At 47.9% G+C, this 70682-nt stretch overlaps 1 protein-coding gene and 1 non-coding gene across 7 annotated transcripts; one reads left to right on the top strand and one right to left on the bottom strand.

Annotated features, from left to right (window-relative positions):
* Window positions 1-14768: 14768 nt before the first annotated feature.
* On the top strand, window positions 14769-43504 carry CDC25A (cell division cycle 25A). 6 transcript variants are annotated; one of them, XM_034658240.1, is made up of 16 exons: window positions 14769-14870; window positions 15012-15447; window positions 16457-16530; window positions 17647-17689; window positions 18186-18222; window positions 18659-18760; window positions 20708-20827; window positions 23768-23902; window positions 24477-24551; window positions 29219-29392; window positions 35952-36050; window positions 37517-37579; window positions 37675-37773; window positions 39159-39289; window positions 41234-41345; window positions 41548-43504. In XM_034658240.1, exons 2-16 carry the CDS (start codon window positions 15278-15280, stop codon window positions 41686-41688), a joined length of 1575 nt encoding a protein of 524 aa, XP_034514131.1. In that variant the 5' UTR covers window positions 14769-14870; window positions 15012-15277; the 3' UTR covers window positions 41689-43504. The 6 variants fall into 6 exon arrangements, with proteins under 6 accessions (XP_034514131.1, XP_034514134.1, XP_034514132.1 ...); XM_034658239.1 differs by having other exon boundaries at window positions 14806-14910; XM_034658241.1 differs by having other exon boundaries at window positions 14804-15447; window positions 18662-18760.
* On the bottom strand, window positions 30450-30556 carry LOC117802163. Its single transcript, XR_004625204.1, has one exon. It is a non-coding gene; the product is annotated as a U6 spliceosomal RNA (small nuclear RNA).
* Window positions 43505-70682: the final 27178 nt, after the last annotated feature.

Below are 70682 nucleotides of genomic sequence, written 5' to 3'. Positions count from 1 at the left end.
CCTCTAACTAAACGGACCTATTCTCAGGACGAATAGACTGGTTCGAGGAGATATGGACCAATCTACCAACTCAGGACAGCTTCAAACCTAACTACACAGGATGGCCCAAGCTATGAACACTTTCCACAATATTGCCCAAATCCTTAGGCAGACTCCCAGGGCCCTCAAGATCATTAACTTGTTTTCATGGCAGTACCCTTCAAGTTTGGGACATGGCTACAGACTGGATTTCACTCTACTGCCTGTAGAATTATTATAAAATTTGCTATGGGGCGCCTGGGGGGTTCAGTCGGTTAAGTGTCTGCCTTCAGCTCAGGGGATGATCTCAGGGTCCTGGGACCGAGCCCCACATCAGGCTCCCTTCTCAGCAGGGAGTCTGCTTCTCTCTCTCCCTCTGTCCCTACCCTGCACATGCACGTGCGCGCGCGCGCGCTCTCTCTCTCTCAAATAAATAAATAAAATCTTTTAAAAATTACAGTAAAATTTGCTACTATAATCCTACTTAGATGCGTACTTTCTGGGTTACAAGCCCTGACTTTATCAGCTACCCAGGCAGTTAATGTCCTCACCATTGACTCTGATGCCTTGACATCACGAGGATGGGTTGTGGTGTTAACCGAGATAGTTGGTTGTGGGTTTTTTTTTTTTTTGTAATGCAAATACCTGACTTAAGCTTCAATTACTGAGATTATCGATTACCGACAAATCCACTTCAAAGACACATCTGCTCCAGAGAGCTACCTTGAATAAACACCGGTCCAGCCACACCGCAAGATAAAAAAACAGGTTCCCCCACCCCCATCCCCCAGGCTTCTTTGTTTTAGAGATCAGGGTGGATTTTGATAACTGACCATTTGGGCCACATGTTTTTTTCTCTTTCCATCCTTTAAATTCCTGCTCTTATATTTTAAATTCAGCAATAAAGAATGAGCCTCAGAAACCCTAGGGCCCTACCCTCAACCCCAATAAAAGCAGAACCCCAGGCCCTTGCTAGCTCGCTCTCTCTCACTCTCTCTACCTGCAACCTCGCTGTGTGGCCCCAAGTGTGCTGTGTAATTTCCACGTCTTGTAAGTCATAAACCTTTTCTTCCCCCCGAAGTTTCCTGATGATCACTGCTGATGGGCATCTTGCTGTTATGATAAGAACCACAAGGGCTGGTTCAGTCACAGCCTTGTTTATTGATAAGCTGAGACCTGCACACAACGCTGACCCTTGAGTCCTGCTGAGATGCCCAAACAGAGTGCTACCATCTGAAGGCAGCTGGGCTCAGAGCAGGAAGTGGCCACAGTTTCCCCTTGCGGGGCTTTGGCCAAGGAGATGCTCTCGCGGGGCCTGGCTCATTTCTCCTGAAACGTCTGACACTCGCAGCCCCCTTGCATTCTGCAGAAGGCCCACTGCCTACTCCTTAAACGGAGCTACCACACCCTCCACTAACAAACCTTCTCCGCCAACAATCCCTCCACCCAGCCACCTCCTTTTCCACCCTGCCCCGACTCTGCCCCAACCTTGCGTCTGCAAGGTCTTTGCCGTGCCCACCTGTCCCTCCAGCCACAGCGTCCCTGTGAAGTCAGCTCTCTCACGATGAGCTCCGCCCACTGGAACTACTGGGATCCTTTTCTATAAGCCCACTGACCTCTATGGAGCCTGCCTCAGTCCACCAGATATGTTCTAATATAGTGGCCCTCCCGAAGGAAAGGGTTTGGGGTCTCAATCAGGCTGCCCAATAGAACTTTCTGTGATGAAGGAAATAGTCTATGTCTGTGCTATCTAATATGATAGCATTAACCACACATAGCTATTAAGCGCTTGAAATGTGGCTAGTGTAGCATAAACTGATTTCTTTCCTTTTTTTCTTTTTTTCTTTTTTTTTAATTGGGCTCCACACTGGTCGTGGAGCTTGAACCTGGGGCTTGAATTCACTATCCTGAAATCGAGACCTGAGCTGAAAGGCACCTGGGTGGCTCAGTCGGTTAAGCTTCCGACTCTTGGTTTTGGCTCAGGTCGTGATCTCAGGGTCATGGGATTGAGCCCCACACTGAGCTCCCCATAGGGCTCTGCCTGGAGCCTCCTTAAGATTCTCTCCCTCCTCGAGGCACCTGAGTCGGTTAGCGTCTGCCTTCGGCTCAGGTCATGACCCCCGAGTCCTGGGATCGAGCACCCAGTTGGGCTCCCTGTTCAGCAGGGAGTCTGCTTCTCCCTCTCCCTCTGCCTCTCCCCTTCCCACACTTGTGTGTGTGTGTGCGCGCGCGCGCATGCTCTCTCTCTCTCTCAGATAAATAAAATCTTTTTTAAAAAAAGATTCTCTTTCCCCTCTTCCTCTGCCCCTCCCACTGTGTATGCACTCTCTCTCTTTCTCTCAAATAAATAGATAAATCTTTAAAAAAAAAAAAAAGACCCAAGCTGAGATCAAGATTTGGATTCTTTTTTTTTTTAAAAGATTTTATTTATTTATTCAACAGAGATAGAGACAGCCAGCGAGAGAGGGAACACAAGCAGGGGGAGTGGGAGAGGAAGAAGCAGGCTCATAGCAGAGGAGCCTGATGTGGGGCTCGATCCCATAACGCCGGGATCACGCCCTGAGCCGAAGGCAGACGCCCAACCGCTGTGCCACCCAGGCGCCCCNCACCCCAAGATTTGGATTCTTAACCAACAGAGGCACCTTACGTGCCCTGCATAAACTGATTCCTTAATTTAATTTTCATTAATTTAAATTTAAGTAACCACATGTGTATAGGACAATGGTGGAGATACTTTTTTTCCTTGGTCTCCTTGCAAAACGTTCTTCCTCCTTTATAGCTCCATATTCCAAGGTGTTTTTGGCAAATGGGTGGCCTTTGGTAACCCAAAAATACTAGCCCTAGCCAACTCAGTTCAGGGCCAAAGGCACCTCTCAAGATTCACAGAAACTGGTTATAGTCGTGTCCACATGGACTCGAGAGAGAAAAGAGGTCTCAAAGGGAGGCCCTCTCCCAGGACCGTGCTCTGTCTCACAAGCACACCGACCTCATTCCAGCCCTCAGAGTGAGGGCCCCTCACAGCCTCCAGAGATGACCCCTGCCCGTCTCCTTTCATCCCCAGAACAGCCTCCGAGACAGACAGGGAGGGTTGTAGTGCTATTATCATTTCACAGCTGAGGAAAGTAAGGCCAGCCCAGGGCAGGACGCAGCAACTCGCGAAGACACCAAGCTACTCAGAGACCGACGGAAGTAAGGCTGAGGCCCAGGTTACTCCTTAGCCTGTCTGGGCTCAGCCCACACTCTCACACCCCCACTACACCCCTCTGCAGGTGAGGGGAGAAGGACGACCAGAAATCATTTTGAAAATGGTAAGCTTATCATACAACCCAGAAATTCCATCCCTGGGTGATTCCCATCAGGAAATGTGGGCGCCTGGCTGGCTTAGTCAGTAGAGCACACAACTCTTGATCTCAGGATTGTGAGTTCAAGCCCCGCATTGGGTATAGGGCTTATCTAAAGAAAAAAAAAAAAAAAGGAAACATACCTCCACATAAAAACTTGTATGAGAAGGTGCCCAGCAACTTTATTCAGAGTAGTCAAACCCAGGAACACCCCAAACGTCCATCAGCAGACCCATCAAACCGGAGAACATTCCTGCAGTGGAACGCTACTGACAAGTAAAAAGAAATGCCAGCATACACGTGACGCATAAACCTCGTAGACATTATGCTCAGGGAAGGAAGCCAGATACAGAAGATCACCTGGCGCATGCTAGTCACATGAAATTTCCAGAAGAGGTGAAACAATAGTGGTAGAAAGTCGATCAGTGGCTGCCAGAGGCTGGGGTTGGGAAGAAGAGTGACTACAAAGGGGCTTGAGGGAATGTGTCAGGGTGATGAAAATGTTCCACATCTTGATTGTGCTGGTGGTTACACAATTGCATATATTTGTCAAAACTCATATAATTACTGTTAAAACTGTGAATTTTACGGTAGATAATGTATACCTCAATTTCAAAAGTTGCAGACTGGGGGGGTGGGGGCGCCGCCTGGCTGGCTCAGTCAGTAGAGCACATGGCTCTTGATCTCTGGGCTGTGAGTTCAAACTCCATGTTGGGTATAAAGATTACTTTAAAAAAATGCTAAAATAAAATAAAATAAAAGCTGTAGAGTGGGGAGAGAAGCGCTGGCAATGTGTGGGCATATCCTTCCAGGAAGGAGTGTTGTTCTCTCTCCTCAGCTCTGCACTTTGAAGCCCAAGCTTATATGAGCTGGCCCTTGAGCCCAGATGGAAGAAAGGGCTGGCGGTGAGGAAGAGGAGTAGGCCCCCTCCCTGCCCACTTGGGAAGGCTCTGAATGTGCTCAGGGAAGGGAGATCCAGGTCGTATTCAGGAAGGGAGTCCGCCAACCTGGGGCCGAGGGCGACCCCTCCCTCCTCTGCACTTCTATTTCCTCATGTGTGAAATGAATGTGGGGGCCACACTGGATTTAGAAGGTTCTTCTCAGAGTGTGTTCCATGGAATAGTGGTCACACAAGACTCTCTGTGAAAAGTATCCCATATTCAGGTAAGTATGGAAAACCTCCCTTGCCAGTTCTTGGAGTCTGGCAATACACATTAGCCTACTAAAGCCTCTGAAGAGTCCTGCAGAAAAGGAACCTATTTCACTCCGATTAACCCCAATTTCCTCCAATTTGCCCCTTTTTTCACAGAACTCACAAACATCTCAGAAGGCCTGGAGCAGACCTTAGAGTCTGGATTTTAGGTGTGAAAGATCAGAATAGCTCCGGCCTCAATTCCCTCTGGGGCGGGCATTGCTCAGGGCTAGAAAGGGATAGGTCCTGGAAACCAAGCCCCATCCTCTCACCTGCAACCCCCTCCCACAACACCTTGCTTAATGTGGCCATTTGTCAACCAGCTAACAGCAGGATGGCGCAAGATGCCTTAACTCAACCAGGATGGGAGGGAGCCTCAGGAACAATTTCACTTCCCAGAGGCCCCGGGATTGAGAAAGACCAGGACAGGGCAATGACACCACAGGTCCAGCTTGTTGGCCTCTGGCCCCTGCCAGCCGCCCACACAGAGTGTTTCCTCCCCTCCCCGTATATTCTGGTGGGGGGAGAAGGGACAGCACCCAGTGCAAGCTGTAGGAAGAGTTCAGCGGCTCCCCAGGACCTCTGACTTCCAGAGGGATGACCCCAGGAAAGGTCACAAGAAAACTTGGCCCTTTAGAATGAAGCTCTCCCGCTGCTCTGGAACCTACTATGACTGCCTATTGCTCCAGTGTCCTCCATTCCCTGCCTGCTGCCTCTGACCTAACTCTGGCCTCACCACCTCTACCCGCTGTGGAGTCACCTGTCTGAAAATGTGCAGCCCTCCATACTGACTCACAGTAGTGTACACGAGCGTGTTGCTAAGAACCGTGCTCTGGGCTCTGGAGCCGAAAGATGTAACATGAACACAGAGTCTGGGTATAAAGAGGAACGATAGCTTTATTGCTTTGCCCGGCAAAGGGGGCTGCAGCAGGCTAAGGCCTTCAAAATAACATGCCTGCAGAGAGGAAGAGGCTGGGGGTGGGGGTTATGGGGAAATACGGGATCTAGCTGGTTTTGACAGGAATTGTGTACAAGCTGTCACCCTCGTTTGTCACATCTTCAGGATGGTACTGGGTTCCCGAAACAAAAAGGCCAAGAAGGGGGATGCCCGGCTGGCTCAGTCAGAAGAGACCTGTGCCCCTTGATCTCAGGGTCGTGAGTTCAAACCCCACATTGGGGTATAGAGATTACTAAAAAATAAAAAAAAAGAAAACTTAAAAAAGAAAAAAGCCGAAGAAGGGAGGAGGGGAGGTCTGCAGAAGGGAGGAAGAAGATTACTTTAAAATCAAGCTTTGCTGAAGCATTAGCACGGCCACTTTGATTCTTGTTCAACTCTATGCTTTTAAGCCATTTCAAGTGTGGTGTCACGTACTCGTTAGGTTACATTAGCACAGGGGCAGCATGGGGGACAGCGAGGATCAGCAATCCCCTGCTTTTCTCAGTACACTTCATGTCAAATTTCTGAAGAGTATTTAAACAATTTCCTTTGTTCCCTCTTGCTAATGCCTCTGTGTGGTAGACTGATCAGGGGTCATTCCTCCCATTTCCTTGAAGGTAAAACTGAGGCCAAGAGTGCTCTAGAGGCTAACACAGAAGATAAAGGACCGGTTGAGACAAAAGCACAGGTCTGGGGCTCCCGGCCCTGAGCCATGTCCCACCTTGCGAAAGGCTCTGAAAACAACCCCCAGCAATTAGGGTGCATTCGGTTTTTCCACACCGGCTTCACTTCCATCCCAAGCTGCTCTAACCACAGCTGCCTCTTCTGCCCGAACACTCCTCCATTCTTTCCCAGAGAATATGGTACTGGGAAGCAAGTGCCCTCTGGCGGCCTCCTTGGGTGCTACACCCGTGTCCACCGGGGAGAAGAGCAGCAGAAAAAGTCTTCCAACTTTTCTGGAGAGAAAGGGGACCCTATGGGGCGCCTGGGTGGCACAGCGGTTAAGCGTCTGCCTTCGGCTCAGGGCGTGATCCTGGCGTTATGGGATCGAGCCCCACATCAGGCTCCTCTGCTATGAGCCTGCTTCTTCCTCTCCCACTCCCCTGCTTGTGTTCCCTCTGTCACTGGCTGTCTCTATTTCTGTCGAATAGGAGAGGAATGACGGCTTCTCAGAGCCCTTTCTAAACCCACCACCTTCAGGATAACACTCAAATTCTTCGTCTTCATCCACTCCACACATTTCTCCTCATCGCTGTGAGCCAGGCCATCACTTGAGCCCCAGAAGAGCTTCTGGCTTACCCAGGAGGCCCGAGGCTCTCCCCTATGTCTGGTTCCCACCCTCGAGGGGCCAAATGGCTCCCTCCATCATGCTATGCTCTCTATAGCATCTTTTTATAGGAGCAATTTGAGGTGGGAGGAAAATCTGGAGAATGGTGTCCTGAAAGTCAAGTGAAGCGAATGTTTGTAGAAAGGAGTAGTCAACTGCATCCAGGGCTGTAGTGGACGGCTTCTGAAGAGTGAGACAAGGTGTACGAATTGGTCACCAGATTCAGCAAAATGAAGGTTCCCTGGAGAACTTGCCAAACGCCATTTCCACAGAGTAGGGAGGGTGAATGTCAGATTGGAGTGGGTTTAAGACAAAATGGGAGGAGGGAAATTAGAGACAACTTTTTTTGAGTTTAGCTGTGAAGGAAATGACTATAGCTGGAGGGGAAAGGGGCATCAAGGGCAGGTTTTATTTCATATTTATATATATTTTTTTAAATAATAATTTTATTAGGAACAATAAGCATTTCAGGGGCACCCAGCTGGCTCAGTCCATGGAGCATGTAACTCTTGATCTCAGGGTTGTAGGTCTGAGCCTCATGTTGGGTGTAGAGATTACTCAAAAATAAAATATTTTAGGGGCGCCTGGGTGGCTCAGTCGTTAAGCATCTGCCTTCGGCTCAGATCATGATCCCACCTTCCTGGGATCGAGCCCCACATCAGGATCCCTGCTCAGCGGGAATCCTGCTTCTCCCTCTCCCACTCCCCCTGCATGTGTCCCTCTCTCTGTCAAATAAATAAAATCTTTAAAAATAATAAAAAATAAATAAATAAATAAAATCTTTTAAAAAACAAAACAGAGATGCCCGGGTGGCTCAGTCAGTTGAGCATCTGCCTTTGGCTCTGGTCATGATCCCAGGGCGCGTCGGGGTCCTTGCTCAGTGGGGAGCCTGCTTCTCCCTCTGCCTGCTGCTCCCCTGCTTGTGCACGTGCTCTCTCTCTGACAAATAAATAAAATAAAATCTTTAAAAATAAATAAAATAAAATAAAATAACGAAACGAGGGGCACCTGTGTGGCTCAGTCAGTTAAGCATCTGCCTTAGGCTCAGGTCATGATCCCGGGGTCCTCGGATGGAGCCCCTTCAGGCCCCCGGCTCAGCGGAGAGCCTGCTTCTCCTTCTCCCTCTGCCCCTCCCCCCTGCTCATGCTCTCTTAAATGAATAAAATCTTTAAAAAAATAAAGAATTACACCATTCACGCAGAAAAGTGAACAAACCACAAGTGTGCGGCTCAATGAGTTTCCACAGGGTGAACACATTCATGCCACCAGCACCCAGATCAAGAAACCATGTGACCCGTTCCCAGAAGTTCTCCTTACAGCCCCTTCCAGTCACCGCCCACCCCCCATAGATGACCAGCACCCTCACTTCAATCACCAAAGATTAAAAAGCAGGACTTCCATTTTGTACAACTTCATGTCAGTAGAATCAAGCAGCATGTCCTCATCTGCATCTGGCTTACGGTCAACACGGGTCGTGACATTCATCCACAGTATGGGTAGCTCTCTTCTTTTTGTTGCTTATGAAGGAAACTCCATTTACCCATTCTATTGTTGACAGGCATTTGGGGTGTTCTCTGCTTGGGGCTAAAATGAATAATGAAACTATGAACATGTGTTTAAGTGCTTTTTGGTGCACTTATGAACCATACTGTACCTTCCATGCCATCTCTTACTTTTCCAGAGCCTTCCTGTGGCTACTTCCTTACCTCCTGCCTCTCTCACCCACTCAACATGACCAAGACCTCCATCTGGCCACCTTCCCTGACTCCCTTCAGGGATGTCTCCACCATGGACTGGCCAGTCCCTCCCTTGTGGTTCCTTCCCCAGCCCCACCTCCACAGGCCTCTCCTGCTACAGTCTTCAACACTGATGTTCCCAAGACCCGGTTTCCAAAAATACTTTTTGCACATCCTCAATGGACTTACCATTCATGCTGATGAACCCCAAATCTCTCTCCTGAGTGCCAAGCCCATATAGTACACAAGCACAAAATGTAACTTACCAAATCCCTCCAAGAACTATGCTGCCTATTATTGAAATAATGTTACCATCTATCCAGTTGCTTAAGTCATTAGCTAGGATTCATTCTAGACTGCTTCCTCCCCCTGACCCCCTCAACTCTGTTATCAAAATCCAATGATCTCTACCTCCTACCTCACTCCCTTCCTCCTATTGCTAAGGCCCCGGCCTTGGTTCAGGGTATCATCTTTCCTCACCAGGGACTGTTTGGACAGCCCCCACCTTGCAGGCCTTCCCAAGCTCCCCTCACTGACACACCCTGCAGCAATTCTGATCCCATTATCACCTACCCTCCACAACCTCCACTGTCCACAGGCCCAACCCTTCAGCAAGCTCTAAGTCAGTCCTTCAAGAGCTGACTCCTTCCCCCATGTGCTCGTTCTAAGACTTGGCTGGGGCAACTCAGAAGTAGTTCCCAAAAAGTGCTATTCTCACTTCCTAGCTTCAGGGGCTCTTCTCCCTAGAAAGCACCCCACCTCAGCCAACCCTAAATTCCCCTTTTCCAGGGACCTACGCCAAGAAGTGTGCCAGCCTTCAAGTTCCAGCAGCTTTAATCTCCTTTGAGAAGTACCCCACCTCCTCCAGCCTTCGGCATCTCCATCTCCTCCCCTCCTCCAGGTCCCACCAACCACAAAGGCAACCATTATCATGGTGATGACTCCATTATTAGAAGGTTCATTCTGTGAGATTGCATTTGGCAGTTGTAAGCCCCCTGAGGGTAGGGTAGGGATTGTAGCATTTTATTTCCAACCCTCTGTTTGTCCCAGTAACCAATAAATATTGTTGAATGAATGAATGCAAGAATAGGGATGTTGAAACAAGTATGAAACTCCCCAGACACGAGCAGAGGGAAGAAATTTTTCAGATTTAAGGGAGGAAAATATTTTAAATCGTGGACTGGGCAGGAGAGGGCACCTCGGACCCATGGGGACTGTGACAGCAGAGAGGCCTAAATCGTGTTGGGTTTCTTGAGGGCCAGGAGGGTCATGACTGGGGCTGGGGTGCTTGTGAGGGAAAAAGGAGAGGGAGCAGGAGAGGAGGGTGCCTCACCGTAAAGGATCTGGCATCCTGAGCCAAAGGTTTTGGGCTTCAGCCTGTTACCCACTGCTTTTCTAACTATAGCTAGAAAGCCATCATAACATTAATTTTGTTTGTTTTTGTATCTTGTTTTTCAGAGAAAGAGAGAGGGGTGGGGTGGGGCAAAGGGGGAGAGAGAATCTTAAGCAGCCTCCACGCCCAGCAACGAAGCTAGATCTCCCAACCCTGAGATCCTCACTTGAGCCCAAGTCAAGAGTCAGGTACATGCTTAATCCGACTGAGCCACCCAGGCACCCCTCATGACCAGGATTTTTTAAGTGACATAAAATAAAATAGAAAATAGTGTGTTGCATGAAGTATGAATAAATGATGTGTTGGAAACTTTTTGAAATGTGTGTTCTGAGTCACGGGTCTGGGTATGAGAGCCCCTGCTTTAAGCAGTGTTGGGGGGTACAGGCAGGGCTTTGAGCAGAAAAAGGGAGAAGAAGAGATCAGATTTGCATTTAGAAAGATCACTTGGGGCCAGAGTTTGGGAGTCCAACTAGACCAGAGCAGCAGTGAGGAGAAAGAACAAACAGATGATGGTGCCGTTTTCTGCCAAGGGCCCTGGGGAGGGTCACAAGCTTAGAAGGAAAGAGATGCAGACTTGAGGCAAGTAGAGTTGAATTGCCAGTGGGCCATTCTAGGTGGATTCAGATGAGGGGCTGGAATTCAGGAGGGAGATTCTGACTGGAGACAAGAACTTGGGAGTTCTGTGGGGTTAGGTCGAAGAAGTAGAGGGGTGGGGGAAACTGTTCAGGACCACCCATGAAAAAATGGAGGCGCTCCTGCAAGAAAAGACTGTCATTCTAGAGCAAATATTTAGCCATAAGATGAGACATAGCCTGTGCTCTGAATACCATCCTACAAAACTTGTTACCCAGCACAATATAGTAGAAATAAAAATTGTGGGGGTGGCTGCGTGGCTCAGTCAGTTAAGCGTCTGCCTTCGGCTCAGGTCATGATCTCCAGGTCCTGGGATTGAGTCCTACATCAGGCTTCCCGCTCAGCAGGGAGTCTGCTTCTCTCACTCTCTCCCTCTGCCCCTCCTCATTGCTCATTCTCTCTCTCTCTCAAATAAATAAATAAAATCTTAAAAAAAAAAAAAAAGAAATACAAATTATGTATCAAAATAATGTATGTGATCTCTGGTCCTTGGTGTCCTTAAAATCCATACAGTTCAGTGGTTCCCCAAACTGTTTGTGTATCAGAACAATTTGGAGAGCTCTCTGATCGCAAAGATTCCAGGCAGGGCCCCACGCTAAAATTGTGACATCAAAAACCCAAGGGAGACCGGGGCATCTGTATTTTCAAAAAAGGAATTGGTAGTTATCAAAAAAGGAATTGAAGAAGGCGCCTGGGTGGCTCAGTCAGTTAAGCACCTGCCTTCTGCTCAGGTCCTGATCTCCAGGTCCTGGGATTGGGCCCCAGGTCAGGCTCCCTGCTCAGCGGGGAGTCTGCTATTTCCTCTCCCTCTGCCCCCCCCCCCCGCCCCCACAGCTCTGTACTCTCTCTTTCTCTCAAATGAATAAAGAAAACCTTTAAAAACAAACAAACAAACTGGGGAACTCTATGATATTCAACCAACTCCAAGATACATCAAGTGAAAAAAAGAAGGTTCAGGACAGTGTTTATATGTTGCTGTCTGTGAAAAATCAAAAGTATGTGTGGGAGAATATGTGCTGTTAGCATAGACACAGACTCTAGGAGACACAAAAAAGCTGGCCACGGCAGTGACCAACAGGGAAGAAAACAGGGCAGCTGGCACAGGGATGGGGAGGAGATTTACTCTTGGCCTTTTTGGTTTCATTTGAATTTGTACCATACAAATGGATTATCTACTCAGTAAATAAATCCCGAGACGATTGTGATGTGTAGAACCAGAATTTGGGAACCTCTGACTGTTAGGGACTCCTCCTCACCTTGACAGCATCCAAGACACTGGTTAGAGAGCCTCCTGGACAGGTCACTCATCTTGGAAAGCTCTGTTCGTTCTGACCCTCCTTCTTAGTGTAAACCAAAACCTGAGAGCCTGGGGTGGGGGTGGGGGGTCATGCTGCCTCCCATAACCAGGGAGATTCAAACCAAACCTGCTACCAGCACAGGTGGGCCAAAGGAGAATGAGCACACGTAAAACATGAAATCAGAAAAGGAATGTTTCTTTTGCCCCAGAAATGAAGTCTGATACAGTGATAGGAAATTATTCTGATTTTTTGTTTGTTTTTAACAAGGGGACTCCCTTCTCCAAACAAAATGGACAAGGCACTGCAATTCCTGATTTAAAAGCCAAGTTTCTGTGGTTGCCAAGGAGTGGCAGGGAGGAGGCAGGAACCTTGCTGGGGCACATCACTATTTGAGAGACACAGTTGCTGTCCACCTCCGTCACCACTCACAGGTACAACAGAGGCCTACTTCCCCCTCTGCATCACCTCCTGCCTAGTTCAAGTCACCCTCTTCTCACAGCAGGACCTTGTGATCCCCTCCCGACTGGTCTCCCCAGCTCTCCCACTGCTGCTTTGAAATCAATTCCCCCACTCTGCAGCCAGAGTTATCTGTTTAAAATGTAAATGTAAACCTTGCTTTGTTTCCCACAACCTTTGAGATAAAGTCCAAGTTCCAGAACATGGTCTCCAAGCCCCTGCAGAGTCTGGGCCCTCCCCAACCTCCTCTTCTCCCATTGTTCTCTGCTCTGCACCAGAGACTCCCTCCAGCCTCAGAGCCTTTGCTTAGGGCCTGTCCCTCTGCCCAGAACACTCTCTTCCACCTCCTAAGGATTTATCCTTCTGGACATTTCCTCAGGGACATACCAGATCAGATCAGGTTCCCTTCTTAAATACTCTATGCACTCATACTTTTCCTTTTTTTTTTCTTCTTCACCCCCTCTCCTCCCCAGGAGTCACACTTTTTCTTTGTAGCATGTATTCAATCTATATGTTCTGAGGAGTCCCCTGAGCCAGGCACTGGCTGGTACTATACGAGGGGGAAAAAGGCAGGGTCCCTACCCTTTAAAGTTTATAGTCTGATCCAATAATCACAGAATGAAATGTAAACATACAATGCCTGACAGGTGGATGATAACAAGGGAATAGATCAGTTAGGATGTCTGAGGGTAGAGCTTTCCGGGAAAGGGTGGATATTTGCTGAGTGAAGTGACTAAGGAGGTGAGAAGGGCATTTCAGGCTAGTGTCCAGGAAGACACTGACTCTGTTTGGACCTAGCAAATTGGTAGGCTCTTGGTAGAGACTGAATGAATGAGCAAAAATTGACTTGCCGCAAACTGGAATCATCTAAGAATTCAGACCTCCCAGTTCAATGCAGGGTTCTTCCCGTACCTTAGTGCTCCTCCTGGATTTCAGAGCATGCCTAAGTAAATGGGGCAAAAGGTCAGGTGAAATTATGCTTTTCCTTCTGCTTCTATTTCACATTTCAGACATCAAGTTTTTATTCCAGTACTTGGGTTTGCTGGTGGAAGTGCTTCTGTATGTTAGCCCTCTTGGGCCGATCCCATTCAGGGAATGTCTACTCAGGCAAGGAGGGAGAGCTTTCAATTCCCTTGACTCTGAAACGATTACTGATCGTATGTTTACAATGCACACACATGCAAAAAGTTGAAAATGTTAAAAGAAAAAAAGTTTAAAATGTTGACAGTTGTGTCCTTGATGATGGTAAAATTACAGATAATGTTTTAAATTGTGCTTATGTGTATTTTCCAAGGCTATAATTATTTTGTATTGTTGGTGTAATACAAATCTTTGAAAGCAAAAGCTTTTCAAAGAAACACTTAATGAATTTAATGGTTGGCCCTAAGCAGGGGTAATGGCCATAATCTCCACCAGACACCTAAAATAAATATACAATCTAAATAAGCAGAGTGTTTGCTCTAAGCATGCTGTCTACAGACAAGTCCTCTTGCAGCCTGATCACTGTACCTATGCTTTTCATAAAATCATTCAATCTAGGACCTGCCACTGATGCAGGAGATACAAACATGGTCACCTATAAAATGGGAACAATTCCTCCCTCACAGAGTTGTAAGGATTAAATGAATTAGTACAGATAAAGCACTTGGAACAGTGTCTTGCACATAAACACTATAAAAAGGTTAGCTATTATTGTATTTATGGCACTGCTATCTAGGAGCACCCAAAGGGTAAGAAAGGCTAGAAACGAAGGAAATGATTCTGAAAAAATACAGTACGAGATTAAAATGGAGGTGAGCAATGAATGCGGAGTCTGGCAGCCTGTATCGTAGGGTTCAAGTCTGTGTGGTCAGTTCGCGGCCAGCACTACAGGAGTGTTGAGTGCTTCGTTGTTGGGGCCTGGGGTTCGAGAGGCAGAGTCCAGACCTTGGGTCATTCAGTTCCTACTCTCCTTACAAAACTGGCGCCTGGAGGCCCGGGCGGAAGAGGGGGGCCTACGGTACCGCACGGTTATAGGTCGAGCCAAGGCTGGGTCCAGCCCGGCCCCAGTGGGGGACAGACAGCTGTCTCCAGCGTGCGCGTCCCCTCCGTGTGTGGACCTCCGGGAAGGGGTTATGCAGCGGTGGCCCACAGCGGGTAGGAGGTGCCTGGACCGCAGTGCGAGGTGGGAACTACGCTTCCCAGCAAGCAACCGGGCAAGAGAGGTCCCTCCGTCTCTACCCGCGCCTCGCAGGTTCCGCTGGGAGTTTTCATTGACCTCTGAGCCGCAACTCATTCGGATCTGCTCCGGCCTCCTCTAGGCCCCGCCCCTTTCGGAGAGCGGGAGGACCTCGCAGAGCCCCGCGAGCTCCTTCCTTCTTCCCCTCTCATTGGCCCAGCATAGCTGCCATTCGGGAGCGAGGAGGAGAAGTTGCTTACTGATTGGTGGATTCCGTTTGGCGCCAACTAGGAAAGGGGGGCGGGGCAGCGGCGGTCCCTAGTGAGCAGCTATTACCGCGAAAGTCCACCTCGGCTGCGACAGCCCGGAAGGGAGGTGAAGGTCCGCTTGGTGCTCTGCGGCCCCGGGTTCGGGCAAGGGGGTGAGAGAAAAACGAAGAGAGTGTGAGCCCTGGCCGTTGCCTCGCGGCCCTGGCCGCTTTCTCTTCTCGACCCGACGCGTTTGTTTGGATTTAATCTTCAGGTTGCCGGCGCCCGCCCGCCCGCTGGCCTCGCGGGGTGCGGGGGAATCACCCGTGCATGTGGCTGGCGCCTGCCGGGTGTAGACACCCGCCCGTCCGCGCCGCTTGCCCGCGGCAGCCGCGTCTCTGAACCGCGGGGTCGTGTTTGTGTTTGACCCGCGGGCTCCCGCGGCCGGGCGCGCGGCCGAGGCCGGTGCCGGCGGGGCGGGGCGGGCGCCGCAGAGGCGGAGGAAGAGAGAGCGGGAGCCCTGGGAGGCCGGGCGCCGCCATGGAACTGGGCCCAGAGCCCCCGCACCGCCGCCGCCTGCTCTTCGCCTGCAGCCCCCCTCCCCCGCCGCAGCCCGTCGTGAAAGCGCTGTTCGGCGCGCCAGCCTCCGGGGGCCTGTCGCCTGTCACCAACCTGACGGTCACCATGGACCAGCTGCAGGGGCTGGGCAGGTGAGGAGGGACTGGCGAGCGGTGCCGCAGGCCGCTGGGCTCCCAGATGGCTCTCGGGGGGGATCCGGCTGGGAAACGGGCCCGGAGTGGGGCGAGACCTGTCCGCCGCTCGTGGGCCGCCCCTCTGAGCTGGGGCCCGCCATGTGCACCCTCCCCCCAGGCGGAATGTTGGGCGGGAGAGGCCGTTCGGACCCTCCAGGGCCGCCCTCAGCCCCGAGCCGGGCCCGGTAGGGGGTGGGGTCGGCCCGGGTTCCCCAGCTTGGCCACCCCTTTCAGATTGCTTTGTACTCTTCTGCCCCAATCCCAGGAAGCTCTTTGTAATCTACTCACACGGGGGCAAAGCGGACCCTTTCAGGCGCTCACTTCCACCCTTTGCTGAACCACCTCGAAGGATCTTAGCTTCCTGCGAGCTTTGTTCCTTCTCGACAGAGAGATGGCATTTTATTTCCTGGCGTATGTGCAAAATCATCTCAGTTCCTCAGCCCGTGCACGTTCCTGATGTCCACCCCTGCTTTCCTAAAAGGCCAGGCCTTTTTATTCAACTTTCCATCCTCCCAAGCTCCCTGGACTTTTCCTCATGGCAAAACATGCATCCCACGGTGTTTCTGGTGGAGCTGCTTTTCCCTCAGTTTTGGACGTCCTATTTTCTCTGTAAGCACATGTCTTGTACGTTTTCCAACCTCTGAAAAAAGCAGGAAGTTGTCTGATTCATCTTTCATCCTAGCAGGTACCTAGAACACATGCTCTCGCTTCAGGAAATACTCCAACATCATAGTCCCCTTGTCTACAGTGTGGCCCAGGCCATGCCTACCCACTCCAGTCTCAACTTTTATATATTCAAGTGCTAACTGGGTGTTTTGGGTGGCTAAATGGGATCTGTGGTGTTGCCTTAGAAGTAGATGGTTGAGAGCAGTCTGGATACTTGCTAACCTCATGGCCTGTCTCCTGTAAGTAACCTTGTGAGTATGTTTTAGAAATTTATAGAAAGAATTCTTTCTCTTGCTTCCAGTGAATATGAACAGCCGCTGGAGGTGAGAAACAGCAGTCTGCAGAGAATGGGCTCCTCTGAGTCAACCGATTCAGGTATTCCTTTAGTCTTCAACATTTATTCTGTTTACTACATGAGGGTCAAAACTTGGAATTTGTTTTAACGTGCACTTCGCCTAGGAACTTAGTCTGATGACTAGTTGAGACAGTAAACAAGAGTCATGGCATTCCGTGACAAACACCCTTAAAACAGGGTAAAGAAGGCCCTGTGGTAGCTTATGGAGGAAATAAGTGTCCAGTGTCTGCATGGAGATGGTGTGTGCTTGCTTTTGAGGATGAGTATTTGGGTAAAATGAACCATAACACCAAGACCAGAAAAGCGTATTGGTTGAAACGCGGGGTCAAATTATTGTTTCAGTGAGCCTGCTATGGAGGAAATGGGCCAGTGCATTTTATTCTAATTCATAAATTCATGGTTATATTTGCACAGATGTTTTAGGTTAGGGAACTGCAAGAGCAAAGGTCTTAAAATGTAGACTTCTTCAGAACTAGGGATAGAATGCTTACTTGTGGCAGCGTGGCAAATGAGAATATCAGAGCTAACACTTGACTTCCTGCAAAGTTACATGGATATCATGAGGAGAGGTGTGCACTAGGCAGATGCTGGCGGGTCTGGATGATATTGAGAGCAGAGTCTCCTATGCCTTGCTCCCTTTGGTGAGATGAGCACCTTACTTGGTGTTATTTTGTTAAAGGCAATGAATACTTGGCTTGTCATAGGATTGATAAATGTATTTTTCCATACCCCCAAATTAACATATGATCTGACAAGATAAATTACTTGAAGTCAAAACTATTCCAGAAAACTGGTACCTATTCTTTTCGTGGTCAGAACTCACAGAACGTTACTGGGTAATCTCTGTCTGAATAACCAACCAATCATCAAGATTATGTTTAATTCTCACATTCTATTCCCTTGATGATATTTGTAAGTAGGGAAATCGGATTGGTAGATACACTATGAAAATGTTAAGACTTGTGCAGATATGAACTTTTCAACAATCAAATAGTGACACCACTTTAATTCTGGCAAAAGTCTAAGCCATGATTCTTGATTGATGGCTTAAAGAAACAGTACTAGTATTTTTGTTTTATTTAATGACAAAATGGTGTTTCATGTATTATTTCCTGAGGTTTTATTATTTCCCACAGGCTTCTGTCTGGATTCTCCTGGGCCCTTGGATAGTAAAGAAAAGTATGTATTCACTGGTTTTAAAAGTTTGTACTTAGGAAAGACTTTTCTTAATGTTTTATTGAAATTCTTAGTACTCTGCATGGGAGCCCTGGATTTAGCTGACCCTAGTAAGACTTGTGGATCCTATAAATAAGTCTGGTGCCTTTAGAGAATGAGTTGTTTGTGTCAGCATTCTGTAGGACTTCCCATCCTTTATTTCAGCTATAATTTGTGCTTTTCTCTTCGAGTCTTGCCCAACCCTTTACTTCACTCTCTGGCATCATAGACTTAAATGTGTATTTTAAGAGAAGACCTGGGCTTGCCTTTTTTACCTAGAAGCCCAGTAATGTTAGGGATGCTTGTGAGAACAGGACAGCCTCAGAAATCTGTTCTTCCATCTTGCTTAAAATGGGGATGTTTACTCCCTCCCCAAACTATAGACTACACACGGGATCTGCTAATATGAATACCTCTCTCTTGTTTTATTCTCATTGTTTACCTTCTGATCTCTTTGCAGCCTTGAAAATCCCATGAGGAGAATAAGTTTCCTGCCTGTAAGTTAGTTCCCTTGCTTAATTTGTCTCCTTAGCTATCAGTGTGACCTTAATGGTAGGCCTTAATTTAGACAGCAAAGACTGGTTTTCCTTAGTGTTGTAAGCGCTCAAAACACCTAAACAGCCTCACCTTCAGTTCTAACTGCCAGTTAGATACAGGAAGTATTCTTCTTTTGCAAATGATATTTTAGGGTTGATCTGGCCCCATAAATCTCTGCTGAGAGGGCTGTAGACCTACCTTGTAAGGTTAGGTGGGAAGCCATGTAGCAGGATCTTCTATCCCATGTTGTGGTAAGGTGGAACCCTGGCCACATTTCTTGGTTACCACCTGCAGTGTGAGGAGCTAAACCCTCACTGCCATTTTTGTTTTTCTTTTGAACCTGAGTTTCATTGAATTGTCATTTATGTACCTAATGTCTTTCTTTCTTTTTGACAGCAGAAGCTCTTGGGATGTAGCCCAGCTCTGAAGAGGAGCCATTCTGATTCTCTTGACCATGATGTCTTTCAACTGATGGACCAGGATGAGAACAAGGAAAACGTGAGTGGCATCAATGTGCTAACAGGATAGAGGTAAAGCCACAAGTGTCAGTGGCTTACAGAGAAGTGGCCGGGCTGCTTTCTGGGAGACTAGACCTTCACCAAAGTCATGCATGGTCTTTGCAGGCAGAGAAACCTGGATTTGAATCCTACTTACTAGCTGTGTGACCTTGACCCATTACTTATTCTTCTTCTTTTAAAGTTTTTATTTATTTATTTGACAGAGAGAGTACAAGCAGGAGGGAGAGGGAGTAGCAGGCTGTCTGCTGAGCAAGGAGCCTGACATGGGGCTCGATCCCAGGACCTGGGATCATGACCTGAGCAGAAGGCAGACGCTTAACCAACTAAGCCACCCAGGCGCCCCCCCGATACTTCTTTGTAGGTCTCTTCATTTCTTTGTAAGATACGAGTAGCAGTAACTTGTAGGGCATTATGGAATTAGAAACGATAATGTATGTAAAGCATTTAAAATGGTTCCTGGCAGGGAGCAGTTGCTCAAATGATAGCCCTTAAGAGTAAGTATATCCATGAGTACTTTATCCAGAAGGCCCTGCCTCTTTGGCTCACCCTGGGATGAGTTGTAAGCTTAGGAAAAGGCTTCTTGGCAATATTTGAAAGCACAGAGCGAACAAGTCTCAGTGAATCACAGAGTAACTGAACTGGTAGCTTAGAGGGTGAGCTTGTGGTGGTCCATCCAAAAGTCCAAGAACACCCTGGCCTGGCTTTTCTCACACCTGCCAGGTGCCTTGCACAGGGCATCCAAAACAGTTCAGTGACTTGGCTCAACTTTTCCAGCCTTCATTCTCACTATATCCTCATGTCAATTTCCTCCCCTTTTCCATTCCCTGCTAAAATGCCACAGTTTGTAATCCTTAACATATCCCAGACTTCGTGTAAAACCTACTGCCTCCATAAATTCTCCCAGTGATTCTTAGCGACTTGTGTGTGGTTCTGAGGGAAAATACAGAAGTGAGTTCCTGCCTTAAGTGCCTGGAGCACTGCCTCGGCCTTTGTATACATATATACATACAGTAACAACTTCTGGACACAGGGAAGCTGTACTGATGCCTGGTTTTCCCCTGAGCTTAGCTTTTCCCAGGGTTGCCTGCTTGGAACTTTGTTCTGGAGGGGAAACAGCATAGATGGTAAAGAGCTCTTGTGATCTTAGGCACACCACTTAACCTGTAAGGCCTAGTTTCCTCATCTGTAAAATGGAGGTGATCGGTGATTGTTATATGAGTTAATGCATAGAAAGTACTTAGTGCTGTGTTGGCATGTGGATACTCTGTGATATTAGCTGTTACTGCTCTGAGCACTTCATCACACGTGAAGTGGCTATTTTAGGTAGGGGGATTATAAGTGCTTCCAAACTTGAAGTAAATGGAATCATACAGAATGTATTCTGTCACTTCTGGCTTTCACTCAACATGTGCGATTCATGTTGTTGAGTAAACAGTCATTTTCTTAATTTTCCATTGCTTTGAGTATGGAGTACAATAACTAAGTGGAAAATAATTACCTCCTGTTGGTAGGAAGAAGGCGGAAAATGCAAAATCTTCAAACAAATCTAGAGTGAAAAGTTGCGGCTCCCATTCCCAGGCAATTATATTGAAACACTTTGCCTTAGATTTTAGGAAATTGCTGATTTGATTTAGCTTATTAACTCAGGGTTTTGTATACTTGGCTGATATTTATGTTTTTGTCAGGAAATAGTCTTTGTGGTGAGAGAAAAAATGCCGCCTTAGAAGTCAGCTGTTGCCTAAGTCTGTGAAATTCTTAGTGGCACAGATCCAGTGCTGGACTTAAGCTCATAAATGGGTAAACCCTTAGTTTGGAGGCAGTTACAAAGGTGAGCAGTGCCTGCTTCCTTGACTGTCTCACCCGAGCTACAGCTAAGGTCATGGTTTTTGTGGACAGTGGAAGATGTCTTGACTCTGCTGTCTTGCAGGAAGCCTTTGAGTTTAAGAAGCCAGTAAGACCGGCATCTCGTGGCTGCCTGCATTTTCATGGACTTGAGGAGAGTAAAGATCTCTTCACACAGAGGCAGAACTCTGCCCCAGCTCGGATGGTATGTGCCCTGGCTTTCACAGGGGAGTTCCTGATGGGAACAGAATGAAAGCACCCTCTTTAACCCGGAGTTGAAGACACTACAGCAGCTCTTGTTGTCTTTACCTTGACTTTGTCGTTTGAAACTAGACTGTCACATTTTTTGGTGTTTTTGCTGTGTCTGGAGAGCAGACGGGCAGAAGCAGAGTGAGAGATGGTGTGTTTGGAATATTGAACTTGAGCAAGGAATATTTGGCCTCGTCAATTCTGGGGAAATAATCTGCGGGCATCCTGGGTCATTCTTCTAACTGTGTGTATGGTGGGGTTATGGGTCTTAAAACTTGCTCTTTCCAAGTGCCTCCTGAGTGCTAAGAGGCACTCCCCAGAGTGGTTTTGTTTGGAGACAACACTTAGCTTCTTCCAAAAGTGGTTTATTAAGAACTGTTAGGGATTCCAGTGAACCTACTACCTATGGGCTCCTTGACAATATCTGGGGCCACGTACCCCAGGGTTATTTCTTTGCCAAACAGAGGCGTCACTACTTCCAAAGTTGCCTACTGGCGATCTGACAGCTAGGGCTAGAGACGCCCAACAAAGTGACCACATTTGGTTTCCAGGTTTTCCTGGGAACTTGCATGTGAAAATACAGCTTTCCAGTCTGGCATGTGGTCTGAGGTTCACCTTCAGCCAGTATCCTTGCTCTGTCTAGCATTTGCACAAAGCACTTCTTTTCTTTCTTTCTTTTTTTTAAAGATTTTATTTTATTTATTCGACAGAGATAGAGACAGCCAGTGAGAGAGGGAACACAAGCAGGGGGAGTGGGAAAGGAAGAAGCAGGCTCATAGCGGAAGAGCCCGATGTGGGACTCGATCCCATAACGCTGGGATCACACCCTGAGCCGAAGGTAGATGCCTAACTGCTGTGCCACCCAGGTGCCCCTGCACAAAGCACTTCTATATATGTTCTCATCTTTAATCTTCATAAGCCTGTGAAATAGCTGGAGTTAACCCATTTTACGGGTTGGGAAAGTCTGGTGAGGGGCGTTGGGTGATCTGCCAAAGGACACAGATAAATAGAAGACCAGGATTTAACAAAATCTGATTCCCAACTACACGGTAATTCTTTAAGTACTGAGTATCCAAAACTAAATATCTTTAGTGTGCCCTCGAAGATCACCGCATCAGGGTTATTGTGGTCACCTGGCCATCCCTAATGATAGGTGACATGTCCGTCATTTGCTGTATCACTCATGCACAAGGGATCCCAGAACCTATGTCACAAATACTGGCATTATAATTCTTTTTTTTAAGATTTTATTTATTTGTCAGAGAGAGAGCACAAGCAGGGGGAGCAGCAGGCAGAGGGAGAAGCAGTCTCCTTGCTGAGGATGGAGCCTGATGTGGTACTTGATCCCTGGACCCTAGGATCACGACGTGAGCCGAAGGCAGACACTTAACTGAGCCACCCAGGTGTCCCAAAAATACTGATATTCTAGTGTGAGCCTCAGAGGGTGTTGCCCCACAATAAAGTTACCTGCCCCTTGGTTCTGCTGGCTGGAAACTTGCCAGTGTGCCCAGAACATGCCCAGGAGCACTTGTGGAGTACCGGAGGCAGCCTAGAACTTCTGTGAGGCAAGCTGGTGCCTGAAGCGGAGGAGGCCAGCTGCAGAAGGGATTCCTCCCTAGGTGGGCAACTGACTCTGAAAACCAGAGGGCAACTTGGGGATTAATGCAGTCCTATTGCAAAGGGATTTGTGTCTTAAGGATTGTCTGTAGGACTTAGGTTGAGACTGCATCCTTACTGTGGGAAAAAATCTCTCTCTGAACACTTTTTCTGGTTTTGGGAAGCACCTGGAAAAGATACAATTCACTATCAGCAATGTTTGTATTAGTCATGTTTATCTCTAGAATTTTTTTTTTTTTTAAGATTTTACTTATTTATTTGGGAGAACACAAGCAGGAGGGGAGAGGGTGAGGGAGAGGGAGAAGCAGACTCCCCTCTGAGCGGGGAGCCACGTGGGGCTTGATTCCAGGACCCTGAGATCATGACCTGAGCCGAAGGCAGACCCTTAACCGACTGAGTCACCCAGGCACCCCAGTAATGTTTATCTCCGATGGTAGACTTATGAGTCATCTTTCTAAATTTCCTATATTAAATATATATTAGTTTTATGATGGGGGTTCCCCCCCAAACAACAACATAGGGTCATCTAGTGAGATACCCTATTTTTACTCTAGGAATGGTTCTCCTAGGAAAGAATGTAGTGGGGAGAGAAGCTTGGGCTTTGGAGTCAAACAGGTGAGCCATGTGATCTTGGTAACCTCTCTTAAGCATTGGTTTCCTGATTTGTTCAATACGAAGAAAAGGAGTAACTCCCCTTAATATGTTGTGAGGTTTAAATGGAACCGAACACTTAAGATGATATCAGAGTGTCTGGTACACAGTAATTCCTCCGTTAAACACAGCACTTGTCGACTAAATTCCAGGTCTAACGGACTAAGATAGACTTTGTAGAACCAGGCCACCCTTTACTCTCCCCCTGTCCCACCCCCCCACCCCACCCCCCATCAGAGTTACATAAGCGTTCTCTTGGCTGGTCTGTAGGCAGAGATTATATCTCTCACCCTTCCTCATTGCAGCAGGTTATCCTACTGTATCGCAACCCGCATGTTGATTCCTGTTCACCGATAACAGTCCTCTGATAAAGCAAACCTTGCCCTTTGTTAGAGGCTTTCCCCAGATCCCACTTGCTTCTGAGAAGAGGTTTTTATGAAGGCTTCCAGGCCTGATTCTACTCAGGACTATGTGTAGACATCAAATCCTTTATCAACTTAGGCTGCATTTTCCTTTGATGAGTAGCTGCCAAAGTTTTACTTATAATAAATCCTTGTAAAATCTAGTGACCCATCCAAGGAAATCCGTTCTGATCAGTTATTAACAAGCCGTGAATTCTGTCTTCCAGCTTTCCTCTAATGAAAGAGATGGCGGCGAGCCAGGGAATTTCGTTCCTCTTTTTATGCCCCAATCCCCTGTGACGGCCACTTTGTCTGATGAGGATGATGGCTTCATGGACCTTCTTGATGGAGAGAATCTGAAGGTGCTGTGTGTGTGTGTGTGTGTGTGTGTGTGTGTTCATTCGTTCATGTGTTTGTGTTCCCACCTATTCCACTAAGTACCCTGGAGAAGTCATGTGAGAAAGAACAGCAATTCCCCAGGGCTTTGGGGTGGCTGATATTTTCGTTCTTTTGGTGAGAATTTATTGAGACTCTGCTCCTAATTAAATCTGAGGTGGGAGTGGGGCAGTTCCTCAAAAGAAGACACCAAGAGGATCCTTCTTACCCTGAAGGAGCCGACAGTCTATTTTGTAAAGAGACCTGGAACAAGAATAGTGTAGGGCGAGCTGGCGTAAAGCTGGAGAGCCAGAGGCTACCTCCTCACAAACCCTTGAGGCAGGTGTGGGGGGGGGGCGGGTGCTCTTAGCTACATGTTCAGATGCCCAATTTGTGAAATGCGATGCTCTTCTGACCTTAACATACTGGTTAGTGGGAAAGAGGAGCGAACATTAGAGGCTTCCTATCTGGGCCTGTTTGGTACTCCTCAGGCAGAATCACACCTAATGCCTTCACACTGTTAATCTCTGCTAGATCTTTATTATAGTTTTTCTCTTTCAGAACGATGAAGAGACCCCATCGTGCATGGCAAGCCTCTGGACGGCTCCCCTTGTCATGAGAAGAACTACAAACCTTGTAAGTTGTTCCCATGTGCCTGGAGAGAGGTTTGAGTAATTAGACCTCTGGGACAGAGTGGACTAGACTAAATGGAAAACTAATCCTTCTGCCCACATCACCACAGGGATCAAAAATAGTTTCATTTGATTCTGTCTTTGGGTTGTATGAGCCTCTCCCTTGACTGGTCACTAATGTTCTCTGGTGTAAAGCACACTGTTTCTTTATATATATATATATATTTAAAGATTTTATTTATTTATTTGACAGAGATAGAGACAGCCAGCGAGAGAGGGAACACAAGCAGGGAGTGGGAGAGGAAGAAGCAGGCTCATAGCAGAGGAGCCTGACGTGGGGCTCGATCCCACAATGCCGGGATCACGCCCTGAGCTGAAGGCAGACGCTTAACTGCTGTGCCACCTAGGCGCCCCTCTTTATATTTTCTTTTGTCCTCATTGGTGTGTGAGGAAGTCTGGCTGATAAATATACATGTAGTTCTTGTTTTTGTAATTTTTAGTTTATCCCAGCATTCTTGGCCAAGTTAATGTCGTGTGTATGTGTGTGTGTGTGTGTGTGTGTGTGTGTGTGTGTGTGTGTGTCTGATCTCTCTTACTTTCTAGTTTAAGATCTCAGGAAAATATCTGCTAAATTGAATTCCTCACAAGTAACAGTGGTTGATGGAACCTTTGTGTTCTAAGCTGTGGGTGCAGGTACGGATAGTCTGGGAATCGGCCCTGAATGAGGCCAAGTTCACAGGTTGGGGCCTTGCTTGGCCTCAGAACACACCATCTCCCCTAGGAGCTACTGAGGGATATACTTAGGTGGGCACTCTGAGCTCTTTAGAGCTCCTGTTTGCAAGGTGGGGAGCTGGCTGTCCTCTGTCCCTGGGTCTCTGGTGCTCCTCTTTCTTGAGCTTGTTTGGTTGTCTTGTCCATGCTTTTCGGCATTTGCACAAAGTCCGCCAAACGTTTGGAACACTGCTTTATCTCTGTTTTCTTCTCAAAGATTCTGTTTTACTTCAGGTATTTTCCGTGTGGAGTTTAGGATTATTTCATAGTTTAAGGATGCTGGGAATATTACCCATAGATAATTGAGGTTTTACATCATTTTTGTTTTTCCATTTCTCCTGTATAGACTCACCCACAGCTCACACGTAGGACAACTGTTTGTGTTTCTTTTGCCTCCGTTAAGCTAGCATTGCCTTTGACCTAGCCAGGCATTGGGTTACAACTGTTAGTGATAGAAGCACATTCTTGGATGACTCCTTCATTGCTCTGGGGTCCGAAAGTGGCCCGTGAAGCTCTACTTCACACATCTGCAGAGTGCTCAGAGCCCCCCTCTGGCCCTCACAGCTTGACCTGTTCTGACAGGTTGTCTGAGTTTGAGAAGGGGCAGGCGGCTTGCTGTGGCCACATTTGCTTCAGGCAGGGATTTGAGGCGTCAGTAGATAAACTCTCTCTGTGCTTTCACGTCAAGACTTCCCTTCTAGCCAGTGTCCTTCGTTAGCCATTTTTCTAGCCTGTGTGTCATCGTCTTGTCCCAGATAGGGTTTTGCCCCACTGTCATCCTCAGCTACACCTTTGTTTAACTCAGCCCCCATATTAAAACCTCACACTGTAAGCAGTAAGACAGCAAGGAGTGGGTTATTTTTCCACGTCTCCGTCGCGGGGGAGCAGTGGAGTTGTGGAGCCCCCAATGTGAAGCAGACAGCAGCTTACCCTGTGTGTGTGGCCTTGTCAAACGCACACGTGTAGCCACGTGTATCCCATCAAACAGGTGGGCCTTGTGGACACTTTAAGGGCAGGAACGTCCATCACGTTGGAAAGAGCCATATGCTGTGAGCAGATCGGGGGCTGATCCCGCAGAGAGGGCATGTTTGCGCAGGGTCTCAGGCTGTGTGGGAACTTGGGGGGCAGGATGTGTTGATTCATGAAAGAACAGTTCATCTGAGGAAATAGCGTGTAGCCTTGGGAAGCTGGAGAATTGGGATGCATGGTGAGCAGGGGCGAGGTTGTGACGAATGTCACTTGTCTGCCAGTCTAAGGGGTTTAGATGGATTTTCCCAGGGACGCTAGGATTTCATTGAATGTGACTATTAACTGGAAGGGAGGACAGGTCAGTTACAAACAGGGTGCTTAGGAGCCGGTTATGACTATTTGGCAAAGTGCTAAAGACTTTTCTGAATTACAGGGAGAAGAGGGAACAGATTGAAGGGATCCTAAATTAGGAACAGTGGTATTTAGAAGTAACAGTGATAAAGGAAAAGTCATGAGAATGACCCCAAAGTTGTCAGTGGGAGAGACAGTCTTAAAGTACATCCTCAGTTTTGTTGGCTGTCTGTGTGTGTGTTTAAGTACCTGGTGGGTAAAGAGCCTGCTGTCTCCCATCTTCTCCATAGCATTTGGAATGGTAGAGGTGTGCCCTCAATTTTACCATCTTAGGTGAGTACAACCAAAGGTCAAGTGGAATCACAGGACTTAGGGATCTCGGTTTAGACCCCACCTGGGCTCCCCACAAATGGAGACTTTGAGCGATGGATTTCATCTGTCTGCATGTTTACCACTTTGTAAAACAAGGAGTCTTGATAGGGGGAAGGACCACATTTGTTGCTAGCTCTAAATCCAGGTAGTTGGAAAAAGACTTTTCAAGTACGAAGCCTTTAGTCTGATTATTAGCTTTTTTTCCCCCCCATGTATTTTTTGATCTTTCTCATGTATTTATATTCCATATCATCAAGCACAACACTTGCCAAGCAACAGTAACTCATAGACTTTCTATCAGTATCTAGCCTATAGACTTCTGTTTCCATCAGGGATACTTTCAAACAAAGCTAGAAGCAAGGCTATACCTGCACAGGGACACATCCTCACCTATGGTACAAATGCCTGGAAAAAATTAGATACTGTCACAGGACAAAATCAGAGCCCCACACCCTTAGGTATACATATAAATTGAAATCCTTACATTTTTAAACTAGCACAGCCCTTGAACTATAAATATGGGACAAATGAGCTATACTCTTGGGACCACTTACAAATTATGGTAGATTAACGTGCATAGCTATGAGGAAATGGGCTATCCCAGTACAAATGCTTTGACTAAATTTACTAGGTCCCTTTGAAAGACAAAAATTATGTACAGAGCAAGGAAGCTTGGGAAATGGCTATCAGTTTTTTTAAATTGGATTTTGATTTATTTATTTTTAAAGATTATTTATTTATTTACTAGAGAGAGAGCATGCAAGCTACAAGCAGGGGGAGCAGCAGGTGGAAGGAGAAGCAGGCTTTCTGCTGAGCAAGGAGTCCGATGCGGGACTCAATCCCAGGACCCTGGGATCATGACCTGAGCCGAAGGCAGATGCTTAACCAACTGAGCCACCCAGGCACCCCTTAATTGGATTTTTAAATTACCAGTAGAGTTCTGGGGCCTTTCACAGCAAGGACTTGCCTTGCACAGACACTGCAGACTCACAGTTGCTGGGGTTGTATTGGAATTGTGGTTTCTTCCCTGGAAGAGTTTACAGTTCCCTCTGAGACTGTTGAAAGCAGTGTATCCTCTTCCCAAAAATGCCTCCAGCTCTTCTAGGTTAAAAAAAAAAAATCTCTGGTCTTGCTTTTCATAAAACATTCCATTAAAATAAACAGAAAAATTAGGAGAAAATCCTTGGTCTCTGGGAAAGCTAGCATGGGACTGGCACATTCTGCTGGGGATTAAACAGAATGTCTCAAGGACGTGTGGTCAAAATTTTAGTATCAGCTTGGAAAGAAGCAGTTTACTGGGGTATGAAAGGAGATTGTGCATGGAAGGGAAAGCCGAGCCAAGGCACACACTCGGGAAAGCCGAGTCATAAACAGACACATGAGTTTAGACTGTTCCTACCACTGGTCAGAGTGGCTGCCCTATGACTCTGAGAAATTAGTCCTAGAAAGACCAAGTAGAGAGGACTTTTGAACACAATTTCGAGGGCATTTGCTCCTCTGTGCACCCCTGCTCTTTACAAACTCACACCTTTTGCAGTATTTTAACACCTTGGCCCTGTTTTCTAGCATATCTAGCTACCTCATAACCTTTTCTGCATTTAGGTGGGGTATTAAAAGCTGTTGAGAGGTGCTTAAGCAAGGTGCAAGTTATCAAATAGAGGGGAGGAGGTAAACCAAAAATGTGTTCCCAGCTGGAGGGTAACAGTTATTTGACTCGTAGGACCCTGTGTAGAGTAAGCTTTTAAGAGCCGATTGTCTTCCTCATCTCCGCATTGTGTCAGCTGTGTACGTGTTCATTGGGCACCAGGTACTCAGTGGCTACTATGTGCCAGGCCCTCCAAGAGTCGCTGGGACTAGAGGAAGGGACAGTGTTTGTTTCCTGATTTAGGGTGAATTTTAAACCATCCCAGGAAGCCCTTGGCCCATCCACTTTACCATCCAAGTGAGCAGGGGGTTTTGTTTTGGGTTTGGTTTTAAGATTATTTACTTTAGAGCTCCAGCAACCGGGGAGGGAGGGGCAAAGGGGGAGAGAATCCTGAAGCAGACGCCCTCCTGAGTGCAGAGCCTGACGCAGGGGTTCGATCCCAGGACCCTAAGACCATGACCTGATCTAAAATCCAGAGTCGGCTGCCTAACCGACTGAGCCACCCAGGTGCCCCTCAAGCGAGTAGGTTTTAATGGACGATGGGTCTCTTTTTTTCCCTGTAGGGCAATCGATGCAAGCTGTTTGACTCTTCTTCCACGTGTAGCTCCATCACCCGGTCAGTGTTAAAAAGACCAGAACGATCTCAAGAGGAGCACCCGCCTGCAAATTCAAAGCGGAGAAAGAGCATGGCTGGGGCCAGTCCCGCTGAGGCAGCCAGTCCAGAGAAGCCCCAGGAGGTTGGTTTTGCAGGTGCCTTTTTGCTGTGGGAGAATGATACTTGTATTTTTTTATTCTGAAATTTCCATTTGGTTCTTTTTCTTTGCCAAGACTTAACTATTTTCCATGTGTTTCAAGCATGTTCCTAATTGACTATTGAAGCATTTTTAGGATGGCTGCTTTAAGATCCTTACCAGATAATTCCAGCATCTGTGTTGTGGTGTTGGCTTCTATTGATTGTCTTTTCTTGTTCAAGTTGAGATCTTCCTGGTTCTTTCTATGACAAGTGATTTTTTGATTGTATCCTGTGTATTGGGGGTTTATGAGACACTGGTCTATGTAAATTTTCTCTTTTAGGCCTCTGATACTGTGGGGGTGATAGGAGGTGGAAGTTCAGGTTCCCCAGAACAGCCTCCCTTGACACACTGGGTGGGGGCGAGCCTCATTATTGCTGGGTGGGAGCGGGAGTTCAAGGTTCCCACTAGGCCTCTGCTGACACCATCCCAGTGGAAGGGAGACTGAGCACCTCATTACAGCTGGGCAAGGGATGGATATGTAAGCTCCCCACTTGCTGACCAGGCATGGTATAGGGCCATCGTTTTTGCCTTGGTGTTTGGCTACAGTGGTTATATTGTCTAAAAGTTTTCTGTCTTGATAGGCGGCCCTTTTCCTAGTCCTTTGGCTGGGAGACCAGACTTTCCTTAGGGTTTCTTGTTTCTTTGGGTTTGCTGCATCACTGTCTCCTGGTCTACTTGGATCTATAAATTTCCCAATACTTTAAGTTTGTCTCACAACTGTGTAGTGTTTTTCATTGTATTCTAAGTGTTTCAGTTCCATTGTTTTCTTTTAATTCAGACCTATTGTGGCCTAATGAAAGTTTAATTTTTATAAAAGTTTCACCTGTACTCAAAAAAATATGTATCCTCTTTGGTGTCAAGTTTAGCATATCTAATTCTATCAAATCAATTGCTCATAGTTATGGTTTGTCTTCCTGTTATTTTGGAACTTCCTCTATTAATATGTCATGACCTTTCTATAGGTCGGTACACAAATGTAAATTATTTTTTGTTAGTTTTTTAAAATATGGAACACTTCATGAATTTGAATGTCGTCCTTGCTCAGGGGCCATGCTGATCTTCTCTGTATCCTTCCAATTTTAGTATATGTGCTGCCGAAGTGAGCACTGTAAATTATTTTCAAATAGCTGAACAAGAATCCTGGGGCGCCTGGGTGGCACAGCGGTTAAGCGTCTGCCTTCGGCTCAGGGCGTGATCCCGGCGTTGTGGGAGAGCCCCACATCAGGCTCCTCCGCTATGAGCCTGCTTCTTCCTCTCCCACTCCCCCTGCTTGTGTTCCCTCTCTCGCTGGCTGTTCTCTATCTCTGTCAAATAAATAAATAAAAAACCTTTAAAAAAAAAAAAAGAATCCTTGTTATGGATATGCTGTTTTTCTGTTGATTAACAGATTGTAGTTTTCAAACACTATAAACAATTACAGTATTCACCGTCCTTGCACGTTCATTTTGGGGAGAATAAGTGGGGTTGTTGAGGCAAGTGCTATGTACATTTATTATATTCCCCCCCATTTATTTATTTATTTATTTATTCTTTTTTATTATTATTCATTTATTGGGGGGAGGGGCAGAGAGAATCTTAAGCAGGCCTGACACAGAGCTTGATCTCACAGCTCTGAGATCATGACCTAAGCCAAAATAAAAAAATCAAGAGTCAGATGCTTAACCAACTGAGCCACCCAGGCACCCCTACTGTAGTCATTTTCTAGAAAGGAATCAGCAATGCACATGCCTGCCAGAGACAGATGAATTGATGACTTTATCCAGAATTTCCTCAGCACTGAATGTTATTCCTAGGAGGCTTTTGCTATTTTGGTGTATGAAAAGTGGTATTTCGTATCTGTTTCTTGACTCCAGGGGTGATCGAGCATCTCCATTCATTCATTCATTCATTCATTCAAAGATTTATGTATGTATGTATGTATTGAGAGAGCGAGCAGAGCAAGTGAGAACACGAGTGGGGAGGAGGGGCAGAGAGAGAGGGCGAAGCAGGCTCCCCACTGGGCAGGGAGTCCAATGTGGGCCTTGATCCCAGGACCGTGGGATCATGACCTGAGCCGAAGGCAGGCACTCAACTGACTGAGCCACCCAGGTGTCCTTCATCCCTTCACTTCTTATTGACCATTAGCCATTTCTTTAGGTGAGTGACTTGTCATGGTTCTCTGGGCATAAATCCTGTGCACCTTTGCAATATTTATTCCATGAACTGAAGCCTTCAAAACATTATTGCGTCCTAGCTATGATTACTCCATTTATATTAACTTGTTTATATATTTTGGCTTGTATTCATAGATTTCCTCATTTTAAAACTATTCTTGCTTCGTGAAATGTCACGTTTGGCTTATTTAGAATTCCTTTTATTTGTACGCATTTTTCCTTCATTAAACTGTCCTTATATCATCAGATTTTGGTATTAAGGTTTGGTATTAAGCACTGTAAAATAAACTGGAGAACTGCCCATGTTTTCTGTAGCATGAAAAGGTTTGAGTAACCACTAAGTTGTCTTAAAAGGTCAGCTAGAGGGGCTCCTGGGTGGCTCAGTTGGTTAAGCGTCTGCCTTCAGCTCAAGTCATGATCCCAGGGGTCCTGGGATTGAGTCCTGCGTCAGGCTCTGTGCTCAGTGCAGAGTCTGCTTCTCCCTCTCCCTTTGCCTCTCCCCTTGCCCCGTTTGTGCTCTGTCTCCCTCTCACTCTCAAATAAATAAATAAAGTATTAAAAAAAAAAAAAAAGTCAGCTAGATGACAGCCATGAACATACCTAGGCCTGGTGTCTTACATTTTATAATCTGTTTTGGTTACCTAATACTTGATGAGGATTTTACTTTTTCTAATTAAAAGTGGAATTCTAGGGGCGCCTGGGTGGCTCAGTTGGCTAAACGTCTGACTCTTAATTTCGCTCAGGTCGTGATCTCAGGGTCAGGAGATGGAGCCGCATAACGGGCTCTGCACTGGACATGGTGCCTGCTTGAGATTCTTTCTCCCTCTCCCTCTGTACTGCCCCCTCAAAAAAAAAAAAAAAAAAGGAATTCTAGACTAAAGGGCAGGAACATTTATAAAACTTTGCATTTTATACATGCTAACAAGTTGCCTTCCAGAAAGCTTCTAGTTTATTTATCATCAATATTCAGGAATATTCATTTCCTTGTACTCTTGCTATACTAGGGATTTATCTTTTTATTTTCTTAATATCGCTTCTTATTTAAAAAAAATTTTTTTAAATAGAGAAAGGGTAGGGGATAGAGGGAGAGAGAATCTTTTTTTTTCTTAAGAATAGACTTCTTTTTTTTTTTAAGATTTTATTTATTTATTTGACAGAGAGACAACCAGTGAGAGAGGGAACACAAGCAGGGGGAGTGGGAGAGGAAGAAGCAGGCTCCCAGCGGAGGAGCCTGATGTGGGGCTCGATCCCAGATCGCCGGGCTCACGCCCTGAGCTGAAGGCAGATGCTTAACGACCGTGCTACCCAGGCGCCCCGGGAGAGAGAATCTTAAGCAGACTCCACACCTAGTGAGGAGCCTGACGTGGGGCTGGATCTCACAACCCTGAGATTACAATCTGAGCCGAAATCAAGTCAAATGCTTAACCAACTAAGCCAGCTAGGCGCCCCAATATTATTTCTAATTGTCTCCTAAATGCATTTCCAGTTTGTTCAAATCTGGGTTGAAATTGCAGTTGGTCACTGGGTCTCTTATTACTTGGGCTCCTGTGCTCCATCTTTTTGTTTTCTTCTTGAAATTTATTGGTTGAAGAACTCAGGCCAGTTGTCCTGTAGAAGTTCCCACGGCCCTATGGGATCTTCTAACATTGCCTTCTATCCTCTGTATTGCCCATAAACCTAGCCTCTAGGAAGGCTTGATCAGATTGGGCTTCCATTTCTTTGGCATGACTCTTTCCTGGGTGATTTGTTCACTTTGATCAGGCGGCACGCTGCTGGACAGCCATTGATGATTGTTGCCTAGATTTCATTTAACCAAGGTTTCAAAAAGTGATCCTGAAGGTCCATTGTTCTTCATTTATTGGCAGAATGTTCCTACAAAGAGAAACCTCTACTCATCAAACTTTTTGGTCACCCTTGGGAAAGGCAAAATGAATGCTGGATCTCTTTAAAGTGAACATAGCCCCATAAATACCAACTATGACCAAGAAAGAGTATTAGCCGTAGCCCAGAGCCTCTCCTGTGCTTCCCCGTTGGTAACACTGATCTGAACTCAGCTGCAGAGCCTCTGTAGCTGCGTTTTGCCTGTGTTTGAACCTGGTCTCCTTGGAGTCCTACGTATATATTTCTTTTATGTCTGTATTTTCTTTTCAGCATTATTTTTATGAGCATCATCTGTTGTATATATCCATGGTTGGGTGTGTCCCCCCCCCCTTTTTTTTTCATTGCTGTGTAGTATTTCTTTTCCTTTTTTTTTTTTTTAAGATTTTATTTTATTTGGGGGCGCCTGGGTGGCACAGCGGTTAAGCATCTGCCTTTGACTCGGGGCGTGATCCCAGCGTTCTGGGATCGAGCCCCACATCAGGCTTCTCCACTGTGAGCCTGCTTCTTCCTCTCCCACTCCCCCTGCTTGTGTTCCCTCTCTCGCTGGCTGTCTATTTCTATCAAATAAATAAATAAAATCTTTAAAAAAAATAAAAAAAATAAAAAAAAAGATTTTATTTTATTTGACGGAGAGACAGCCAGCGAGAGAGGGAACACAAGCTGGGGAAGTGGGAGAAGAAGAAGCAGGCTCCCAACAGAGCAGGGAGCCCCATGCGGGACTCGATCCCAGGACCCCAGGATCATGCCCTGAGCCGAAGGCAGACGCTTAATGACTGAGCCACCCAGGTGCCCCTACTATGCAGTATTTCATCCCATGAACAGAGTACAGGTTCTCTGTCCCACAATTGACGTTTGGGTAGTTGTTCACAGGTTTTGGCAACTATGAATAAAGCTGCTATAAACATTCGTGTACAATTTTGTAAATATGTACTTTCGTATCTCGTAGAAATCTGGTCCTAGGCTAGTCACGTGTCTGGCTTTGGTAGACACTCTGCCAAATCGTTGTCCAGCATGGTTGTCCTCACAACAATGTGAGTGTTACACTTATACATCCTTCCAGTATCCTTAGTGTTGTTCATCCCTTTAGTTTTAGCCATTCTGGTGAGTGTATGGTGTCTGTGGTTTTAGTTTCTATTTCCTAATAGTCATTCTTCTTGGTCCTAGATTTTCCTCTCTGTATTGCAAGTCCAAGTTACTGCCCATTTTTCTGCTGGAGTACTCTGTGTACTGAGAGATGAATCTTTTATTGAAAGATTGTATATCTTCCCGCTCTGGCTTGCCTTTTCTCTTAATATTGTTCTTTTGATGAACAGAATTTCTTGATTTTTAAATGTATTTCAATTAATCTTATTTATGTTTAATGCTCTTTGTGTCCTGCTTAAGAAATCCTTACCTCCCCATGACTAGCCCTTTTGACATGGCCTTACTAGTCTGGTAGGTTCCTTGCTACTATCAGAAGGCATTCCAGGTTTATCTTTTACATTTCTTGTCCCAACCTGGAGTCAATCGCTTCTTCAAAAAGCCATGGTTTCGTTTCTTTTTTTTCTTTTAAGATTTTATTTTTAAGTAATCTCTACATTCTGTACGGCGCTTGAACTTAAAACCCCTAGATCAAGAGTCACACACTCCACTGACCGAGCCAGCCAGGTGCCCTCAAGCCCTGGTTTCTTTTAGTGAAAATAGTATTTAGAGACCACAGTGTCCTTTAGGAATGCTCCTTGTACCTCTAGAGCTTCTCAGTTGGATAGAACTAAAAAATATTTATTTTAGACTTAGCCTGAATTTTATTTTTTTTTTTGAAGATTTTATTTATTTATCTGACAGAGAGAGAGAGCCAGCGAGAGAGGGAACACAAGCAGGGGGAGTGGGAGGAGGAAGAAGCAGGCTCCCGGCGAAGAAGCCCGATGTGGGACTCGATCCCAGGACTCTGGGATCACGCTCTGAGCCGAAGGCAGAGGCTTAACGACTGAGCCACCCAGGCGCCCCTAGACTTAGCCTTAATTTTAATTCCCCTTTTTTAAAAAGGTAGGGAGGGGCACCTAGGTGGCTCAGTCAGTTAAGCGTCTGCCTTCCACTCAGATCATGCTCCCAGGGTTCTGGGTTCAAGCCCCATACCGGGCTCTTTGCTCAGTAGGGAGCCTGCTTCTCCCTCTGCCTCTGCCTGCTGCTTCCCCTACTTGTGCGCACACGCTCTCTCAAATAAATAAAATCTTCTTAAAAAATTTAAAAAGGGAAGAAGAAAAACTTAGTTTCAGAACAGTTCGTTTAGACACTGAAATAATAGTAGACCTAGTCAGTGACCCACATTCTCTTTTTCATTCTAGATTCAGTCAAATAAAGAAAATATTTTATTTGTTAAATATAAACATTTACGTGTCACTCTCCTCCTGGTGACATGTTCTAGGAGAATGTTTTCAAAAGTCCTATTCAGAACACTGGCCTCATTTTCTGCCTTTGATTTGTTCCAGATTCTACATCACTCTTTATCCCTGGCATCTTCCCCAAAGGGGACCATTGAGAACATTTTGGATAATGACCCAAGGGACCTTATAGGAGACTTCTCCAAGGTAATTCTAAGCAGACGCAAGGAGAGCTGCCCTGGCTATGTGATTTGGGCTTTGGGGTGTTTCCTAGAACCCCCCTCAGCCTTTCTTCCTCCCTGGGGTGGCTCTTGCAATGCCCCCAAGGGGACACAGTTTGAAGTTTTTAAAGATAAGGAAACAGACTCATGATCTGATGTATCTTGGTCTCTCTGGGACTGTCGACCTTACTGGTACTGATCAGACAAACTAAGAAGCCACCCATCAGCCACCTCGACTGCAACCCAAAGGCCAGGCTCTTTGGGAGCTGTTTCTGATTATAAAAATAGTAATGCCATAAACTACAAAGAAGCAAGAATAAACCTGTAGCCTCAGTACACGACTGTGTATCAAAAGGTTATCTTAGAAGATCCTAAGTTGATGAATTTCTCTGTTGTCCAGAGAAGCACAGCATTTGAGGGAGAAGGCCCTCAGGGAAGTGCAGAGGAAGATCTGCTGATGATGGCCTGATACCTACGGATTTGCTGAGTGGACGAGTTGGCTGCCTTTGGGCTGTGGTGAAATACAAGGGTGGGACAGAGAACGTGTAGCTTGTCTAGCCACACAGGACGCGAAGGCTACCAGCTCAATTTCTTATTCATTAGTTTAGCTAACATTTGTTGAAGCGCTTAACTGTTAGGTGCTAGGCAAAGATTCCAATATGAGACCCAGTTCCTTCCCTCAAAAAACTCTCATGTGGTAAGACCTGCCATGCTATCGACCGCACGGTAGATGGAAGTGAAGGTCGGTGCAGTGTGAGCAGGCTGGGAGAAATAGAAGGGGCTTGTCTCAGCTAGAAAATTGGGGAAGGTGTGGGTCTGGGCCATATTTCATATTTCAGCCAGGTGAGTTTTGAAGGAATAGGGACACATAAGGGGGTTGAAAATAGGAGACAATTCTATCTGAAGGGAAGAGCGAGCAAGACTGGGTGTGTCCTCGTTGGTGGAACCTTCCACTTGAATTGAAGCTTTTGGTTATATTTGTCATAATGACCTTGCAAATGGCCATGGGGATGGGTGAGCTCTTGATTCAGCCAGTTGCCCTAATGAGTAATTGCTGATGTGCCTGTCTCTCCCCTCAAGGCCAGGCCAGGTCTTATTTTTCCCATCTCTAATGCCTGACACCATGTTCCTTACAATCTGACTACTGAGATGAAGGTTCCTGACAAGTAGGAGGAAGGAAATTACCTGAGGTTTCTGTAGTTACATCTGGCTTACTAGCTAGCTGACCTTGGATAGGGTGCCCAGCTTCACATTCAAGAATGAAGATGATGTGCCTTATAGGTTTGTGTGAAGATGAGATGTCCGGGTGTTCATGAAGGGCCTAGAGGAGTAGCCAGACGGTTCTTTTAAGGTTTGCGTGTAAAGCTGCCTTTTACCAGGTGGGCTAGCGGTATAAATCTCACATTTACAGGACTCGAGACTTGCTAAGTATCTTTTAAATTTTTTTTACAGGGTTATCTCTTTCATACAGTTGCTGGGAAGCATCAGGATTTAAAATACATCTCTCCAGAAATTGTAAGTCACCTTTTTGGATCCTGCCACCCCTGCGATATTTGAATCTAGTTGTTCCTGGCAGCCAAAGTTGATTCTCTTGGGCTTTCTGTCCACAGATGGCATCTGTTTTAAATGGCAAATTTGCCAACCTCATTAAAGAATTTGTTATCATTGACTGCCGATACCCATATGAATATGAGGGTGGCCACATCAAGGTATGTTCCTGAGGCTTGCTGGCGAGTCCTGCTGTCGTGGGAGGCATAGAAGGAGCCCTGACAGGATCTGTGATTTTTTTTTCTTTTTCTTTTTCTTTTTAAGATTTTATTTATTTGAGAGAGAGAGAGAGCACAAGCAGAGGGAGAGGGAGAAGCAGGCTCTCCGCTGAGCAGGGAGCCTGATGCAGGATTCCATCCCAGGACCCTGGGATCATGACCTGAGCCAAAGGCAGACACTTAACCGACTGAGCCACCCAGATGCCCCAGGGATGTGTGATTTGAAAAGGTGGAGGGGTGGTTAGGGTGCTGGGTGGCTTAGTTGGATACATGTCCACTCTTGATCTCAGCTCAGGTCTTGATCTCAGGGTGGTGAGTTCAATCCCTGCATTGGGCTCCACACTGGGCGTGGAGCCTACTTTAAAAAAATAAATAAAAAGTAAAATAAAGGGGGTGGGTGGTGACACCTGGCTGCTCACTAGCTCACATGCTGGTTATGAGAATTTTTTAAAAGAGGCGTTGATTCCTGGTGCACTGAAGAACATTCCCTGGCCTACACTACTCCACCACATTGTAGGCCTCACACTGTCACCGTCAAGGGCATTTCTAGGTGGTACTCCCTGATTCCTATACCAGGCTTAGTGATGCCTCCGAGTCTGTAGTTGAATTAAGCTGCAGGGTGCAGGGCGGGTGTTAGGACACAGTTTCCCAGGAAGAAAGTAACTGGTTGTGCCAACTTTAACCAATAAAATACTATTAAAATATAGTAAAGGGGTACATTAAATACAACATTAGTGTTTGCTGCAGTCTCCGCGGCTTTTGAAAGTCCCAGACTCCTAAATACCAGTCATGTCCCCATAGTCATAACAGAAGATGAGGTGCCCAATTAAAGATGACTCTCAGGGGCGCCTGGGTGGCACAGCGGTTAAGCGTCTGCCTTCGGCTCAGGGCGTGATCCCGGCGTTATGGGATAGCCCCACATCGGGCTCTTCTGCTATGAGCCTGCTTCTTCCTCTCCCACTCCCCCTGCTTGTGTTCCCTCTCTCGCTGGCTGTCTCTATCTCTGTCAAATAAATAAATAAAATCTTTAAGAAAAAAGTATTATCTCAGGGGCGCCTGGGTGGCTCAGCGGTTAAGCGTCTGCCTTCGGCTCAGGGCGGGATCCCGGCATTCTGGGATCGAGCCCCACATCAGGCTTCTCTGCTATGAGCCTGCTTCTTCCTCTCCCACCTCCCCCTGCTTGTGTTCCCTCTCTCGCTGGCTGTCTCTATCTCTGTCGAATAAATAAATAAAATATTTAAAAAATAAAAAAAATAAAGATGACTCTCAGAGTCCCTGTCGGCAAGGATGGCACACACAGGTGCCTAGAGTCTCTGGTGTCCCCACAGGGTGCGGTGAACTTGCACATGGAAGAGGAGGTTGAGGACTTCTTGCTCAAGAAGCCTATCGTACCTACTGATGGCAAGCGCGTCATTGTCGTGTTCCACTGCGAGTTCTCTTCCGAGCGAGGCCCTCGCATGTGAGTGCTGCGTGCCGCTGGGCCGTGGGGCACGGGCCCATGGTAACTGGGGGGGTGTGGCGGGGGGCGGCTCACACTCGGTGTGCTTCAGCACGACGCGCACCCTCTCACCTCCCAAGTCATTTCCATACCTTAGCGTGCAAACATGTAAATGTTTGCTCTTGTGAAAGTTCAGATGCATGCGTAGCAGATGTTTTCCCAAATTCTTAACTATTAAGCAGTCATTTGATTTGATGAACAGCTTCCTTGAGTGTGGTGTTTTTATAGCCTTGACCTAGCAGTTTCTGTTGCCAAGGGCTTTGGGCCTTCTCCAGCCGGGCCCGTCTCTGATGCTAGTGTGGTCTGTGCCGGGAGAACAGAGGGACAGCTAGGGAGAGGGTGGGGTGCGGTTTTGACTGGGGTGGGCCAAGGTAGACTTTTCATAGGCCCACAGGCCTGGATCCTGGCGCAGCCTTTTCATTTTGAACCAGTTCAAAAGTCAGGTCACATGGGGGCGCTTGGGTGGCGCCGTCGGTTAAAAGTCCAACTTTTGGCTCAAGTCATGTTCTCAGGGTCATGAGATCAACCCTGTGTTGGGCTCCACGCTCAGTGGGGAGTCTGCTTGAGATTATCTCCCTGCCTCTGCCGGGCCCCCTCACACCACACATATACTCACTCAAAAAAATAAATCTCTTAAAAAAACTTTTTTTAAATTTATTTATTTGAGAGAGAGCTTGCGCAGGACTGGGGAGGCGGGAGAGGGAGAAGCAAACTCCCCACTGAGCAGGGTACCCAATGCGGGCCTCGATCTCAGGACCCTGAGATCATGACCTGCGCCAAAGGCAGACACTTAACTGACTGAGCCGCCCAGATGCCCCTAAATAAATAAATCTTTAAAAAAAAAAGGTCAGGCCGTTTGCCTGCGTGTGCTTCACCTGACTTCAGCAACAGCTGCTGTTTTGCTGCATTAGCACACAGACACCTGCAGTGGGAACTTGTCCCCCAACCTGCCTCCCAAGGACAGGGACTTGCCCTGCATTTAGCACAAAACCATGACCACAGGAAGAGGTAGGATTTGAGCAAGGACTCAGTTCCTTCCCGAGTGGGATTACTCATTCAGGCTCAGGTTGACGCTCACGTGCTAGATAGTGTTCTGCTTACCGCGGGGAACAGCAAAATGTAGGAGAACCAAAACCCCTGCCTTCACACAGCTTGCATTTCCGAGTGGGCGGGAGTAGACAAATACTGATAAAAAATAAGTCAACCATTCAGTGTGTTAGAAGGCGCTTTGGAGACAAATAAGATGAGAGGTGGGTGCTCCCAGGCAGGTTGCAGGAACAGCAAGGGGGCCGAAGTGGCTGGAGTAGAGAGAGGAGGAGAGGAGTGGGGGTGGGGTACCACGCAGTGGGCCACTGTAAGGACTGGCTTTTGTACCAGGGACTGGGAGGTCAGGAGCCCTGGCCAGGTGAGGTTATTAGTAAGAGTATTCGGTATTCAGTCCAAGCAGAGGGTATAAGTAGGTGCCCTGAGGCCAGAGCCAGCTCGGCCTATTTAAAAGCCACAGGAAGAAAGCTGCCGGCTTACATAGGAAGTCAGGGAGGGACCCCGGTGGTGGAGGGGGCTGGGGGGGAGCGGTGTGCCAAGGGTGGAGACTGCAGTGGGAAGCTGGCTCAGAAGCAGTCGCTTCACATGGGTGCCGGTGGTGGCAGGGAGGATGCTGGGCGGGGGCCGGAGGGTAGGACTCTTTAACTTGGAGGAAGGACCATTGGAGAGAGACCCTTCCACTACCTGTGATCTTCCTAAAGATCGCGTGTGGCCGGGAACTCACAGCTCAACACGGACCGTCTCCGAGAATGACCGGAGGCCGTGTGTGAGCAGCTCTCCCACCGGCCCCGCCCCCCGTGTGGTCTGGCGTTGCTCTATTGGAAGAGCTCACCTTGCTTTGGCCCGCCTGCTCCTTGATAGGTGCCGGTATGTGAGAGAGCGAGATCGGCTTGGTAACGAGTACCCCAAGCTGCACTACCCCGAGCTGTATGTCCTGAAGGGCGGGTACAAGGAGTTCTTCCTGAAATGCCAGGTAAGGAGAAATCTCTGGAGAGCACGGCGCCCCGCTCACCCAGGTTGGACAGTCCGATCTGTCTGGGGGTCATGGCTGTCTCGTCCAGGGTCTGGGGACCTGCCCTGCGCCGAGAAGGGCCCAGCCTTGCGAGCCCAGATGGGGGGAGCCGGCTTCCGCGCGTGAGGCATGGGCCCCTCATCTCGTCCTCTCCCGTGTGCAGTCTCACTGTGAGCCCCCCGGCTACCGGCCCATGCACCACGAGGACTTCAAAGAAGACCTGAAGAAGTTCCGCACCAAGAGCCGGACCTGGGCCGGGGAAAAGAGCAAAAGGGAGATGTACAGCCGTCTGAAGAAGCTGTGAGGGCGGCGGCACCGACAGCAGCAGCCTCTGAGCCTCCCTCCGCACCTCCCCCTTCCCTCTTTGCTGCAGAGAAGCTGGAGCAAGGGGGCCAACCGCGTGCATGACCTGCGGAGAGGGCACCTGGGGCTGCCGCGCCTTCCCCTGTGCCCACGCTTCTGGGCTTGGAGAGTCCTGCTGGCCGCGCCACTTTCGTCCCTGTAAGACGTTCTCCTTCTGCCTCGGGCCTGGCTGCCAAGGCCGCCACTTGCCACAGCACTGTTCTGAGCACAGAGTCACGAAGTTCTGACTTCTCACCCCCACCCCGTCCCTGCTGCCGGACAGACCACCTGGGGCCTTGCTGAGCACTGTCCTCTCCCGAGGGGAGGAGTAGGAGAGTGGGAGAGAAGTAACGGAAGCGGAAATGCTGCTGGCCAAATACCAAAGACAGCCTGGGAAGGGAATGGTCTTGGTGGGATAACCCGTATCTTTAATTTATTCAACTTCATCAATCACTTTAATTTTTTTTTTTTTAAATAACTCCTGGAGACTTTTATTTAACTGCTTCTTTAAATCATAATACTGCCATTCTGGGTAGGGTTTTATCATCCCAGGGACTACCTCTGCTTTTAAAAAAAAGAATGGGGGAGAAGAGGCAAACTTGTGTTGAGGGACAGAGCTAGGAGCTCGGTCACCCCCAGGAGGCACTGTGGTACTGGGGCTGCTGCTATTTAGAGCCAAGGACTGAGGTACTGGTAGGAGCAGGCGCTGGACTCAGGCTTGGCTACAGGACATAAGCTAAACCTCCCAGACCTACCTCGAAGGCCACTGAGATCTGTGGGGGGGGTGACCCTGCTCTCCCTCACCCCGGTTCCCTGGGACGCTGGCTGGCATAGGAGTCCCAGTCAGGAAAGCACTTCGGGCAGCTTCCATTGGGCCACCCCCAGGTCACTGTTGGAATGTGGTAGTGTAGGTGTCCTAGAGTAGGGGGGGCGGGGGGGGCTCTACGGGATGGGGGAGGGGAGTGTACACTGAGTGTCTTCTATTACCTGATACTCTTGAATAGCTTTTGATTTTCTAAAAATAGTCATTGTATGAGTCAAGGAGTATCAAATCAGTGTTGGCTGGGCCACCCAAGGGTGAAGAGGGGCTGGAAGCCCTGGGCGTGAGGAGAGGGGTGTGGGTGCTGGCATACAGACGACTGTATCGAATGTGTTTCTCAGGAGGCAGTGTGGTGGATTTCGAAGGTGAAACTTTCTGAGTTTATCATGTTTGAATTTGAGGGACAGGGAGTGATGGATCATCACTAGTTACCCCCTTATCTAACCCCGTGGAAATGGGGGTCTCAAAGGAACAGCTACTATGCAAGGAGCTGGGGCTGACTTGGTTGATTCTGGACAGGCCTATTTGATTCCTGCGCATCCCCACCCACAGGCATCAGCCTCCTCACCATCTTTGCTCCACTGGGGTGTAGCCAACTTTTTCTTAAACACGAGCCAGTCTCCCCTCTTACTTCCCTTCCGCCTCAGGAGGTAGAGAGGGAAGCAATGGTACCGGAGATGGCTTGTTGCTGTTATGGGTTTGAGTTGCATTTGGCTATAAAACAATCTTGTTAGAAAAAGCAAGCGGAGAGGAGGGGAACAGGAAGAAAGAGGAAGGCCTCTTCCCCCTCTCACCATACATTGAGACACATCTCAATTGGTCTCTAATCTTGTTTGTAGGGATTCTATTGGTTGGATGCCTGGAAAGGGAGGTGGGATGGCCTTCAGATTGGACCAGCTTAGCTCATATTGCTGACCAACAGTTGCAGGCTCTGAAAATAAAAACAATCTGAACTCATGCTCTCTGCCTAGTCCTTGATGGATTTAAGAGAATTGTGTTTCCCCTTAAGGTTCTGGGACCATGTGGGGGAGGGGTGGCCATATTTCCTCGAGAGGCCAAAGGGCTCCCATGTAGCATGGCTTCAGGGATGGCCAGAATGACCTCTAGTTACTACCCTGACTTCAAAAACTTGTCATTCAGATTGATTTGCAAGATGAAATAGGGACATCAAAAGCTTACCCAGACCAGGCATCTGTGTGGCTCAGTGGGTAAGGTGTCTGCCTTTGGCTTGGGTCATGATCTCAGGGTCCTGAGATCAAGTCCTGCATCAGGCTCCCTGCTCCATGGAGAGCCTGCTTCTCTCTCCCTTTGCTCCTCCTCCCTGCTCATGCTCTCTCTCTTTTTCAAACAAATAAATAATCTAAAAAAAATAAAAAGCTTACCCAACCCACTAACATTTCTTTACAAGATCTATTAATTCATATCAATGAAGCAACAGTCCAAAGGAAGGATCCTAAAAGGGGAGTTTCAGTTGTACTCAGGACACCACAGAAGGAAATAGGACAGGTGGTGTAAGTCGTGGGCCCACACACGAATCTTGCCTAAACGTGTAGCAAATGTGAAAACCTAAACTATTTCACCCTTGGTCCCACCTCAAGTCAAGCTTCGTTTAGACATTGATTCCCTTCTGTTTGCATCTATAATAGAGATTATTTAAGCTGTTTTGATATTGTAAGACCGTGCATGAGGAAAGGAATCCCGACTTCCAGTATAGTTGTGTGTTTATAGGTTGGGAAGACAGGAGAGAACAAGCGCCCAGAGTACCAAAGGCACCCGAGCTCTTTCACCGCACATCCCAGTTACTCTCCCATTTTTGTCTTTTTTAAGCCCTTCCAAAGAAACACTGGGTATCTTAAGCATCCCCACCCTTCCCTCCACTCAACTTCTGTCATACTGTATGTTTGAATGAGTGCACAGAGTATATATAGAGATGATTTTCAACTGCAAATAAAATCCGATGGCCGTACTCTTTAATGCCTCCCATATTACAATACCTTCCCTAAGACAGTCCATATTCCTAGCGAGAAGATTTAAAAGTTTTGAATAATTGGACCACGTAAACTTCAGGTTTGATGTGGAAGTAGTTAATCTCTACTTATAATGAATATTATCTGTACTTATTTAAAAGCACATGTAAAGGGGCACCTGGGTGGGTCAGTCGGTTAAGCATCTGCCTACCACTCGGGTCATGATCCCAGAGTCTTGGGATTGAGCCCCACATTAGGCTCCCTGCTCTCCAGGGAGCCTTCTCTCTCTCCCTCTGCCACGCCCCCTGCTTGTGTGTTCACTCTCGCTCTCTCTGTCTCTCTAAAATAAATCTTTAAAAAAAAACAACACAACCGTGTAAGAGGCACCTGGCTGGCTCCCATGGAAGGTCATGCGACTTGACCTCGGGGTCGTGAGTTTGAGCCCCATCTTGGGTGTAGGGAATACTAAAAAAAAAAAAAAAAAAAAAAACAAAAAACCTTGAAAACAATAAAAGCACATATAAAATGTTAATTTGGATATGCTACTTCCTCTCCATTTTTCAGAATAGTTTAAAACTTCAAGATTTGTTTCCAGACTCTACTGCTTTCCTTGAACCCATCTTCTTTACCCAAATTATTTGAGAGGACGGTACGTTTCTAGTTCACGTATGAAAAACTTTATCCCGAGTATCCATTCTTGTAATTAGGATTTGACTCATTTGTCATGTAAGTGTATATGATCTCGACAAGAAATTGGCTTTTTTTAATCATGGAGGACTCCAAACAAAATAATGAACCCCTTTTCTGCCCATTACAAAGCTTCGACAACATCTACACAGAGCCAGTTTTCTCTTCCTCGTTCCTCCCTGACTTTGCTCTTTAAATTTGCTCTGAGCAGGTAACATTTACCTGGATTATTGCAAAAGCCAGCTGGCCTTTTGGTTTAGCCTGTTGTTGCCACAGTCAACTTGCTAAACGTCTAATTAGGTCAGCCCATTCGTACTGGAGAGTTTAATGGCTCCTCATTGGCTATAACATTAAACTTGAACTCTAGCCCGTGTGCTAAGATAAAACCCCAGCCTTTCCCTATGTTCATCTGATGCTCCAATAACAGGCAGAATTCTATTTCTAGAATGTACCCTACCCTCCGAGCCTTGCTTGGAAGTTTGGTTGAGAGTTAGTTACCTGAGAATCTTGGGTAAGACAACTCACTAAAAAAAAAATTAGGGGCAACTGTTGTGTGCAAGCCATCATCCCTTGGTTCCAATGAAAAATGTCTAAGTTCGGGGGCAGCTGGCTGGCTCAGTCAGTCGAGCATGTGACTCAAGCTTGAGGTTTGTGATTCGAGCTTAATGGTAAACTGTCCAGTCTCACCCATTCCCTCCAAGGGAACTGCTACCGTTGGCATTGTGACTGTTTCCCAAGCAAGCAGACATAGAATTGCTTTTCATGTTTTAAAAATGCATAAATATCTCCATTTTGTGCACATTCTTCTGCATCTTACTTTGGATTTTTGTTTTTGTTGTTTTTTTTTAAGATTTTATTTATGTATTTGAGAGTGTGTGCACATGGGGAGGGGCAGAGGGGGAGGAAGAGAATCCCAAGCTGACTCTGTGCTGAGCGCTGAGCCCGATGCAAGGCTTGATCCCACGACTCTGAGATCACGACCCTAGCCCAAACCAAAAGTTGACACCTCACTGACTGAGCCACCCAGGCGACCCTCACTTTGGTTTTTATGATTCTGTTTCTCACACCAAACAGCGTAAGGGCCCTTGGCTCCAGGGAGGGCAAAGCCTGAGTCAGTGATGACTCACAGGCCACACCTCTCCAGCCGAGGAACCTGCAGGAAGGAAGTCACTTCTCTCTCCCTGGTGCCTTTCCTCAGAGATAACAAAGGGCGTTTGAAGTAAAAGTTCCACTCCGGCTACCCCTGTCCTGACATTCTGTGACTCAGGTGTTTGGATGCCCCAATACCCACTTCAGATCCGCTGGGAAGAAGGGCACCCAGAAGAGCTGCTTCTTTCACGGGCTCGTTCAACAAACATTTCAGTGGTGCGAGGGAGACGCTGAGGATGAGATGTGTAACAGGCAGGCCTTCCTCGAGGAGCTCACCAACTCGTGGGAGAAACAGTCCCTTCAAGCCCGGGAGCACATGGGGGTGACAGTTCCGCGGAAGAGAAGCCAGGATCGAGACGGGGGTAGAGCAAAGAGTGGCCAAGAGGGAGGGAAGGAAGCACACCACCCAGGAGCTGAGGCGCAAGCCTGTTCCTGAGCAGAAGTCTGGGGAGAGCGGGCATTCCGGCAAGAAGGAATAGAAGGGTGGAACAGCACGCATTCCTGAATGTCGATGAGGTAGGGGACAAGCTTGGGAGGGCGAGGGTGGTGCAGGGGGACACCAAAAACCTTGGATTTGGGGCTGAGGAGTGTGTGGAGAGCAGGACACCTCAAATGTAACGGAGCAGAAGTCACACCTGGGGAACTCGTTAAAACCCAGAATCTGGCTCCATAGGCCTGAGCTGGGGCCTGAGAGTCTGCATTTTCTGGACCCAGAGATCAAGAGTCGCAGGTTCTCCTGACTGAGCCAGTTAGGTGCCAAGCGACTCTGCCTTTTTTTTTTTTTTAAAGATTTTATTTATTTATTCGACAGAGATAGAGACAGCCAGCGAGAGAGGGAACACAAGCAGGGGGAGTGGGAGAGGAAGAAGCAGGCTCATAGCGGAGGAGCCTGATGTGGGGTTTGATCCCAGGACTCTGGGATCACACCCTGAGCCGAAGGCAGACGCTTAACCGCTGTGCCACCCAGGCGCCCCAAACTCTGCCTTTCTAACAAGCTGCTTGGTCCACGCTTGGGGAACCCAGCTGGTGTGATGCAGCGGTGGCTGAGGGGGGCTCCTGAGGAGTGGTGAGCGCACAGCCCCAGGGGAAGCTGTAGGCCTGGGACACCAGGGCGCTGAGCCCTAGGACCTGGTGGCGGGTGGATGGTAGTAAGGGGAGGGAGAGACCACCATCCTAGCTCCTCACCTGAGGGACTGGGTGGACCGTTGGCACTTGGAGCAAAAAATATAGGAGGAAAGGAAATGTCTGCGTTGAGGAACTTTATAAGCTGCTGGCCTATATTCTTCATAAATGTCAGCGTCACACATGACAGAGGGGCTGAGGAACCCGTTCCAGATTCAAGGAGACTCAAGAGACCTGACAACTAAATGAAATATGGGATCCTGGACCCAAACAAAAAGAAAGTGCTGTAAAGGACATTTTGGGGACAATTCACACAATTGCAATACAGACTGGTGATTAAGGTTAAAAGAGTGCCTCCGTGTTTAAAGTTTCTGAATTCCATAATTATCTAAGGATATTCTTATTCTCAGGAAATAGCACTGCAGTTAAGGTAAAGGACTATGACATAGGAGAGCTCCTGGCTGACTCAACTGGTGGGGCACGGGGCTCTAGATCTCAAGGTGAGTTCAAATCTCACCTTGGGTTTGGAGCCTACTTAAAAAAAATAGGGGAACCTGGATGGCTCAGTCGGTTAAATGCCAGACTCTTGATTTCGGCTCAGGTCATGATCTCAGGGTCTTGAGATCAAGCCCAGTGTGAGGCCCCACACCGGGTGGGGAGCCTGCTCAAGATTCTCTCCCTCTCCTTCTGCCCCGTCACACCCGGGCTCGCTAGCTCTCTCTCTCTCTAAAAAAATAAATAAATAAAAATAAAAAATGGTAAAGGACTGTGATATAACTTACTTCCAACTGGTTTAATAATAATAACAAAAAGATGTGAATGTGTGTGTGCAAGAGAGATACACAGAAGAGAAAGCAAACGGGACAAATATGAACAATCAATGACTTTTTTTAAAGTCAACTCTAGGCCCAGCGTGGGGCTGGAGCTCCCACCCGGAGATCAAGTGTTGCATGCCCTACCAACTGATGCAGCCAGGCGCCCCCAAAGTCAATGACTCTTGATAAAGGGTCTAAGGGAGTCCTTTGTACTATTTTTGCAACTTTTCTGTAAGTATGAAATTATTTCAAAAGGAAAGTTTAAGAGGAGAGGACTTCTGTGCTCGGCTCCTGTGGGGACAGGGCAGGTGTGGACTGTCCAGATGCCTGGGTGGTCAGGGGATGAATGGGAGGGAACTGCCCTGGAGAAATATCCAGGGTGGTGACAGCAACTTGTCCTAGGCCCCCAATTGGCATTGGATGTTCAGGTGTAGGAGGGAGGTCCCCGGTGGTTGGGGGGACGAGAGCCTCAGGGAAGCAGTGAGAGGCGGGAGGGCAGGCTGACAGGGACAGGGACGGGTCGGGGAAGGGGAGTGGAGCCACGGGGCGGTGCTGCAGGAAGGCCCGAGAGATAAAGCTCTGCGGGCTGGGGCCGGAACGCGGCCGCCCGACGACCTTGCTGAACAAAGGCTGCCCACACGGGGCTGGAGGCGGAGGAGCGGCGAGGAGCGAGGCCGGAACAGCGTCAGGGGCGAACGGGGTGATCTCGGGCCGTTCTCAGCCTCCCTGTGGCTGTGACCTGGCGGGAGGGTTGGAAGGGGGGGATGACCGTGACGAATCTAAGATTTTAAGGCCTTAGATTTAGAGGCCACTCAGATTAGCAAGTAAGTGATGATGCCTCCAAGTCGTGTAAAGTTCAGTCCAGGGCTCCCTGCTTGCACACTCCCAGGTCAGGGAGCGCACCCCTTCCAGGAGGCAGCCCCTTGCAGCGATGGCTAGAGCGGGTCAGCTCCTCCGGCAGAGGCCGATCGCCCAGCCTGACGTCTCCACCCACAGGCGTCCTTTGTTCTCGTTCGCCCCGCTGGGCTGGCCGCCGCGACCACGGCCATGCCCGGGGTGTGCCACCAGATGGCGATAGTGCCCCAGCCTGGCCTCCCAGGCCTCCGCCTGCCAGCTTCCCTTCCCTGGAACCAGTAACTGGGAGGAGCTGGGGTCTCTGCCGCAGCTCCCGACCCCACCCTGACTTCCGGCTGCGTTTAAGGGCATTTCGCCTGCCCTGAGTGCCGGCAAAGTTGCGGCTTTTCCTCGCTCGGGCTGCAGTTCCCAAAGGCTTGTTCAAGCGTGTGCTTCACGCACCCTAAAGCAGGAGCACCAAAAGAGGAAACAAAAAGGAAGGATGAGGGTGGATTGTCAGTGTGTGTGTGTGTGTGTGTGTGTGTATTTTTTTTAATTAGCTATTTATTTATTTTTATTTCTTTCTTTCAAGTGGGCTCCACGCCCAATGTGGGGCTTGAACTCAAGACCCTGAGATTGAGTCACGTGCTCTAACAACTGAGCCGTCCAGGTGCCCCCATCAGTGTTTTTTTGCTTGCTTGTTTGTTTTTAAATAATCTCTACACCCCCACCGGGCTGGAACTCACACCCCAAGGTTAAGCGTTGCATGCTCTACCAATTTAGCTAGCCAGGCGCCCTGCCATTAGTGTGTATTTTTAATAAATACAGTAAACTGGTCAGCATGGAAAGACGCCAGATCTTTGTTGGGTTTTCTTTTTCTTTCTATCTTCCTTTCCTTTCCTTTCCTTTCCTTTCCTTTCCTTTCCTTTCCTTTCCTTTCCTTTCCTTTCCTTCTTTCCTTTAGATTTTATTATTTTTAAGTAATCTCTACACCCAACGAGGGGTTTGAGTTCACAACGCTGAGATCAAGAGTCGCACACTTCACGACTGAGCCAGCCAGCCTCTCTTTTGTTGGGTTTCTTTATATTTCATTCATGATTTATCTTGGATGACACAGGGTGGGAATCATCTCTATCTTTTCAATGCCTAAACCCTTCCGCCTTGGATGGTCCCGAGCAATTGCAAGGCTCTAATCAAGAAATAAGAAGGCTTACATTCCAATTCTGGCTTCACTGCTAATTAGCTGTGCGACCTTGAGCAAAACACTTAACTCCTCTGGGTTATACAGGTCTCATCTATGTGGGATAAGCCTGGGCAGCACCCCCATCCCTCCAACCCAGGACTCCGGTGCCATTCCTGCACACATGTCCTCTCCTTTGCTGACACCTCCAAGAAATGCCCTTCTTTTTACACAGAGCTCATTCTTTTTTTTTTTTTTTTACTGTTTTATTGAACTTTAAGCAAACCAGCAAAAAAGTTTTTAATAAAAAATAAAATAAATATTACTGTCAAAAAAGGGAAAGGTGGTGGGTTGATAAATTTTAATTACATTAATGTATTTTTTTAAATGTACATTTACACAGTGGCCTGTTGCAATAATGAATAATGTTAGAGTATACCAACCATTAAATAATAAATAAAAAGAATAACAGTGAAAAATAAATTTCCGTTTTAGGCTAATATGCAGATTCAGTAAAATAGTTCAAGTACAAGGTAAGACTTGCACTATCAAAAACATTACCCCTGGGGCACCTGAGTGGCTCAGTCAGTTAAGCCTCTGACTCTTGATCTCAGCTCAGGTCTTGATCTCCGGGTCCTGAGTTCAAGCCCTGCATTGGGCTCCAGGCTGGGTGTAAAGTCTACTTAAAAAAACGAAACAAAACAAAAAAACCCTTGCAATTTGTACTCTGTTTCACGTTTTAAATTTTAAACAAATAAATACATAAATAACATTTAAACCAAATCAGAATTATAAATGATCACACAGGTTTTCATTTTTGTTTTTAACTCATCTTTATAGCCACTGTCCTATCATTGTTTATTTTGAAATTACTGTTTAAACATGGGCATGTGTGTTGCCTTAGGGGTTGGAGACAAGAACTGTCCCTGAAGCAAATTCAAATGTTGCCCAAAAAGTTACAAACCTACTCTGGAAACAAACACATGAGCTAAATCCACGTATCTGGGGAGCCGACTGTATAACTAGGGGCTTTCTTAATTAACATCCAGAACTCATTATTCTTAGAAAACTGAATAACTACTGAAATCTAAAACTCAACTGATGGGTTAAACTACAGATTAGACCCAACTGAAGAGAATTCACTGGAGAAATATGTTAAGAAATTACTTAGAATGCAACAGTAAGACATATACTCGTAATACATATCAAGAGAGCCTAAAGAGGGGGAAAGAGAGAAACCAGAACAAGAAAGTCTAACTGCATCACATCTGAGTCCCAGAAGGAAAGGAAAAAAGAATGAAGGAAAGGCAAGTTTTAAAGAAAGGACACCTGATGAAAAACGTGAATCCACAAAATCAAGAAACTCATAAACCCTAAGCAGAGTAAATAAGAAATCCACAGCTGGGAACACAATGTGGGCAGAATGGCAAAGACATGGGATCTTGAGCATGTGTTGACCAGAAGGCCGGAGTCCTTCCACAGGGACAGCTTAGTGGCAGGTCACCAGCAGCAGTCGGAGACTGAAGCCTGCAGAATGCTCCCCACAAAATGCAGAAAGTCTCTCCCAGCTAGGACGGTGCAACCAGCAGAGCCACCCTGCATGAGCGAGAGTAAAATAAAAAGAATTACCGATAAATAAAAATAACGAGTTCCACCCCAAGAGAACTGAACTGGATGGACTTCTAAAGGATAGCCTTCCAAAGCATGGGGAAGAATCCCAGAAAGAAGGTCAGTAACGTGAGAGGGGACAGGGAGCGGGCACAATGGTAAACATAGTACAGATGCAAGTCCAAACAGACCCTCACTTCATTCTGGTGGGAACAGGGTAGGTGGGCATCCCTTGCTCACATGTCCCTTCCAGGCCGTGTGCTCCTAGAGACCAGGGACAATGAATGAATAACAGACAAATTAACGTGGAGGGTGCCCCAAGGCATTGGGATACTGCCGTTCAAAATCCTCCCAAGAATCTGGGGGCGCCTGGCTGGCCCAGTTGGTAGAGCATGCCACTCTTGATCTTGGGGTTGGGAGTCCAAGCCCCATGTTGGGTGTAGAGCCTACCTAATAAAAAAAAAAATTAAAAAAAACCCTGAGGGGCGCCTGGGTGGCACAGCGGTTAAGCGTCTGCCTTCGGCTCAGGGCGTGATCCTGGCGTTATGGGATCGAGCCCCACATCAGGCTCCTCTGCTATGAGCCTGCTTCTTCCTCTCCCACTCCCCCTGCTTGTGTTCCCTCTCTCGCTGGCTGTCTGTATCTCTGTCGAATAAATAAATAAAATCTTTAAAAAAAAATAAAATAAAATAAAATAAAATAAAAAAAACCCTGAAATAACAACACCACCAGCAACAAAATCCTCCCGAGAATCTGCACCAGTCTATTCACTGGAGGTTATTACAAGGGTTGTTTCCAGAGAAAAGACCGGGCAGATTAAGGAACATAGCTCTGACATCTTTCTTTTAAGATTTTTTTTTAAAGATTTTATTTATTTATTTGACAGAGATAGAGACAGCCAGCGAGAGAGGGAACACAAGCAGGGGGAGTGGGAGAGGAAGAAGCAGGCTCCCAGCAGAGGAGCCTGATGTGGGGCTCGATCCCATAATGTCGGGATCACGCCCTGAGCCGAAGGCAGACGCTTAACTGCTGTGGCACCCAGGCGCCCCTCTTTTAAGATATTTTTTAATTGGTACATTATACATTACTGTGATCGCCAGTATTTTAAAAATATAAACAAGCAAAAAAAAAAAAGTGATTTTATTGGAAACCACAGGCCCGTGAATCTGAGGCTCCAACAGTCGTGCAGTGCTCATGTTCGTAACAACATCCGGGCCTTTGCAGGAAACCAAAGGCTTCAAGTTGGGTACATAACAGAAGCCGTCCTCTTCAGCCTACTTTTGGTGGGTTTTCCTCCCAATGTAAAACCAAAGTTTTCAAAATTTCAAAAGTCATGCATGGTCACTGTAAAAAATAAAAAACAATATGGAAATGCACCTAAGTCTCACCGAACTCCCCACCCTTCTTCCTGATCCCCCGTCCCTCTGACGAGATTGCCCCGTGAACTTTGCAGCCTACCTTTCCAGACATTTTTCTGTGCATTTATAAATATATAAATACACGTGATCTATGCATAAGAGGAGTGTCATCTATATCCATACAGGCACACATATGTGTACATACAGAAGGGAATACATGTAGACATAAATCTCATATATTTCTATTTTTCTGTGTTTGTGTATATTCACCTTAAAATGTTTTTCTGTTTTTTCTAATATTTTATTTATTTATTTGAGAGTGAGAGAGAACATGAGAGTGGAGTGAGGGGCAGAGGGAGAAACAGACGCCCCGATGAGCAGAAAGCCTGATGCGGGACTCTATCCCAGGACTCTGGGATCATGACCTGAGCCAAAGGCAGACTCTTAACCGACTGAGCCACCCAGGCATCCCTAAAATGTTTTTTTTTTTTTTAAGACTTCATTTATTTATTCGACAGAGATAGAGACAGCCAGCGAGAGAGGGAACACAAGCAGGGGGAGTGGGAGAGGAAGAAGCAGGCTCATAGCGGAGGAGCCTGATGTGGGGCTCGATCCCATGACGCCGGGATCACGCCCTGAGCCGAAGGCAGACGCTTAACCGCTATGCCACCCAGATGCCCCTAAAATGTTTTTTTGATAGAATTTCACTTCTAGAAATTTATCCTATATAAATACCTACATGAGATCTATATACAAGAATGTTCACCGAAGCATTATTCATAAACATAAAAACACTATAATATGTATTATATTGTGTATCTGTGTACGTACACTGAGAGAAACAGAAGAAAAATTTCTTTTTTACGTGAGTGGGACTTGCATTTTCACTGAAGCACCTAGGTTCAGACAGTCATTACCCTAACGCCCCCTGGAGGTGGATGCCTTTCTTTCTTCCTTTCTTTCTTTCCTTCTTCCTTTCCTTCTTTCTTCCTTTCTTTCTTACTTTCTTTCTCTAGAAGTGATGCTTCAGTTGAAGTTGTTGTACAGAAGTTCTTCTAAACAGAAGTACTTATGCAGGATGAGTTCCTAGAAGTGAAATTGCCGATCATACAGGAGAGCTTTTAACATTTTTAAAATTTCTTTTTTAAGTTTATTTTTCTTTTTGGGCTTTCTACACCCAACACAGGGCTCGAACTCACGACCCCGAGGTCAAGAGTTGCATACTCTTCCGACGGAGCCAGCCAGGTGCCCCAGCCTTCATCGCTTTAATCAGTGCAGTCAAAGTGCCATTCCTCCTGTCAATGTCAGATCCACTTCTGCCCTCAGGGCAGGAGCACATGGAAGGCTCACGTAAGTTCCAGGCCTCTACCCTCCTCCTAAATTGAACGCTCTCTTCTCACAGAAGTGAAATTGTTGCCATTCTCCAAACCCCACGGCCATCTGACCTTTGCCAAAAGGACACTCAGAACACGACCCTGCGGAAAGCTTCTTTAAAAAAAAAAAAAAAAAAGGATTTCTGGGGCAAGTCTGGGAAACCCTGATTTAAACAATTTCCACCTGGTTTCTTTACGGCACGCCTTTTCAGGATCCCTGACCTGCCAGCACACACTGCAGGAGAAGATACAGCTTTTTCCAAACCTGTTTGCTCATGGAGCCTTTTCTCCATGTAGAGTCTCATGGGACTTGGGTTCCTGAGCGCTGATTTGGGGGCTGCTGGTTTCTCTTCTAGGGATCCAGTCTCACTTGAGTCTCATAGAATGGTATTTACCCCCATTTTTTTTTTTAAAGATTTTATTTATTTATTCGACAGAGATAGAAACAGCCAGCGAGAGAGGGAACACAAGCAGGGGGAGTGGGAGAGGAAGAAGCAGGCTCATAGCAGAGGAGCCTGATGTGGGGCTTGATCCCACAACGCCGGGATCACGCCCTGAGCCGAAGGCAGACGCTTAACCGCTGTGCCACCCAGGCGCCCCTACCCCCATTTTCTGGATGGGAACATTCCGGCTCAGCAAGGTGGGTGTGTTGCTTCTGATTACTTGGCTAACAGCAGGTTCGAAGTCTCAGGCCATTCCTGACTTTCTCCTCATTGAAGCCACTTGCTGCGACGCACACGGCTGAGCCTGCTTGCGGAGAGCACCTGACCGGTGCCGAGTGGAAGGGCGAGGGTTCCGGAAGCCCTGGGTGGGGAGCTTTAGAGTGAGTGACTGGGGCAAAGCTTTGTGCTGGATTTTGCAGGCTTCATCCTGGTAACTCCTGCTGCTGCCCAAACAGGAAAGTGAGGGTCCAGCCTCTGAGGCCCTCTCACCTCTGCTGCTGGGCACCCCCGCCTCACGGTCAAGGCATGGTCTCTGGCCACAGGAAGGTGAATGGGACACGCAGGTCAGGGTTCAGGTGGAGTTCCAGGAACACCAGGGTGAGAAAGCAGCCAGGGGCCTATACCCCGAGTGTGCAGGGGGCTGTGAGGATCCACAGAAGAGGGTCTGGAAGAAGGAAAGTGCCCTAAGGCCTGACCCATTGTCCCCTTTCTGCAAGATGCTGGGCCCACCCCACCAAGGAACACAGGGCTCCGTGAATGGGTGGGAGATTATTTCCAAGGTCCTTGATAGCATTCTTTACTTATTTTTGTCTTCTTTCTCTGTTAGAAGTACTTTCACATAGGACATCTCCTTCCTCCAACACAAGGCAGCACGGGGTGGTGGGAAGGGCAGAGGCTGGGGTTGGCTGGCTCTCTGAGGCCTGGGACGGGCCACCCCTCTTGGGCCTTCAGTTCTGTGTTTGGGCTTGAGCCCCTCTGGGCAACTGCGACGTTGCTGAATTCCCATGAGACTTAATTTCCTAATTTATTATGCTGGGGAGCTTTGCTGTCCCCCTCCTTCCTGGGTTCATGGTGGGCCCTGAATGCTTCAGAATCTGGGGAGAAGTTGGGACCAGTTGACTCAGGTTTGAAGAGCAACATAAACCGTCCCACACCTGAGCAGAGGGCACCTCTGAACTCGGTTTCAAGGATGCCATCCCTGTCTCTCCCTGAATCCAGCTGGGTTCCAATTCCAGATGAGTTAACACCGTGATTCAGCTGCCATCCAGTCTCAGCACTCCTGAGCCTGGGAGACACCCTGTCTCTCTCCTGCTCCATGCCCCACGCCTACCCCATACCTTGAGGGTGAGGGCAGCTGGGCCAGCGGAGGAGCTGCGGCTCCCCACCGCCTGGCATTTGCCAGCACCCAAACAACTGGGCGCGCAGGGGAGGAATGACAGGCCCTGGCAACCGCCGAGCTACCCAGCAGGGCAGGGAAGGTGGCCAGGTGGGGCTGAGACAGGGTGCGGCGACAGGCCTGGGAGCTCCAAGGCCTGCCCAGACATCTGGCTGGCCCAGGAGGGCTGGGTGTGTTGACAGGTGTGGGCTGACCCAAAGCCGGGCTACCAGGCACCTGGTGAGCACAGGATTCGGTGGGCAACTGAGCGAATAAGGGAACGGGGGATGGAAGGCTCAGATTCATGACCTGCGAGACCAGACGCGGGTAATAGCAGGGCGGTCTGGGAATTCACATGACTTGATACATACAAGGAACTTACAACAGTTGCAGCTAAGTGCTCCAGAATTCCAGGTGTGAGGATTAGCAGCCCAGCAGGTCCAGCACCTGGTTCACCTCTTACCCTCCATACAGCGAGAAAAACAGCAGATGAGATCAAGATAGCACCAAAAATCACCTCACACCAAGCCCTCCTGGAGCCCTGTGAGGTCAGTGTCATTATCGAGTCCACTTGGTCGATGGGGAAACAGGCACGGAGGGTCTGACTCACCACGATTAACCAGCTAGGCTGACACACAGTGAGGAGGGATGGAGTGTCCGCCCAGCGGAGGACCAGGTCCATACGCTGGCTCAGCCAGGGCTGCTTTCTTTCCTTCCTCCACCCTCTGCCGACACCCACCAGGTGGGAGAAGCCTGCTGAGGCAGGTATGAGACTCTGCCTTTCACAGATGGGGAAACATGGCCCGCAGGTGAGAAGCTGACATTCTTTCCCCACGTGACTTCCACCAGCCTCTGTCCTCACTCCCGAGCCCATGCCCCATTCTCCCTGGGGGTCACCTGGGCCTCTCTTACTCCAGGAAGCCTTCCCTCCCTGACTCCCCTGAATGCGGAGGGGGCACTCTGGCCCTGGAGAGCATTACCGAAGTGCATGGTGGTCCTCCCTTTCTGCATGACTTTGGTGAACCAGAGAGACGGGGTTACTTCCTGAAGGTGTTGGCCAAGGCTAGGAGACTGCCAAAAGCATTATTTACAGAAAACTTCATCCAACAGCTATCACTAAACATCTGCCAAGCATCAGGCATGTGGGCTTCACCACCAAAGAGCCTCAGTCTGGGGTTCCTTACCAGGAGGCTTGTTTGAAATGTTGAGTGTAGTGACCTGGAGTGGTGCTGTGGTGGCCCAGAGAGGGGACCCAGGTTTCAGATCTTAAGATCAAAAGAGAGAATTTTTTTTTAAGATTTTATTTTTTAAAAATTTTAAAGATTTTGTTTATTAGAGAGAGAGAGAGCATGAGGTGGGAGAGTCAAGGAGAAGCAGACTCCCTGCTGAGCAAGGAGCTTGATGTGGGGCTGGATCCTGGGACTCTGGGATCATGACCTCAGCCCAAGGCAGATGCTCAACCGGCTGAGCCACCCAGGCTCCCCAAGATTTTATTTTTATATAATTGCTACACTCAAAGAGGGGCTCAAACTCACAACCCTGAGATCAAGAGTTGCACGCTCCACTGACTGAGCCACTCAGGTGCCCCAGAGAGAATTCTTTTTTTTTTTTTTTAAAGATTTCATTTATTTATTTGACAGAGAGATAGAGACAGCCAGTGAGAGAGGGAACACAAGCAGGGGGAGTGGGAGAGGAAGAAGCAGGCTCCCAGTGGAAGAGCCCAACGTGGGGCTGGATCCCAGAACTCCGAGATCACACCCTGAGCCGAGGGCAGACACTTAACGACTGAGCCACCCAGGCGCCCCAGAGAGAATTCTTTAATAAACAACTTGCTTCCTTCCCTGTGAGGAGGTCCTCACCCTCAGGGGGTGGTCTGGCTCCGCCAAGGTCCCTTCTGTCCCACTCTCTGCTCACATGGGGCTGCTGATGTAGAAAAACCCTGGCCATGTCTGGTCCCATCTGTAAAACGCGCACATAGTGTGACAGAGAGAAAATGCTCTCGTGAAGCCACTGGGCACTGACTTGGGCCTCTGCGTACACAGCTTTATTTCTCAGCACAAATGCCAATTTCCCTTTCAAATGCAAAACCGCTCAACATCCCAAGCAGTTTGGTCTCTGTCTGAGGGTCACAGCCAGGTCCCCTGTTCCGTTTTGCCCCACTGGCCTTTCCTGCCCCCTTCCTGCCTCCAGCCAGCCAACTTGTCAGTGTTCCTCAGCAGCTTGCCTGCTCGAAGCTTTTTGTCCCTGAACATGCTGCTCCCTCGTGCGAAACACCTTTCCCTCCCCTGCTTTACGAGGTAAACTCCTGCCGGTCCTTTTCACTGGGGTCAGCTCTCCTCCTCCAGAGCTTTCTCGGACTCCGGACTCCACTGGGCAACATTCATCACCTCTCCCTCCGCGCTCTCTCTCCCCGGCTTGTGCCTGCCATTATTTTGCATTTATCTGAACTGCCATTTCTCTTATTCTTTTCCCGTTTCTCTGGCTCTTCCCTGGTCTCAATGGTTTTCCTTAGAGAAACTGGGGTGGGGAGAGGGCTTGTGTGCTTTTTAGGGTATCAGAGCATGGGAATCTGGATTGTTCCCTGGAACCCACAGCTCGGGCAGGGCCCTGTTGGTTGGAATGCTCAAGGTTAGACTTGAGAACTCCCCCCAGAGCTGGTGCCCCCGCAGGAACCATACCCTGCCTCTAAGTACTGAGGCTCCCGCTCCCCTGCGGGTGACCAAATCCCAGTGAATCCTGCTGATGCACCTGGAGAGGGCAAGGCCAGAGACTTGCGTCTCTATGTCTGTGCAGAGTGAGGCCTCCTTGGCTGGGAATCCACCTGAACCCCTTTGGCCATCGGAAGTGTGGGATCCTGGCTCTGAGCCCCACAGGGGACTCTGAGGCTCTGCTGGAAGGATTCTCTGCTCTTTAACTGGGGCTAAATATATATAGTCTCCCCACCCACCCAGATTCCGAATCAGGCCAGGACACAGAACATCGGGCATTCTCTTTGGCTTCCAGAGTCGTCGAACACTGTCCTGCTCTGAATCCCGCCCTTCCAGATGGAAGCTAGACCCTCATTTTCTCAGCCTCTTGGCAGCTGGGCACCGCCGCAGCCTGGGTCCTACTCCCTTGCTGCCAACCAAGAACTCTGATGGACACAGGCGCTGTCCACCGGATGCAATCCCTCGCTCTGGGAAGGCTCCTGGAATACAGAGATGAGTCACAGCAGGTAAATATAATAGGGTGCCCCAGAAAAGACTACAATGAGGGGAGGTGTCCAGGGCTCTGGGAGCATCCGTGGTGGAGACTTGCAGGGAGGGGTCCCGTCTTACTCATTTATTAATTGCCCTGTCCTGGCAGTGAGGTGTCCTATACAGTCAACTGCATTTAATATCTGAAGACCTGAGTTTAAGTCTGTTGTGGCACGTTTTAGTTGGTATCTTGGGCAAATCGCCACATCCCCAGAGCCTCTGTTTTCTTTTCTTTTTTTTAAGATTTTATTTATTTATTCATTCAACAGAGATAGAGACAGCCAGTGAGAGAGGGAACACAGCAGGGGAGTGGGAGAGGAAGAAGCAGGCTCATAGCGGAAGAGCCTGATGTGGGGCTCGATCCCATAACGCCGGGATCACGCCCTGAGCCGAACGCAGACTCTTAACCGCTTTGCCACCCAGGCAACCGAGCCTCTGTTTTCTTATTCTCACCTTGAAGGATGTGGGAGGGTAAAACAAGGCAATGTGTGTAAAAGAGCTCTGACAGTGGTCCAGCGCTTATAAATCTTCACTTATTTTTCTAATTGTCACTTCATCCTTTTCAAGTTCTTTTTTTTTTTTAGAGAGGGAGTGGGGAAGGGTGGAGAGAGGCTCTTAAGCAGGCTCCATGCCCAGCATGGGGCCTGAACCAAGAGTTGGATGCTCAACTGAATGAGCCACCCAGGTGCCCCTTCACTTTCTTTCTTTTCTTTTTTTTTTTTATGATTTATTTTTTTAAGATTTTATTTATTTGAGATAGAGAACAAGAGAGAGAGCGAGCAGGTGGGAAGGGACAGAAGGAGAGGGAGAAGCAGACTCTCCCCTGAATGGCAAGCCTGACGTGGGGCTCAATCCCAGGACCTGAGATCATGACCTGAGCTGAAGGCAGACGCTTAACCGACTGAGCCACCCAGGTGTCCCCACTTTCTTTTTTTAATAGGGCATTTCACAGATTCTGGCTCACTGTTGGCACTTGAAAGTTTCTACTGAATGGACAAATGAACAAACAAATGATGATCAAATGGATAGCAGTCACGCAGGAAATGCTTTATTAAAAATAAAATGTGGGGCGCCTGGGTGGCTCAGTTGTTTAAGCATCTGCCTTCGCCTCAGGTCATGATCTCAGGGTCCTGGGATCGAGTCCTGTGTCAGGCTTCATGTTCAGTGGAAAGTCTGCTTCTCCCTCTCCCTCTGCCCCTCCCCTCACGCTCTCTCTTGTGCACGTTCTCTCTCTCTCTCTCAAATAAATAAATAAAATCTTTTAAAAAAAGTAAAACGAAGAAAAATGCCACTCTTTGCACACATATTATCATCTAATGAGCTAAGAACTTCACGTACATTCTTTGGCTTCATTTTCACAGTAACCTTGGGAGAAGACTACTTCCATTTTATAAGTGAGGAAACTGAGGCCCAGAGATGTTAAGTAACTTGTCTAACATCACACAGCTAGTAGGTGGCAGGGCTGGGATTCACACTCTGGACCTTTATTCTTGTCCCACTTGCTATAATCTTTTCCACAATACAGTAAATGCCCAGGTATTTCCCAACAGTTTGGCCTAAGTCCCCCGATCTTTCATTACTACATAAAAACGTAACTTTGTCTATTGTGTGGATGCACCTCTTTAACTCCTGGCTGGAGGCCACTGTTTGACTTGGCGAATCTGGGGAGCCTGTCAAGGATGGCAGTTCCTGAGAGGCCGCTCCCTTAAAGGGTCCTTTCCACCGTCGCTGGTGCTGGGAGCGAAGTCTTTCCCATTCTCGGAATCCCTCAGAGCGGGGGTCTCTAGCCCCTGTGACTTTCACAGCAGGTACCCCCCCATCTCCTCCTGTTATCTCAGCTGTTGCTAGAGAGAAGCAGGGTGCAGAGCGTCAGCCCCGCTGTAGGTGAAGGGCCTGAAGTCACTGCTGTCACAAGTCTGCCCAGGAACCCAAACCCAGGTCTTTGGACTCGGAGTTCGGAACCCTTGCTACCAAATGGCTTGGCCTAGGATTTGAGCCCCCAAACTGCCTGGACCCTGGAGAGGTTTACTGGAACTGGCTCAGGGCAAAGGCCGCTTAACAGCCTTTGCTCTATTGATCCCTCCCGGGCCCTGGCGAGGGACCATGTATGTGCGCGGAATAACCGCGTTGGTCCTGTGTAGCACCGGGGGCCGGATGGAAGAGCTTGGAAGTCGAGCAGGAAAACACTTTCCTGTACAGCTGCTGGGATGTCCCTGAGGCATAAGCAACAGAGTCTAAGTGCTGTAGACACAAAGTCTGCTGAGTCAGGGGAGCTGAATAGCCGCAAAGAATCAGGGGGCTCTAGGGTAGAAGACCAGCATTTGGGTCCTCTGTTCTGACCACTGTGCACGCAGGATGCTGCTTTTGGACCAGACAGCGCCTCGTCCCTGGGCACGTCACAGGCCTAGCTATGCTTAGGAGGGATGAGAGGGCCCAGGACTTTCAAGAGATCTGGGTCAATCCTGTTTTCATTCTCTTCCCTGCCGGCTGCTTTGAGCATTTTAATTTAACTGAAAGGCAAAAATCCTTTAATCGCCAGATCTCAGTTGTGGTGTAACTTTTGGGGTACGAGGGACGGGGAGGGCAACGACAGTGGGTAAAGTGAGGCTCAGGGTGGAAGGGCCTGGGGAGAGGTCTGAGTTTGATCTCAACTGGTTAGCTTCCGGTAGGAGAGGCTGGGTTCTCCCATTAGCCCTTTGGAATCAATCCCTTGCCTCACACCTCCAATGGCATTGGCTGCAGACACCCTGAGGGGTGGGGAAGAGTCTGGGGGAATCACGGTTTACCTTTAAAAACAGCATTTGAAACCACGTGTCCTCGGGCTCATGGGAGGCTCAGTCGGTTGAACAGCTGCCTTCGGCTCAGGCTGTGATGGAGCCCTGCGTCGGACTCTGTGCTCAGCACCGAGTCTGCTTGTTCCTCTCCCTCAGCACCCCCCCTTTTTGCTCTCTCTTTCTCTCTCTCTCAAATAAAAAAAAAATTTTTTTTTAAGATTTTATTTATTTGTTTGACAGAGAGAGAGACAGCCAGTGAGAGAGGGAACACAAGCAGGGGGAGTGGGAGAGGAAGAAGCAGGCTCATAGCGGAGGAGCCTGATGTGGGGCTCGATCCCATAACACCGGGATCAAGCCCTGAGCCGAAGGCAGATGCTTATTGACTAAGCCACCCAGGCGCCCCTCAAATAAAAAAATCTTTAAAAAAAAAGATCATTCACAGGTCATTTAAAAAAAAAAAAGAAAACACGTGTCCACACAAGGGCTTGCCTGTGAATGTTCATAGCAGTGTCAGTCACAATACCAAATCCAACTCTGGCATCCATCACTGGTGAGTGTTCAAATCCCCCGTGATACACCCACACGACGGACTACGACTCAGCAGTAAAAAGGGATGATTTCCTGACACACGCCTGAACCTCAGAAACACTCCGCTGACTGAAAGAAGCCAAACACAAAAGACCACACATTGTGTGAGTCCACGTATATGACATTTCTAGAAAAGGCAAAACTTAGAGACAGAAAGCAGACCAGTGGTGGCTTAGGGCTTGGAGTGGGCTTGGGGACTGACCACAGATGGACCCGAGGGAACTTTCTGGGGCTGGTGAGAATGTTCTAAACCTGGATTGTGGAGATGGTCGCATGATTCTGTAAATTTACTAACACTCCTCAAACGGTACACTTAGAACGGGCCAATTTTATGGTATGTCAATTATATGTCCACCAATACGTGCAGTCCTTTGCTTTTCACAAGTCCATCCCAGAGCTTCCCTGCGTGCCAGGCTGGGAGCAGAGGGCACGGTCCCTCCACCTCTTCCTCTCAGAGGAGTTGAGGGCTGTGCCAACTGTGTCTAACACAGTGGTTCTCAAAGTGTGGCCTCTGGGCCGCCCGCAGCAGCAGTACCCCCCGGGGGCTTGTTAGAAATGCACATCTCAGGCCTGGGCTCAGAACTGCTGACTCAGACGCTCTGGTGGTGAAGGCCAGCAATTGGAGCTTGAACAACCCTCCAGGGGGGTGAGGACCATGGTCTGATGGAAGGGGAACAGACAGCAGGCGGGTCGTCTATGCTGAGCGCTCGCTGCTCGCAGCCCTCTGACAAGCCCTGGGTCACACCGTCCTCACAGCAGCGGGTGATGTCCGTGTTATTATCAACCGGGCCCCAATTTGTGCACGAAAAAACGGAGGTTCAGGCAGCCTGAGAGACTTGTCCGTTAATAAGGGGGCAGAGCTGGCATCTAACACTCAAGTCTCTGACCTGCAACACGTCTGCTCCATCTCCCCACCAACCTTGCGAATGTGAGCCAGATTCCCAGTAGTCTGAAGGCCCAGAGAGGGGACAGGGACTTACAATAAATACGGCCCCCTCAGGTTCTATCTTGGGACAAAGCGTGGGTACAAAGAAATAAACAATAAGCCTAACACTCGACATGCCCAGTATTTTCTCCTCAAGGCTGAGGCAGCCGGCTTTGTTTAACGTGAGATTGTTTACTCCCCGGGGACCAGAGGGTGGGGGAATTTAGAGCGAGCTGCTTGGACAGAAGCCCAGCAGGTCCTAGCGCAGTTCCTTGGGAGCCTGGAATGTAAAGGGCTGGGGGTACACAGGGAGCAGAACTCAGAGATCCTGGTCAGAAAGGAGGAGAGCCGCTAGGGCCCTGGGGAGGGTGGGTCTGTGGTTTCCAGATGCGCGGATGACATAACGTCTGCCTGTCCTGCACACACCAGTCCTGCTCCAAGTGGCCTTCTCTGGCCTGCTTCTCAGGAGCTAGGGTATGTCCTGGCGCTGCTGAGGAAACTGAGGCAGACCAGTCCCGCCTCCCTGCTTAAACCCAGCGTAGCCAGAAGCCTGACTCGATGCTGTACGTGTCAGGGGAGGGCAGTGTCCGTTTGTCACTTCTTTTGGTCATTCAACACGGATTGTTGCTGTCTGTCTTGCTTGGCCCTCCCACACGAGGTTCACACACCCTGCTTCTCCCGCTATGGTCACCATTGGCTGTCAGCCTTGATCCAACAGAGAAGTTCTTCAAGCCCAACTATTCAAACGGCCGAGAGAGGGGAAGGGACTTACCCCGAGTAAGGGCAGAGCAGATACCAGCAGGCCGAACTCCTGGCCATAGAGCTATTTCATAATGATAATTCCTATCCCTCGTGTATTTTCATCAGTTACCAAGTACGTTCGTGTGGTATCTCCCCAGACCCTCTCGCTAACCCTGTGAGACGGTGGGTGTAGCATTGCTTGACTGATAGATGAGCAGTTTGGGGTTTGTAGAATTTAACAATTTTTTTTTAAAAGATTTTATTTATTTATGTGACAGAGACAGCCAGAGAGAGAGGGAACACAAGCAGGGGGAGTGGGAGAGGAAGAAGCAGGCTCATAGCAGAGGAGCCTGATGTGGGGCTCGATCCCGGAATGCCGGGATCACGCCCTGAGCCGAAGGCAGACGCTTAAGGACTGCGCTACCCAGGCGCCCCTGGGGTTTGTAAAATTTAACCGACTTGTTCCGGATCCCCCGCTGGTAAGGGACAAAGCCAGCGCTCATGCCAGATGCTTGGGCCCCAAATTAGTTGCTCGGCGCTTCATTCTTGTTGAATGAGCAAGACCCCCGAGTGCCCAGGGCCTGGGAAGGAGCCAGAGGAATCTTATGAAACACAGCCCCTCGGGATCTATCTTGGAACAAAGTGCGTGCATTTGTCTTGCTTGTTGGCTGAACAGGATCCTCCAAATTGAGCAGGTCCGGGGGGGCCCCTGGCTGCCTCAGTAGGTGGAACATGCAACTCTTGATCTCGGGGTCATGAGTTCAAGCCCTATGTTGGGCATAGAGCTTACTTAAAAGATAATAATAAAATAAAATAATAAAAATAAATAAATAGAGCAGGTGGGTCCCCAGCTGGAGCAAGTGACCTGGACAAGAGCTGCTTCTGACGGCTGATAATGGGGCTGGTGGCTGTGACCTGCCCCCCGGGTCCACAGGAAGCCTGGAAACAGCCTTCTGCTCCTGCCCATTGTGTTCTTTCCATCAGTCTTTTCTGTATTTTGCGTGTTGTGGATGACAAAACCCACAAGCTGTTATGATCAACTCACTCTCCCCTCCAATTGAGCTCAAACATGATGAGGAGGAGAAGGACGGGGTCTCAGGTCTCGGGCGGGCGAGTGCCGAAGCGGGTTGCTGCATGACGCCTGTGGGATCACAGCCAAGTTCTCTGGGGCAGGGGCTTCCTTCCTTACATAGACTGTTAACTATGCCTCCAGGCAGCGTTTTTCTCACCTGGGTGCCCTGGAGAGCAAAACCAGGCTGCCATGTCCCTCTCTGCAGGCTGGATCCTGGACACGAGTGCCAATTGCCCGGGATTCCCCACTGACATCAGTGCTGATCTCTGGCTGGGTTCTTGGGTGCTGTGTGCCAGGAGAAATGCCTGGAGGTGGCTTTCACCCAACCGGCTTGAGCAGGGAGGGGAGTGGCTTGTCATGATGAAAGAGTCAGATGTGTGTTTTCAGCTGTGGCATCAGACTTCCTGAGTTCGCCTCCTCTGACTTAACTGACCCTTATTTGGAATTATATTAATTTTAATTAATTATTAATTTTAGTGAGTAAATTTGATGTGTCACGTTGTGCAATTGAAGGTGTGCAGTGTGTTATGTTGATACACTTACATGTCATGATACGATCTCCCATTGTAGAGCGACGCAAAGGGGCCCACGGCAACACGCTTATTAAACGAGCCACCTCGAAATAACCATAGACCCTAACTGACCCATTACAACGAAGCACAGTTCCTAAGATTACAAAAAAAAAAAAGGAGGAAATTCCGTAAGTTCCCAAACTTCCTCACTCTGCCCTTTAACTGTGGCCCCTCAGCACTGGCTGGCAGCAGATAGCCTCTCCTCTGCTGTCCTGCTTGTCGTGCCCTTGTGGTGTATTCAATACACTTCTGTTTCTTTTGTTCTGCCTTGGGTGAATTCTTTCACCACCCACACTCCTGGCCTCCACCCAATTAGAGCACCTTATGTTTGGTGGCCCCCTCATCTGATCGGGGCCCCCACATCCGTGTCACAATATTTATCACATTACATAATTATACGACAATATTGTTGTCTATATTCATTGTACTGTGCTTATCTGCCCCACTGTGAACATACTTAATGTCATTGAACTGTATACTTATAAAAGATTAAAATGATAAATTTTATGTTATGTGTATTTTTTAAAATTTTGTTTATTTTTTATTTTATTTTATGGACTTCCCAGGCCAAGAGAGGGTGCTGACCAAAAGCTATATCCCTTCTCTGTCTAGAGAACACAGTCCACCCACTGCTGCCCGAGGGAGAGGTGGAGTCAGGGCCCAAGGCTTCAGGAAGACAAAACCCACAGTCACAGCCGTGAAGAGGACCCATGTGAGCCCTTTCATTGTAGAGAGAAACTGAGGCACTGATAGAAGAAGGAATCAGAATGTCAGTGCTGAAGCATCAAGAAAGCTCAAGTTATGCTCAAGGCAAGGATGCTCCTAAAACATTCATTGTGGGGTGCCTGGGTGGCTCAGTCAGTTAAGCATCTGCCTTCGGCTTGGGTCCGTGATCCTGGAGTCCTGGGATGGAGCCTTCCTTGGCCTCCCTGCTCAGTGGGGAGCCTGCTTCTCCCTCTGCCTGCTGCTCCCACTGCTTGTGCTCTCTCTCTGGCAAAGAAATAAAATCTTTAAAAACAGAAACATTCATTTTGATAAAAAGTGTTAAATACATTCTGATGTAATTGAGTGGGGGCTGGGGGGTTGGGGGTTAGCCATTAAAGTCCTTAAAAAGAAATGCGAGTCTGAAAAAAAAGAAGAAAAAAAAAGAAAAAGAAATGCAAGTCTGACACAAGTTAACAACATGGATGAACCTTGAAGACAATAATGCTGAGTGAAATAAGCCAGGCACAAAAGGACAAATAGTGCTTGATTCCACTTATATGAGGTATCCGGAGTGGTCAAATTCATAGACACAGAAATAGAACAGTGGGGGCGCCTGGGTGGCACAGAGGTTAAGCGCCTGCCTTCGGCTCAGGGCGTGATCCCGACGTTATGGGATCGAGCCCCACATCAGGCTCTTCTGCTATGAGCCTGTTTCTTCCTCTCCCACTCCCCCTGCTTGTGTTCCCTCTCTCGCTGGCTGTCTCTATCTCTGTCAAATAAATAAATAAAATCTTTAAAAAAAAAAAAAAAGAAATAGAACAGTGATGACCAGCGGCTGGGGGCAAGATGGGGGCAGGGAGGAATGAGGAGCTAGTGTTCAATGGATATAGACTTTCAATATGGGATGATGAGAAAGTTCTAGAGACAGATGGCGGTGCTGGTTGCACAGCACTGTGAAGATACTTAATGTCATTGAACTGTACATTGAAGTACAAAAGATTAAAATGATAAATTTTATGTTATGTATATTTTTTAAAATTTTATTTTTTATTTTATTTTATTTTATTTTAAGATTTTACTTATTTATTTGACAGAGAGAGAGACAGCCAGCGAGAGAGGGAACACAAGCAGGGGGAGTGGGGGAGGAAGAAGCAGGCTTTCCAGGGGAGCAGGGAGCCCAATGCGGGGCTCGATCCCATAACGCCGGGATCACGCCCTGAGCCGAAGGCAGACGCTTAACCGCTGTGCCACCCAGGCGCCCCTCGTTTATTATTTTAGAGAGAGAGCATGTGCTGGGGGCGAGGGGCAGAGGGAGAGGGAGAGAGAAACTCAAGCCGACTCTGCACTAAGTGGGGAGGCTGATGCAGGGTTCAATCTCACAACTCTGAGATCAAGATCTGAGCCAAAAGTGAGAGTCCGACGCCCGACCGACTGTGCCACCCAGGTGCCCCCATGTTATGTGCATTTTGCCACAACTTAAAAGAAAGTGTTAAGAGCTTAATGCTTGAATCCAAACTCTACCAAGAATCCTCGGGAAGATAAGCCATTACTTCATCAGGTAAGTTTGGCAAGAAAAATGCTGCTCTATACTTGTCTGAAATCCTACCTCCTGTGAGACTCTGCACTGTGATATTGTGATTTATAATAAATATATCTGTGGTCTTCACCCCTGTTCCTGGCATGGAGCTCTTAAAACCCTGGAATTTCTTGAGAGATAAGAACATCAAGGTTTCTTGGTATTCACAACAAACCACAGTCAACCACACCTGAGTTTATGTTAATGAAGTGCCTTTGGGAAGCACCTAAGAATGGGGGCTGGTTGCCAGGAAAACCAACCGCGTGATTAGAAGGTTAGAACTTTGAGTCCCACCCCCTGACATCTGAGATGAGGAGAGGGGCTGGAGGTTGAATCTCTGGCCAGTGGCCAGTGATTTAATCCATAGTGCCTCTGTCATGAAGCCTCCATAAAAAAACCCAAGAAAAGGATGGGGTTTGAAGAGCTTCCAGGTTGTTGACCACGTGGAAATGCTGGGAAAGCATCTCAGAGAGAGCCTAGAAGCTCTGAGCCCCTTCCCATATGCCCTATAGATCTCTTCCCTCTGCCTGCGCCTGAGTCAGACCCTTTATAAGAAACCAGTCATCTAGGAAGAAATGTTTCTGAGTCCTGTGAGCTGCATTAGCAAGTTAATTAAACACAAGGGAGAGATCGTGGGAACCTCCAATCTATAGCTGGTCAGTCAGAAGAGCACGGATTACAATCTGGATTTGGGAATGGTGTCTGAAGAAGGTGAACAGAATTGTAGGACACCCAGGTGGTGTCTGAGAATTGCTTGATGGTGTAGGGAGCAAACATACTGGAATTGGTGTCAGAGTCACAACACTAAGAACACAGGATGAGATCTATTGGCTGATATGCTTTGATTAATTTACTCAGCACGTATGGACTGTGGGTCTCCTATGAGGAGTACTGAGCTTGATGCAAGCTGATTGGGTCCAAGGACCCCGAGGGGGTCCCTCTGGACCAGCCAAGAGGGTCCTTGGCTTCTCGCAGGGTGGATATCAAACTTGAGCCAAAAGGAAGTGAGAGGAGAGTTTAATGAAGACGTGGAAAGAGTCTAGATACAGACAGAGCGCCTAGGAGACTTGGAAAAGTAAAGTGAGCCCTGTCTTTGCTTGGGTCTTGGGTTTTCGATTTGTTTTTTTTTTTTTAAGTTTATTTTTTTATGAATCTCTACACCCAACCTGGGGCTCAAACTCACAACCCCGAGATCAAGAGTTGCGTGCTTGGGGTTCCTGGCAGGCTTAGTTTAATAGAGTACGAGACTCTTGATCTCAGGGTTGTAAGTTCAAGACCCACATGGGGTGTAGAGATTCTTCAAAAATAAAATCTTAAAAACGCAAAGAAAAGAGTCACTCTTCTAGCTGAGCCAGCCAGGTGGCCCGGGCCTGGGGGTTTTATTGAGGACAGCGTCTGGTGCACGGGTCTTCTCACTAATCCAGGAACAAAGATGAGTGTTCAGGTGTCCTCCATAAACAATTTATGCCCTGCAGCCAGGGGTCTTGATGAGTCAGTGGTCTTGGTTCCTGACGACCCCTCCCAGTCACTCCTTAGATATTATCTATTGTGCTGGAAGGCTTCAAAAAATCATTTAATCCTCGACCTTTACAAGGAGGACCTACATTATTTGTTCTATAAGGCAGGCGCGAGGCGGGGGTGTAGGTCCTAGAAGAACCGAGCCAGGGAAAGGAGTCAATACAACCGTTTTCATGGGGTCCCTTTTGTTTCCCTGTTTCAGGCTGAACACAGGGTTATTAACGTTTTATTCATTTTTGCTAATTAAGGTCTAATTTACATACAGTAACACACAATGTGTATACAGGTCAATTCATTTTACCTGCATATACATCCATTTAACCACGACCTAGGTCAAAAAGTTCAGCTCCCAGAAAATTCCGGCCTGCTCCTCCACCCCAGGCAGGGCCCTGCCCCAGAGGTAATCCTTGTTCTAACTTCTCTCACCAGAGGTTAGTTCTGCCTGTTCTGAGTGCTGTATAAATGGAATCACTTCTTATTGTATTTATCAACTTTTTGTGTCCAGTCGATATTTGTGA

This window comes from Ailuropoda melanoleuca, chromosome 4 (genome assembly GCF_002007445.2).
Source record: "Ailuropoda melanoleuca isolate Jingjing chromosome 4, ASM200744v2, whole genome shotgun sequence".
NCBI classification, from domain to species: domain Eukaryota; kingdom Metazoa; phylum Chordata; class Mammalia; order Carnivora; family Ursidae; genus Ailuropoda; species Ailuropoda melanoleuca.
Note: the sequence above shows the minus strand (reverse complement) of the source record. Positions and strands in the feature narration are given on the sequence as shown.

Excerpts from the sequence above, each read along its gene's own strand:
- CDC25A (XM_034658240.1), top strand. The coding sequence starts at position 15,278 with ATGGAACTGGGCCCAGAGCCCCCGCACCGCCGCCGCCTGCTCTTCGCC. Across the intron at positions 37,774-39,158 it reads ATGAGGGTGGCCACATCAAG|GGTGCGGTGAACTTGCACAT; the intron begins GTATGTTCCTGA and ends GTGTCCCCACAG. Across the intron at positions 41,346-41,547 it reads AGTTCTTCCTGAAATGCCAG|TCTCACTGTGAGCCCCCCGG; the intron begins GTAAGGAGAAAT and ends TCCCGTGTGCAG.